The sequence below is a fragment of the Medicago sativa genome, chromosome 1 (assembly GCF_051527215.1).
Source record: "Medicago sativa cultivar Bolivia chromosome 1, Bolivia_mono, whole genome shotgun sequence".
NCBI classification, from domain to species: Eukaryota; Viridiplantae; Streptophyta; class Magnoliopsida; order Fabales; family Fabaceae; genus Medicago; species Medicago sativa.
In genome coordinates this window covers 63015697-63087785 of record NC_140749.1, presented here as the reverse complement: position 1 = coordinate 63087785, position 72089 = coordinate 63015697, and the positions used below count along the sequence as shown (strand labels likewise).

At 33.8% G+C, this 72089-nt stretch overlaps 4 protein-coding genes across 6 annotated transcripts in view; 3 read left to right on the top strand and 1 right to left on the bottom strand.

Moving 5' to 3' along the window:
* LOC146956237 (GDSL-like Lipase/Acylhydrolase superfamily protein) overlaps positions 1-731 on the top strand; it is a 2783-nt gene extending 2052 nt beyond the window's left edge. The window contains exons 4-5 of the mRNA XM_085727793.1: positions 1-125; positions 373-731. The exon at positions 1-125 is cut by the window's left edge and continues 128 nt beyond it. Of these exons, the coding sequence (XP_085583919.1) occupies positions 1-125; positions 373-605 (358 nt within the window). The 3' untranslated portion in view covers positions 606-731. The remainder of the gene's footprint in view (positions 126-372) is intronic.
* Positions 732-17986: 17255 nt separating this feature from the next.
* On the top strand, positions 17987-33708 carry LOC146956236 (CLIP-associated protein-like). Its single transcript, XM_085727767.1, has 21 exons — positions 17987-18644; positions 20453-20608; positions 20706-20768; positions 21126-21194; positions 21363-21528; positions 22481-22642; positions 23526-23623; positions 26429-26503; positions 26582-26650; positions 26734-26819; positions 26891-27008; positions 28140-28238; positions 28317-28671; positions 28817-30603; positions 30903-31004; positions 31316-31420; positions 31560-31634; positions 31722-31790; positions 31900-31968; positions 32668-32769; positions 33276-33708. The coding sequence occupies exons 1-21, from the start codon at positions 18312-18314 to the stop codon at positions 33435-33437; spliced, it is 4320 nt and encodes a 1439-aa protein (XP_085583893.1). The 5' UTR covers positions 17987-18311; the 3' UTR covers positions 33438-33708.
* Positions 33709-44240: 10532 nt separating this feature from the next.
* PIL5 (phytochrome interacting factor 3-like 5) lies at positions 44241-51457 on the top strand. 2 transcript variants are annotated; one of them, XM_085727755.1, is made up of 9 exons: positions 44241-44497; positions 44639-44702; positions 44797-45637; positions 47405-47503; positions 47582-47647; positions 47739-47804; positions 49406-49798; positions 50812-50884; positions 51296-51457. In XM_085727755.1, exons 2-8 carry the CDS (start codon positions 44653-44655, stop codon positions 50878-50880), a joined length of 1584 nt encoding a protein of 527 aa, XP_085583881.1. In that variant the 5' UTR covers positions 44241-44497; positions 44639-44652; the 3' UTR covers positions 50881-50884; positions 51296-51457. The 2 variants fall into 2 exon arrangements, with proteins under 2 accessions (XP_085583881.1, XP_085583872.1); XM_085727746.1 differs by having other exon boundaries at positions 44595-44702.
* Positions 51458-54477: 3020 nt separating this feature from the next.
* On the bottom strand, positions 54478-57694 carry LOC146956234 (HIT-type Zinc finger family protein). Of its 2 annotated transcripts, none has more exons than XM_085727741.1 (8): positions 57553-57694; positions 56874-56983; positions 56730-56761; positions 56083-56124; positions 55392-55520; positions 55179-55267; positions 54909-54959; positions 54478-54784 (listed from the first exon to the last, which is right to left on the bottom strand). In XM_085727741.1, the coding sequence occupies exons 2-8, from the start codon at positions 56945-56947 to the stop codon at positions 54761-54763; spliced, it is 441 nt and encodes a 146-aa protein (XP_085583867.1). In that variant the 5' UTR covers positions 56948-56983; positions 57553-57694; the 3' UTR covers positions 54478-54760. The 2 variants fall into 2 exon arrangements, with proteins under 2 accessions (XP_085583867.1, XP_085583860.1); XM_085727734.1 differs by having other exon boundaries at positions 57532-57669.
* Between the last annotated feature and the right edge of the window lie 14395 nt (positions 57695-72089).

The following is a 72089-nucleotide window of genomic DNA, read 5'->3' as shown; positions in this document are numbered from 1 at the left end:
ATTTTTCAACCAGCTTTTGCTTCAAATGACCAAAGACCTCAACTCCCAACTGGGATGTGATGTGTTTATTGTTGCCAATGCTTATCAAATGAACATGAATTTAATCACCAATCCTCAAAACTTCGGTATCATCAACGTTTACCTAATTTCACTCTTTCTCTATTCCTTGTTTTTAAAACTTTCTTTGCTACTTAATTTAGTTTTATTATTTGTAGCAATGACACTTGGTGTCGGTTAATGTTAATGTTTGACACCTTGACGATGCCGACACATGTGATGATATTTAATCAAATAGCTTCTTCTATTTTTTTTTCCTTCAATGTTTCTAGTTACATTGATTATCAACTAATCTTTAATTGTTGGTGTGAGCAGGTTTTGTTACATCAAAGGTAGCTTGTTGTGGTCAAGGACGTTTCAATGGCGTGGGACTATGCACTGCCTTGTCAAACATATGCCCTAATCGTGATCTCTATGCCTTTTGGGACCCTTTTCATCCAACTGAACGTGCCTTGAGATTTATCGTTCAAGACATCTTTAATGGAACCTCTGATTTTATGAGCCCTATGAACCTCAGCACCATCATAGCTATGGACTCCAACGTCTAATAAAAGGCCTTCAATTATTTATTTTGTGACTCTTGCATACAAGATGCGAGAATGTCATTGTATTTTTATTTTATTGATGAATGTATGGATCATGTTTTTCATCATATGTGTCTTGAATCCATTCGACTTTTCTGTCTGGTAATGGTAAAAAAAAAAAAAAAAAAAACTAATATGATATTGTTACTAATAATGAAATTAGTGGAATTGTTGTGATACCATAAAATCTTAATTAGGAATACATAACAAAGTTCAAGAGTTTTGATTAAAAATATCACAGTTTACCTAAGCAATTAGTATGATTTCCGTGTCATGCATCGGAAATTAACATATTTAGAAAATATTAATAAAAAAAGGAAAATGCTAACCAGTGCCACCGGGGCACTGGTTAAGGATACTAAAAAGGGAAATTATAGGTTAATTATTGCATTGAAAATTGTTTAATTAATTCATAAATAAGTCAACAAAGCTTCCTTTTATGGTAAAAATTTCCTTTTTTGTATGTTTAACCCGTGCCCCGGGGGCACCGGTTAGCATGACCCATAAAAAAATAGTTTTAAATTAATTTGTAAATGAATTTACACACACAAAAAAGTACATCTCAAATAAAAAGAGTGTATATTTTAGCTATTCGACATATAAGTTATTATACATTTAAGATAAATTTAGTAGAAATTATAAAGATAATAGTATTATTGTATAGTTTAAAAAAAATGTATTATATAGTTCTATTAAGATATTTGGTTTTACAAATATAAAGTATATATGTTGTAGAGGTGTGAAAACCGAACCAACTTACATTGAAAATCACAAAAAACAATGTTTAGTTTGAATGTGCTCAAGCCAATTTTTCACTCACCCATGCGGTTCGGTTTGGATTTTGGTTTTTGTTTTGCCACCCAAACTATTACATAGTGATATATCTGATGATAATATCACTTAGAGAGCTGTTACTTGCTGCGCAAGTAACTGTGCCCTAGGGTTTTACTTACATAAAGCTAGTGCATGGTAGCTTAGAATGTGCCCAGATTTTACTATATAAACATGTTGTAAGCTCTCATTTCATCAATAAGAATCATTTCTATTCATTTCATTGTGTTTCCTAATATGGTATCAAGAGCTCTTTCACAAGAGAAAGAGTTTGTTACGATCCATAACGGTTTTGTAACCGTTTTTCCGCTGTGCTCTGTTCTTCATTGATCTTCTTTCTTAGATCAATTTCTCGTTGTTTGTGTGTGAATATTCTTGATTTCACACCTTGATTCTTCTTTCTTGATCTCGTTTTTTCTCGGTTTGATTGAATTTCTTCAATCACATTTGATTTTTGTTGAATTTCTTCAACATCAATTTCAGATCTTGTTCTACTCTGTTCTTCTGAATTTTGAGCTTCATCCATGGCGCCACGGAACAATTCACCTGATACTGAATCAGTGTACTTTGTTCATCCTAGTGAAGGTCCTAATTCTCTTGCTATTACTCCAAAACTCAATGGTTCTAACTATATTGCTTGGAGTCGCACTGTTGAACGTTCTTTGGGCACAAAGAACAAGCTTGGATTCATCAATGGATCCATCCCTATGCCTGACGAAGATGATTTGAATCGTGCAGCATGGGAACGGTGCAATCATTTGGTGCAATCATGGCTTATCAACTCTGTTTCTGAATCAATTGCTCAAACTATCGTTTTTTGCAATTCTGCAATTGAGGTTTGGCTTGATCTAAAGGAAAGGTTCTCTAAAATTGATCGTATTCGCATTGCAAATTTGCGCTCTAATATCAACAACTTGAAACAAGGATCAAAATCTGTTTTGGATTATTTTACTGAAATGAAGACGTTGTGGGAAGAATTGTCTTCACATAGACCTATTCCTAATTGTTCATGTATTCATCCTTGTCGTTGTGCTGCATCTAGAGTTGCTAAGGTTCACAGAAATGAGGACCAGATCATGCAGTTTCTTACAGGGTTGAATGATCATTTCTCCATTGTGAGAACTCAAATTCTTCTCCTTGATCCTCTTCCTTCATTGAACAAAGTCTACTCTTTAGTTGTTCAGGAAGAGAGTAATCATGCTGCTCTTACTTCTTTGAGTGTAACTGAAGACACTTCAATACAAATCAATGCTGTTGACAACTCCAATAGAAAGCCTCAAGGACGTGGTAAAGGTTTTCTATCCAATAAACCTTCTAGACTTTGTACTTTCTGTAATCGTACAAATCATACTGTGGATTTTTGCTATCTGAAACATGGTTACCCTAATGTCAACAACAAATCTTCACCAAGAGTGAATGCTGTTTCTCAAGAAGACTCTGAAACTGGTGCAATGTCTTCTTCTGGTTTGGGTGCATCTGCAAGCTCTTCTTCTGCTAGTTTTTCTCAAGAACAATTAGCTCAACTTGTATCCATGTTACAACAATCAAATTTGGTTGTTTCAGCATCTTCTTCTCCTCCAGCCACATCAAACCACATTGCATCTGCCAGCATTTCCACTCCTGATCCTTCAGCAGGTATCTCTGCTTCTGTTTCTTCTTTAACAAGCAAACCTTCTTTTTGGCTTGTTGATTCTGGTGCTAATGAACATATTTGTTGTGACATTGCATTTTTTAGTTCATTCTATAGAATCAAACCTGTTTATGTCTCTTTACCCAATGGTAACTCTGTGTTAGCTCATTTTGCTGGTAACATATCTTTTAATTCAAAGTTTCATTTGAGTCATGTTCTTTATTCACCCCATTTCACTCTCAATCTTATATCTGTTGCTAAATGTTGTGAATCTTTAACATGTTTCTTTCACTTTTCCCTTGAAAAATGTCTTATACAGGACCAACAATCTTTGAAGATGATTGGTTTGGCTGAGCAGATAGATGGACTATACAAATTTTATCCATCATGCAAAACTTCTAATTTTGAGTCTCTTAATTTGTCTCAATCTTCTTGTAATGCAGTTTTAAATCCTCCTTGTAATAAAGCTACTCATCATGTACCTAATCATGCCCTTTGGCATTTTAGACTTGGTCATTTGTCTCATCAGAGACTTCATGTAATGTCAAATTTGTATCCTGCTATTACTCTTAATAATAATAAAGATGCTTGTGATCTTTGTCACTTTGCCAAGCACAAACATTTGCCCTTTACTTCTAGTTCTTCTTATGCTGATGCTAATTTTGAACTTCTCCATTTAGACATTTGGGGTCCTCTCTCAATTACTTCAGTTCATGGTCATAGATATTTTCTTACTATCTTAGATGATCACAGCAGATTTCTCTGGGTCATACTTCTAAAAACCAAAGCTGAAGTGTCATCCCATGTTAAGAATTTCATTACCATGATTCAAAATCATTTTCACACTACACCTAAGTTCCTAAGAACTGATAATGGCCCTGAATTCATGTTACCTTCCTTTTATGCTTCACATGGTATAGTTCACCAAATGTCTTGTGTTGAAACTCCCCAACAAAATGGGAGAGTTGAAAGAAAGCACCAACACATACTGAATGTTGGTAGAGCTTTGCTTTATCAGTCAAAACTTCCTCCTTCATATTGGTCTTATGCCATTCTTCATGCTGTCTTTCTCATAAATAGAGTACCTACACCTTTACTTCAAAACCAATCTCCCTATTTTCTTCTTTACAATAAACTTCCTGACATTGCCCTTTTCAAAGTTTTTGGTTGCTTGTGTTATGCTTCAACCTTGCATTCTCACAGAACCAAACTCCAACCTAGAGCCAGGAAGTCTCTTTTCTTGGGATACAAGTCTGGATATAAGGGTTTTGTTCTCTATGATCTTCAATCAAGAGAGCTTTTTGTGTCTAGACATGTCAGTTTTCATGAAAATTATTTACCCTACCCTCATTCTTCATCATCTACTTCTCCTGATTGGGAGTATTTCTCTCATTCTCCACCTTCAGATATTATTGAACATACTCCTTCAACTACTCAACCTCCTATCATTGATGATATTGTCTCTCCTCTTGATCCTTCCATCCCTTCCTCACAACCTCCCATTGTTACAGATATTGCACCACCTGTCATTCATAGACATTCCACCAGAAACACCACTACACCTTCTTACCTTAATGATTACATCTGCAATAATGTTCATGCATCTACATATCCTCTTTCTCATTATCTTTCACATCATAAACTCTCTACTAATCATTCTTCCTTTGTTATGTCTTTGCATTCTCATCCTGAGCCTACCACATATGCTGAAGCAAGTAAATATGATTGTTGGAAGCATGCTATGCAAGTTGAACTTCAGGCTCTTGAGAAAACTGGCACTTGGAAGCTTGTGGATTTACCACCCAATGTCAAACCAATTGGATGCAGATGGATTTACAAAGTTAAATACCATGCTGATGGCACTATTGAGAGATATAAGGCAAGATTGGTTGCCAAAGGATATAATCAAGTTGAAGGCTTAGATTATTTTGATACATATTCTCCAGTTGCCAAGCTCACCACTGTCAGACTTGTGATTGCTTTGTCTTCTATTCATAGTTGGCATGTGCATCAACTTGATGTTAACAATGCTTTTCTTCATGGAGAGCTTCAGGAAGATGTTTACATGCAGATTCCTCCTGGTATTAAAACTGACAAGCAAAATCAAGTGTGCAAGTTACAAAAGTCATTGTATGGTCTGAAACAGGCCAGCAGAAAGTGGTATGAAAGATTAACCTCTACACTTTTAGCTCAAGACTACTCCCAAGCAGCTTCTGATCATTCCTTGTTTGTCAAGAAAACTTCATCATCATTCACCATCCTTCTGGTTTATGTTGATGATATTATTCTTGCAGGAAACTCTCTTAGTGAATTTGATCATATTAAGTCAGTTTTGGATTCTTTATTCAAAATCAAAGACTTAGGGAAGCTGAAATATTTTTTAGGGATTGAGGTTGCTCATTCAAAACTGGGTATTTCATTATGTCAAAGGAAGTATTGTTTGGATTTGCTCAATGATTCAGGCACTGTCAGTTCCAAACCAGTTTCTACTCCTTCTGACCCCTCCATCAAACTTTATCATGATTCAAGTCCTCCTTTTGATGATATTGCTGCATATAGGAGACTTGTAGGGAGGCTTCTTTACCTTAATACCACAAGGCCTGACATTACCTTCATCACCCAGCAACTGAGTCAATTCCTATCTAAACCTACACAAACTCATCATCATGCAGCCTTAAGAGTATTGAAATATCTTAAAGGTTGTCCAGGCAAGGGTTTGTTCTTTCCCAGAAAATCTTCTCTCACTTTGCAAGGGTTTACTGATGCAGACTGGGCTGGTTGCCTTGATACAAGAAGGTCCATATCTGGTCAATGCTTCTTCTTGGGCAGCTCCATGATTTCATGGAGAACTAAGAAACAAATCACAGTGTCCAGATCTTCCTCAGAGGCTGAATATAGGGCTTTAGCTTCAGCAACTTGTGAGCTGCAGTGGATCCTATATCTTCTCAGAGATTTACACATTTCATGCTCCAAGTTACCTGTACTCTATTGTGACAATCAGAGTGCTATTCACATTGCTTCCAATCCTGTATTTCATGAACGCACCAAACACTTGGAGATTGATTGTCACTTGATAAGAGAAAAGTTACAAGCTGGGATCCTTAAACTGCTTCCTATTTCTTCTCAAGACCAAGTTGCAGATTTCTTTACCAAGGCATTGCTTCCCAAGACTTTTAATGTTCTTCTATCCAAGTTGGGTCTGATCAACATTTATCAGCCTCCAACTTGTGGGGGGATATTACATAGTGATATATCTGATGATAATATCACTTAGAGAGCTGTTACTTGCTGCGCAAGTAACTGTGCCCTAGGGTTTTACTTACATAAAGCTAGTGCATGGTAGCTTAGAATGTGCCCAGATTTTACTATATAAACATGTTGTAAGCTCTCATTTCATCAATAAGAATCATTTCTATTCATTTCATTGTGTTTCCTAATATGTGTTTCCTAATACAAACCTTAGACTTACTTAATTGGGGTGATTGGTATTTTTACCATGTTACCGTACATAGTAGTTTCAGGAAGTTTGTTTTGGTTGTAGTTTTCCTGGGTACAATTTGGTAGCTCAAATGATGTGTAATTAATCTTGCTTGCCCGAATATGACTTGTGATATGTGTTGTAGTTTAATTCTCATGTGTTCTCCTTTTAGTTCCTGATATGTTTTCTTTGTTTAAAGGATCTAGTGTTGTGTTTGAATGATTTTATGTATATTTTGATAGTTTCATTTAGTTATTTTAATGTCAGCAAGGGTGTTTAATGTTTGTTATCGTGTGGCGATTGAGATTTTTCGCCTTTGTGGATTTACGTGGTACACTTGACACAATATTATTATTATTATTATTATTATTATTATTATTATTATTATTATTATTATTATTATTATTATTATTATTATTATTATTATTATTATTATATTTTGTTTTAATTTTTTTAATGACCGTGATTCAATTGAAAATCATGTGATTAAATACAATGTCAATGTAAAGTTGTAATTAGTCTGACATCCAATCACAATTTATTAATTTGCGAAAATATGTTTGACAATTTTCAAATAGAATGCAATTATTTATTTTATTGTCGTGGCGACGAATTGTGATTTAGGATGTCATTTTGTACTCGTAAGTGGGGATCTCCAGCGGGGACTACTCCATTTGGGGTCCAGTAGGCGGGGAACTCCCCCCGCATGGATGAGATGGGGGAACGTCCCAGAATGGTGGTTTGAGGATGGGGAATTTATTTGACTTATTTAAGAAGACTTAATTAATCATTAAGGAGAATATCCTCATTAAAATTAATATGTATTCGAAATATTATAATATGATGACTTATTTAGGAATTTCGTAACTTTGTATCAATATTATATCATTTAATTTGCTTATAATCCTTTTAATATTTTAATTCCCTGATGAATTGCACTAATATGAAAAAAAAATTATATGACTATAATATTTAAAATCTTAGTAAAATACAATAAATATAAAAAAAATTATTTACGATTTTTTTACAACATTTTTTTATTTAGATTAAAAATGGATTAATATGTTAGAATAATCGATTATTTATAAATATATTGATTTCTTTATGAAATTTTTTGTTAAACAATTATTTCGTTTTATTTTTGAAAAACTGAAATTAAAACAATTATAGTTATAGTTTTACAAAATCAAAATATTTATTTATAATAAGGCTTAAATATGAAAATAGTCCCTGCAAATATCTGACATTTTGGTTTTAGTCCCTGTAAAAATATTTTTTTTCTTTTAGTCCCTGCAAATATAAAAAATTTGGTTTTGGTCCTTGGTATTTTGTTTTAGTCCTTGTAAAATTGATTCATATTAGATTTGGTCCTTGTAATATGTAGAATATTTGATTTTAGTCCCTCAAAATGAGGACTAAAATGAATATTATAGGGACCAATTTCAATATGAAATGATTTTACAAGGATTAAAACAAAATACCAAGGACCAAAACCAAATATTCTATATTTGCAGGGACTAAAACCAAAAAAATATTTTTATAGGGACTAAAACCAAAACGCCAGATATTTGCAGGGACCATATCCATATTTAAGCCATATAATAATGATAATTAAAACTTGATATTAAGGAGAATATCAAGATTAATTTATTTATTTTTTGAAATATTACAATGTGATAACTTATTTGCAGGACCACTAAAATAAGGGCTTTAGGCCCCCAAATTTGTTGGGCCTCACATTTAGCCCGAATTTTTTTCGCTTTAAATATATTTTGACTATTACTTTTTCCATCCTCCTCTGTTCTCGTGCGCCCTACAAAAAATACACAAATACCCCTGGTCTGTATTATGTAATCCGAACCAGATTATTAGCATTTCCGAAAAACGAAATCCGAACGGTTACAATATGTGATTTTTTTTTCCTTTGATGTCAAATATCTTTGTTGACAGTTATATAACCACTGCTTAATCTGCAAAGCAATTGCAGGGGTTCTATGAACGGTCAACAATGACCATGACAACACAAACACTCCTAAAAAACCAAACAGAAATTGAAGAAAATGTAAGAAAAGAGGTGAAGTGAATAATGAAGGAATTTGTTGAAGATGGAAGCCTATTTATAGTCTAAAACAAGTATTAGGTCATAAGTACAGTCAATGAAAACGTGTTTGTGGTGCTAACCGTCCAAAAATGCATTGATGGCTCCATTAACCGACCAAACCTTTGGTGAAACGCCACCATCCAAAAACAACTGAGGGTTTTCAGATTATATAATCCGAAAATGACAAAAGCATTACAGATTATATAATCCGAACAAAACCATAATACCTATTTGGAGGGTTTTTTAGAGAGATTTCATGGAATATGACTGTAACACCCATACTAAACGTATCTAAAAAGTTTAGCACGTGCGTTATTTTTAGTACTGGATACATTAAAATTTACAACAATAAAACTTCGAATGAATATTTTATACTACAACATGCGTTCGTACAATGATAATACAACTCTTTTCTAAAGTATAATAAATACGTCCTTGAATATCCATAAGATCCTGTTGCAGGTACGAACGATCACTCGTTGAAACATCCATTTGTCTACTAGCTTACCATCCATCCTGTTTATCTGAAACAAATAAGGATTGGGATGAGACATAATATCTCAGTGAGTTCCACCTAATCCTAGGCTATAGGTAACCTCGGGGGAAATCTACGGTCACCACGTGTCTACAATACAACATGCCGGTTGATTATACGTGTGTGGTCATGTTTTCCTAGACGGTAGTGCATGCTAGACCCGTCATAGGTTCATCTTACTTGTCATAGGTTTTTACTAACATCATACGTGTCATGGCGGTCGAAGGAACCTAAGACCACTGTGCCAAGATACGGTAAACACATCGAGGTTTACTTGCAACATGTTCATGACACGATACTAAACCGGACGATTAGGGAAACCTAAGATCGTCATCAGCATTACATAAAATATTTTCATTAAACTTTCTTTCCGTAATATCAATCCCCTGGCACGATCGACTGGTAATATTTCAATACTGACAGGCGGGATATTACAATGACATAGAAAATAATTAATAAATGCATAAACAGGAAAGATATTCTAGGATGGTGTTCGAAGAGGTGTTTTTGAACTTGATCCTGATGGCATGCCAATTGACATATTTCTATCGGAATGCCAGCCGGATCAAGCTCATAAAAACCTTTTCGGATTCAGATCTGCAACATAACGATGAAAGACAAGGTGTTTCAAGAGGATTGTTTTGAGTTAGATCATGTTACCTTGCCAACTGAGATATTTCTATCGCCAAGGCAGCAAGATCTAGCTCATAGCAAATCTCTTAGTATTCAAATATAGAGCAACCTCTTTGTATCTATATATTTTTGACAGCATGTTGAGGATCTTCATCATGTTGTTATATATAAAGCTATATATTTAAAACAACATGAACTATATATTTATACAGCCCCTCGACCACTTTCACTTTATTGGTGCTTAAGGGCTAACACATATCTTTTTAAACATGATCCACTCCTTACTTTGTTTCAACCACTTTCACTTTATTGGTGCTTAAGGCTAACACATATCTTTTTAAACATGATCCACTCCTTACTTTGTTAGGGTAAGCGAGCTATATCATAAGAAGTAAAACTTCTAATGGTTTTCTTTAAAAACGGTTTATCGGAGCAAAGCACGACGCTACAACTTTATATATCGCTGGAAATTAATAAATTATAATCTCACCATGTTTAAACCACTAGAGAGGATTTAACTCATGGTGAGCTGAACCATGGAAATGGAAATGAAGATGGAAATAAATGAAAACATAGAAAACTAAGTTAATAGAATAGATAGAGTTGTCACAAGATTACAATCCTTGAAGGAATAAGGTGAGCCAAAGCATCACCAAGTAAACTACTCTAAAAACTCTAGAATTTAGCTACCATGCTCGTGTATGGTAGACGATGATATGGAATAAGATCTCTAAAGCTGTTAACCTTAGCCGTAACCTGGACCTTCAATTCTCTCACAATTGCTGGACAAATGGGCACTAACACATGAGTGTCCTTTTATAGTACAAGGCCGCCTACTACAAGTTGTACCCTTTGATCATTTTACATGGGATGTCCTTATCCATCCATCCTTATCCAATCCTACCTACCTACTGGAATATCATTTTATTCTTCCAAGGATTTCAATCATTGGAGATAGCTCATATTCTTCCTCATTAAGTAATGGACAGACTGGACTCACACAACCGTGCTATGTACCACCTGTCAGGATGCTGCAGCTCTCCACGTCTTCAGCTATACATCTTCAATTCACGCTGTAGCTTCCCACATTTTAGAGCCATTCCTTAATCTACATCATCAAACAACATAAACAAACATTACTAGTTCCAAAGTACTAAAAACACTTAAAACTATAAAGTCCTAAAATAAACACTGATTAGATGTTAAAGGAAATGTAATCACTCAATAACTTATCGAACATAGGGGTTAACTGCAACGTGATAACCAACTTATTTTCCAGTTATCAGGCACTAGAGTGTCTATACCTGCACCCACACCCGTTCAAATTTGCAGATAATTACTCGAGCCCACGCCATACTCAACAATGCGAGTATTTACCCTCCTATCATGGATATTTTATGCAGATGCCCATTAGGCTTGGGTTCAATTATCATCCCTGACGTCAATCCATTCTAGTTACATAGTCATCAAATCAACATTTTCTAATTGCCAACAAGGATTTTATTCCATTCCCCTAAAGTACTCATTTCAAATTCTCTCATATTTAAAGGAGCAAAATAGTTGTGCAGATAATTGGAAGTTTAAAATCCTTTGATTTCTTTTGTTTTTTGTCGTAAACATTGTATCCTCCATGTACGCAACTGCAGTGACTAATCTCTTGAGTCTTGTGGGACCAAAACAAGCGACAAACTCTCCCTAAGGGTTTTAACGTTGCACCATGCCCAAGGCTGAAATTGAAGTTAGGACCTCAGTTAAACTAGAAGAGACATGTGTCACCTAATCTAAGTGTTCTTGGGATTTCCACTTCTGTGCCATTAAGGCGCGCTATGTCATGTGACATAGCCAATAAGAATGTGCCACGTGGCACATCAGATTTTTTAAAAAACAAAAGAAGCCTGTAACGTATAGAGAGAACAACCGCCCACTACCATCAGCTTCTTCCATCCATCGTAAACCAGTAATCAGATGCAATTTTTTATTTCAGAATCAGATGCAGTGCCGCTGACAAGCACCCTACTGTCTATTCGAACAAGAGCCACAAGCAGTCTATTCCTCCGTCAAGGCCTTTGCTCCGGCCACCATCGCAAAAAGGAAGGTGGTGCAGAAGGAAAATAGTGTTGCTCAATGGCGACAGCGATGAAGACACTTTGTTTATTACTGAGGAAGCAGTGCGACGGCGAAGATGCGGCGGTGGTGAAAGATAGAAACCCGAAGTTGTTTGCAATATCGATTGATTCGAGTGAATGAAAGGAGAATGAGAAGAACAGTGTGTTGAGGATGATGTGGTGTTGGGCCTGAATCAATCGGTTCATGTGGACCTAAAATAAGCGTGTCTATTCCACCAACGAATGATGAGAAGGTTGTTGCGGAGGGTTTGTGATGGATGTTGGTGGAAGACTGGAAGCTAATGATGGTGGTGGGGTTGTTCTGTTTTCTCTCTATGTTTTTTTTTAAAAAAAAATTGATGTGCAACGTGGCACATTCTTATTGGCTATGTCACATGACATAGCGCGCATTAATGGCACGGAAGTGGAATCCGTGTTCTTGGGTTATCCTTTCATTTCATTTATGACAGGTTTATAAGCATTTGACCAATATTTAAGCTCACATTTAATTGTTTTAAAAACAATGTCCGGTCAACTAATGCCTTTAGATTGAACTTCTTTTTTTTTTCTTTCAAAAAGTAATGATAGTAAAAAAGAAATGTTCAAATCGATTATAAATAGAAATATTTTGATACGTTTCAAAATTAGTGTCATTTACAGTGTTGACGCACGATATAAGAAATAAAATAAATTTATAATAAAACTTTATACTTTTTCTTAGCTAATCTTATTATTTATGGGTTTTTTTTAAGGAATTATCATTTATGCGCTTGTTTTCTTCAATATCATAAAGTCCAAATGAAATATAGTGTTTTGGGAATAGTATAATAGTTTTAAGGTAGAGATTTACAAATGTATTGTAACTTTAAATAGATTGTAGGTATATAATGCAAGGTTTATTCTTAAATCAATTTTGATTATTAAAGGGATTTATTTTAAGGTGAAAGCTATTTAAAAATTGACACATCATATAATTTTTTTAAGGAGAGATAAGAGACCTTGGAACAAGGCTTACTATATGCATTTTGATTAAATTTTCTAATATGTTTCACACAAATTAGAAAATAATGAAGTTGATGAAGAAGAAAAATATCCTTTAAAATTGTGCATTCAACTGTTCAAAAGTTAAAAGATTTTTATATTAAATACATATTTTATGCTTTTAGATTCTTAAACATGTGCCCTTAGTATACAAGTTAAAAATATTCTTAAAAAAATTAAAACCACCTTGAAAACAAGTTAATATCTTGTCAGAAAATAATATTTTTGCAAACGTCAATGTAGGGAGTAATATTTTATAATAGATACCAAATAGTAAAGATAATAAAAAAAATCTCTTTTCTTTTCAGATTTTATGTAAACACATTTATTGATGTGTATATTAAAGACCTGATCCATAGTTGGACTTTATTATTTTAGTAAATCTTAATAAAATATTACATATGTTTTCTACTATCTTCTATTATTTTAAAATTAATTGTATTACAAAATATTATAAAATTAAATGTAAGATTCTACTTTTAGTTGATTATGTTATATTGAAAGCATTTATCGAGTCAAGTCAAAGTATACACATTTATTGAGTCAAAAATTGAAATTTGTAACTTGGAAAAAAACATTTTTCGTTCATTAAGAGACATATGCTAACAAGTGCCCTAAGAGCATTGTTTAAGAAATCTATTATAAGAAATTTTATCGTGAAAACACAAGTCAAACACATGTAATAATAATAATTGCACAAGTTTCTATGCAAAAAGTTACTACTTATAGTTTCTTAAAAAATGCCCCAAAGACACTTGTTAGCATCCCCCATAATTATAATTAAAATATTTCTAATAATAAATGTCATTTACAGATGTATGCCTATAAATAAGTCATGTGACAACATTGAATAGAGATATATGAAATATAAACATTGAGAAAAGTTATGGCGATGAACAAGATGAAGAAGGGTATCATCGTGATCATGATGATGATGTTAATGGTCATGCTCGTTGTGACTCAAGTATGCAATGCAAATCAATCTCTAGATACTAGTACTAAACAATTTTGTGATGATTGTAGGTCGAAGTGCGAGAAACAGTGTTTCTATTACCCTTGCCTTACTGATTGTATGAATAAAAATTGTCGTTGTTGCCTTACCAAAGCCCCTGCTTGCGTATAATAATTAAGGCTTGGAGGCTCACAACAAGGTTAAGTAATTACTTGTTTGTTATTTGTTATGTGAGACTTCACAAAAGAAAATAAACGTAATAATAAATAAATAAATTTTAATTTATAATGTTTGTTGACCAATTTTAGTTATCAATTTCTTTTCATTTTATATTTTCTCTTTTTTGTTTATAGATTAAATTACACTTCACACTTCCTTTGAGAATCTATTTGGTTCGGGTAAAAATGAAGCAGAGGAAAAGGGAGGGGAGATAACATATATCAGTTTTTAGGGGCGAGGGATGATGAGGGGAAAAAATGGGTTTTTTTTGGAGAAGAGTGGAGAGGAGGAGAAACCTTGTCTTTAAAATCTATTTTTTTTTAGATATTGTCTTTAAAATCTTATTATGTTCTTAATATTATTCTCGGTTAATTTTTAAACTCCAAAATTGTCCTCCATTTTGCGCTTCTATTATTGCTCCTCCATGAAACATCGATTGCCTCTGTAATGTATTATTTGTTGCTTTCAATTACCTTCCTTTGCCTACAATACTTTGCATTTTAATATATATTATATTTGTTCACTTCACTTTTTCTTTTCGGTTTATGTTACTTCTTTGGTCTACTCACGTCACTTTTTCATACTTACCAATGACATTATGTTCATATTTATTTTTTATTTTGTTAAGCTTTCCAATTGTAGTTTAAGTTGTTGTAATCATTGTCTTTTATATTTTTGTGAATATTTTGGACTGGGCATCAAATTGGCGTTGGCCCAACATGTAGGGTCTGTTTGTTTCCAAGGAAAGATTGTGGGGAGGACAGAAAGTTGGACCTTGATTCACTGCAGTCGGTTAATTCACAAAGTCACTGCAGTCGGGAAATATAGACCATTAGATCAATCTTGTGTTTATTATTTCACCACCACCCATAGTAATTCACACATTATAGCATCCAATACAAGCGGTGACTCTTCTAGTCTTCTTTCGCCGACACTGGGTCATCTCCCTTCGTCATCTTGCATCGTAGTGACTCATCTTCTCCGTTCTCTTCCGCAACCCATAACCGCGGCGGAGCCATCCAACTCCCTCAATAGCACTCAATCGAGACCAACCCACTGATTCAACTGATGTCAACGCAACCCACAACAGTTGCAGATCCAAGAAAGAAGTTCGGTTTAAATTACTAACCATTGGAATTGCGAGAATTGATTTGCTTATAAGTTGTGAATTGAATTGCAAACAACTTATGATGTGCAATCACGGATTGCAATCACTTAAAAGTTGATTCACTAGTTTGTCTTCACTGTGCAATCAAGTATATTGCAGTTCACGGATTAACAAATTTGATAGTGGCAAATTGGCAAAATTGAGTATCGAGTTGCAGAGTACAGTTGGATTCACTGTTATATGGCAAAATGAAATTGAGTTTGTTTCTTTCCGTACAACTTATGCTGTGGTGAAATATGAAGCGCATGATTAATCTAAGGTTATATATTTGTCTGACTGCAGCGATTGCGTGAATTAGTCGACTGCCGTGAATCATGATCCCAGAAAGTTGAGGGAAAGAAACATTTTCTGCAGTTTGGAACTCAATAAAATGGCTAAGGAAAGAAAGAATCTTATGGGACCCACCATGGAAATCTTTCCACGCCAGTATGGGCAGAAAGGGTGAGGAACAATCACATTTTGTATGAAAAGTCCAAAGCACCCCTGCTTTTATTACATTAATTTATGTTACTATTCATTTGTTGTTTCTCTCTTTTTATTTTTGCACTTTGCTGTTTCAATTTTTTTCTTCCTATCCTAATTTGTACAATTCAACTTAGCCACATTTTCTTTTTTCACGAAGCATGTAATTTTATATATATATATATGTAATTATATATATATATATTAAAGGGGTGTATATATGAGGGTATTTATGTCAATTAATAAATATATATCTTTCTTTCCTTCAACTTTCTATTCCACTTTCTTTTATACCAAACAACCAAAACAATCCTCTCACTTTCTATTCTTTTTCTTTCCTCATATAATCTTTCCTTATTCTTTCTTTCCTTTCACTTTCTTTGATCATCCAAACAGACCCGTAGTGTTCGAATAGCTTATAATACTTCTCTAATCTAGGACTACAATGGACCTCACATGCGCTTGGCTGCACTGAAACTCTCCTTGTCGATAAAGATGATTACATAAAAGCTCTGTTTTGTAAATGAGGTTATCACCACTTTCATTGGATCATCTATAGAGTTCTCTCTAAAATCTCCATGTAACCAGACTATAATTTCATGGAGAACTACCTCTGTCGCGAACTGGTGTCGCTCTGTTGTATTGAAAAACCTCTTGTATACTTTACATGTATTGAATATACATTAATATAGTATAAACTAGATGGTTGAAGCTAAAAGAATAGGAGTAACTTCATTGCTTACTTCGATTAATCACGAATTTATAAATGTAATTGTTTTTCAGGGTTTTACCGATGGAGTAACCAATTACTCAATTTCATTGTGTTTTCTATAATTCATAAAACTTACGCTATTTTGATCAATAAAAATGAAATCACGTTTATAAATGACCCATTTTACTTTCATAAAGTTGCATTTCTTGTCTTGGCGCATGGATGACAATAGGTATCCTTTGGATAAGGTACTATAGCGCACATTCCCATGCATGCGTTTCTAAAAAATCCCCATATACGAGCTCATACCCTCGTGGGAACCAAGTTCGGTGTCCGTTTCCATATCTTATGGGTATCTAAGCGCCCGTAGCGCCCATTACTTGCACTTTCACAACAAAAAGTTAATAAATAACAAAAAATATCACAACATAATTAAAATATGATCTAAATTCTTTGAAATCAATGTATAAAATATTGCACATCATATTATTTAGCCAAATAAAAAGCATCTAAAATATAAAAAAGCAAGTGTATATTACAATAAATATCAAAGACATAAAATTAATTAACTATATTTAATATTAAATAACATTATTGGTATAATCTAATAGTCAATATAATGTGCAGGTGTGGGGCGGGGTGGGTACTAGAGTGCCTGTGCCCAATTGCCATCTCTGTCTTTACTTTCTAATTTCCTTGACATTTTGAACCAATCCAGACAATTTCATGTGTTTGACATTTAACTAGATCGTTGCCCCGTGCTATCACACGTGTCAATGATAAGCACAATCTATTAGTTTAGGACTACAACATCACATGAAAGAAATGAAATTAAAACGTGACATGTATTATAAGTGAAACTTCATTCCCTTATCACATGAGTAATACTAATATTAACTAACGAAAATTTAGGAACTCTATTTTAAAACTACATTTGATGTAGCATTTGTATCTTCGCCTTCCTCACCAGTTAACAATTTCTTCAAATCATGGGTAAAGCAAGCAAATCCAAAATTATGAACTTCATACAATGAGAATAACCAAGAAACATAAAGACACTTATTTAATAGAATATAATTGTATTTTTCCATCTCTTCCCTTTCAACTTTTGCCAATCGTTTGTCCAAATTATAAAAACAAGTCATCAACAAAGTCATATATTTTCAATGATTCAAACCAACCTATTGTTGAAAAACCAAAAACCTGCAAAACCAAATAAACTAATAAATGACAAACAAATGAAATGAGTGAGGTCAAGAATCTGCAACAAACTATTTATCTTTTATCTTTATGTGCTGTATTTTCGCTGCATTCAGACTCTGAGTCAGAATCTGCAACATCATATTCTGACCAAGTTTTTATAAAGAGAGTTTATTAATTTATCGAGTATTAATTTAAAGAGTTTCTACTCTAATTTAGCCAAAAAAGAAGAGAGGCACATGGATGGTTAATTTTTCAACCACCGCCACCTCATAACCATTGTTATCACTTTCTTTTTCTCCTCCTCCGCGTCCTTCATCTTCCCCACTCCCACATTCTATTATAGTCCCCACACACTCCATCTCTCTCTCTCTCTCTCTCTCTCTCTCTCTCTCCCTCTCTCTCAATTTACCATCTTTTCCTCTTTCTCTCTCTACACTCCCATTAGGCCATTACACTTCACTCTCTCGCACTTCTATAAACTTAGCACCCTAACTCATATGCATTTGAATTTGCATCTGCATTTCAATTTCATGCGGTGCTGAATCGGAGAACACCATAACCAGATCTGACCCACCACACACCAGATCCAACCGCTTCACAATGGAGGAAGCACTGGAACTAGCACGCGCGAAGGACGCAAAGGAACGCATGGCAGGGGTAGAGCGTCTCCACCAAGTTCTAGAAGCTTCTAGAAAAACTCTAAGTTCAACCGAAGTTTCATCACTCGTCGATTGTTGCTTGGATCTCTTGAAGGATAGTAGTTTTCGCGTTTCGCAGGGTGCGCTTCAAGCTTTGGCTTCCGCCGTTGTTCTCTCCGGCGATCATTTTAAGCTTCATTTCAACGCGCTTGTTCCGGCGGTTGTTGATCGGTTGGGGGATGGTAAACAGCCTGTTAGAGATGCTGCTAGAAGACTCTTGCTCACTCTCATGGAGGTACATTCCTTTGAATTGTATCTATTTGTTCGCGGTGGCAAAAATTGATTTCGAGTGAATTGATTCAGTAAAATTCTGTAAAATTGATTGTGGTTAAAAATGAGTTGAAGGTAAGTGATAACGAATTTGAGTGTAAAAATCAATTATAGAATCAGAAGCTCCAATTTATGGATTTATGTTAGAATCAATTTTGGAGGCAAAATCAGTTATAGAAATTAAGTGAATGTTAGATTTAGAATAGTAGCTTTTTGTGATGTAGAGAATCTAGGAATCTGCGTTTGGATTAGGAAAGTGAAAAGTAAGTGTTTGAGTGATGAGGATGAAAAACTGATAAAGGTAGTTGTTGGTTGGAATTTGAAAAAGTTAGATCAGGAATATACCTTTGAGTGTGCGAAGAGGAAACTCAATGATATTTTAATTTAATCATAACATTTATATGTAACCTTTAATTTTTCTAGGATTGGTGATTTCTTTTGTTTTCTTGAGGGGATTTTGAGTTATAACCAGTGCCAATGAAGATGTTATAAGGTTTCTGGCAATTGAAAAATGAAAAATCTGTTGATCAATGATTGTTTGATTATACAGTAGTGGTTGTTGACTCTTGAAAGATTTCCTAGTTCTAAATCATATCACCATATCTTAGATAAGAATTCTAACTTTAACCTTAAATCCTTACTTATGACCTTGCTGGGCTTTGTCATGCAGCTATGGACCATTGCCCGTAGCATTATGTTTTAAGTGTTGTTTAAGTGAAAATCATTGCACATGTGGTATTTAAAGCTTCGTCATGAGATTGTAGTAGTAGTAGTTGGATTAACCAAAAATCTTAAAAATGAAATCAAGAATACTCAATCATTTTGTTTATTAGCCATGTCAAAACATTCTCAAGCCTGCTGGCTGTTACATGGTTAGAATCTATGATGACATTGGATGCAACATGCCATTCTTTGAAAAATATAGGGTATAGGATAAATAGATTTAGGGTGCATATATATAAAATATAAAAATTCACAAAATATAGTAAATGAAAATTTGAATATGGGTGAAAAAATGGTGTATATATGTCTGTGGGGCTGTGGTGGGGATAGGAATTAGGAGCTGAATGGGTGATATAAATTAAATATACTCACTCATTTTGTTTATCAGTCATGCCAAATCACTCTCAAGCCCGCCGCAGTTATATAGTCAGAGTGAATTTCAATGATCTGCTGGTAGTAATGAATATTATGTTCGTGCACTCTGTATGACGTGCCTACCCAAAAACTTTTATCGTAAAATGTCTTTTTCCAAAATGACGTATGAATGGCATAGGATATGTTTATGCTTTATAACAAGTTATGCTGGAAGCTATTTAATAGGGTTGACCCTTGCTATATGTGTTGTACATACTACATAGTTATTGGTTTGTTACAATTTTTTATGTGGCATTAGGATGTCATATATCACCAAACAAATGGAGTTTTTCGTGGAAGATGTTTGTAAAATCTGAATTTGATTATCAAGCTCTTATTCTGTCTTGAACATTGCTTTTGGAATACCCAATCTCTGCATTCCATAACAGTTAAAAGCTTCAACGCACTTATAATGATTCTGTGTGTAGTTTTGGCATCCATGAATCCATCAAGTACATGTAGAATAGAATTACTGTAAATTTCGTAAGCTCCTTACAATGACATTCGTCATCCATGCCTCCTCTTGGGCCTGTTTTTGTTGCAGTTTTAAAATACTCTCTGGGTATCCTTCAACTTCCTTTCGCTTTTCAGTTATATTCTTCATCTTCTTATTATTGTTACTTATTATTATTGTAGGTTTCGTCGCCTACAATAATTGTTGAAAGAGCGGGGTCTTTTGCTTGGTCATGCAAAAACTGGAGAGTCAGAGAAGAGTTTGCACGAACCGTGACATCTGCAATCGGTCTATTTTCATCTACTGAACTACCCCTTCAACGGGCTATTCTTCCTCCTGTATGTTTGTTGGGTTTTACAAACAAGCAGTACAGTTTTTTTTTTGTTATAGAATTTTTGAATGTGATCTAACTCTTCAAAAACTAATCGATGACAGACTTTGCAATTGCTGAGCGATCCCAATCCTGCTGTCCGGGAAGCAGCTATTTTGTGCATTGAGGTAAGCATGTCTTATCCCGGCATATATTATTTGAAGTTTGAACTGGCTAAGTACTACTGCTTACTTTGTTAAGTTGATACCTGTTACCCCAAAAAGGATTAAATGCAAATCAATATTTTTCTTATCCAAATAAAGAAGAATGGAGTGCTAAAGTTCTGTGTAGTTTTTAGCTTAATGTTATGTTTATAAACACATTTATGCTGATGTGACTAATAATATCATTAACCACAATATTGTATATGAATATTAAGGAATGGGAAAATGGAATTGGTTCTAGTAGAGTCCTAGACAGTATGACTGATTCAATTTCAGATTAACGGCATGCGTGAAGTAAGATGCATATTTTAACTTTCACAGGAAATGTATTCACAAGCTGGGTCTCAATTTCGTGATGAACTTCAGCGCCACGACCTCCCTTCTTCTTTGGTAATGTTCAAATAAAAAATTGAGTTCTAGATTGCATTATTGTTTAAAATTCTATTCATTCATATGCATTTCACATCTGTAGTTCGGACATTTGAAGGTTCGTTTACATTTTTACATCTACTACTGTGAGTTTACGGTTCATTTTGCACTGCACCACAATGGTTTCAGGTGAAATATATTAATGCTAGGCTAGAGGGGATTCAACCAAAAGCTCAGTCTTCAAATGGTATTTCTAGTGGTTATATCACTGGAGAAATGAATCCTTTGAATGCTAATCCCAAGAAAAGTAGTCCAAAGGCTAAAAGTTCATCAAAGGAGACATCTCTTTTTGGAGGTTAGAATATTTGCAATATATGAATTTCAAATGTTTCTATTCTAATTCATATTTTATTCATATATTTTCGATCTCTTTCTTTATGTCTGTCATTGTTATTGTCCAATAGCATTATAATTTGTTTTTAATTATTACTAATTTCCTGCACAGTCCTGGAACATTTGCTAAATTTTGTGGTCAAAGAATCAAGGTGGATATCTCGCTAATTAGCATCACTAATTTTGTGTGCATTATAAATTCCTTTCACATACTTTGTTTGGTACTGTTGAAATTGTGAGATTTTAGATAAAAGGCAACAAAATGATAAGAAATATAATTATAGGGAAATATGCTTGTATTTTACTTGATTCAATACAACTGACTAAACACTAATCCCATAGAGATAATCTAAGATACATTACTGAAAACAGATTCTAAGGGATAAATTAACAAGATATTCTAGAATAATATGAAGACATTCTTAGATATTATTTTATATTCTAACAGATACCTTTAAAAAAAGTTCTGTATTATGCTGGTGTGTGGGACTGCTAGAGTTATAACTTTTGATGATAAGGATGCTATTCCAACTAGCAGTATATATGATCATTAGTGTCTTTTTGTATGATTACCAATTATTGGAATTTTAGGGTATTTTAGCTAGCATGTTATTACACGTTGATTCTGTATCTGACTGATTTTAGTAATCAAATGCCGAATATTTTAATCTTCACTTAAATGAAAAATTTAGGAAGTAATGACTCAAAGAAGATAAAGTGATATAATTAAAAGGTATAAGTAACATCCAAAGTCATACATTTAATTTTTTTTTCCACATATTGTATATTGTCGTGGTTCTGTGTCTGGTCATCTAAATATGTTATCGACACTTATGGTGCCCTCGTTAGCCACATTTTCTCTGTATTTTTGTGCTTTACTAATATGTAGTCCGTTTCTTGTTAAATATAAGCAGGAGAAGGTGATGTCACCGAGAAAGGCATTGAACCTATCAAGGTGTATTCGGAGAAGGAATTCATCAGGGAAATCGAGAAGATTGTATCTACCCTTGTACCAGAAAAGGACTGGTCAGTACGAATTACTGCCCTGCAGAGAATCGAACGTCTTGTTTTGGGAGGTTGGTTTTTCTCATCTTTTTAGGAGTGTATGTCGTATGCACAAATTTTACATGCTCAAATCCAATTTTTTCCCTTCTCTCTCTCTCTCTCTCTTGTTTAGGTACATTAGAACATTTGTCATTGTATGGACATCTTTAACACGAGGTTGGTGTGAAGGATGCCTGTAGTTTTCTTGGATGTATTTGGTTTTAGTTTTTACTTGTAGGCTTGTGGCTATTGACTCGATGTGTAAGTCTTTGTTGACTTAACTATTGCATCAAAGAGTTATGGAAATGAATATCCCATTGTTCACTGTTGGAAATTCCGCCTTAATTGCAGTCCGCCCCTAGTCGTCTAAATTGCGACCTTTGGTTTGCCTTCATTGCAGCCTCCAACACCTTCATTGTGTTGGCTTTGAGGGGGTGAATTTAGTCCCACATCGGATAGATAGGACTCTTGAGAAGAGTTTATAAAGAGGAGGCACTCCTCACCTTACAAGCCGGTTTTGTAAGGATGAGTTAGGCCCCAAATTTCAACATTAACAAATAAAGAGGTAAAAGTTGGGGCCATAAACCATAGGTCTGTGGGTGTTTGAGGGGCACCATTCAATTAAATGTGAGTCCATTTATAGAGGTGCGGTTTTTGGATTGAGTCCATTTATAGAGGTGCGGTTTTTGGATTCTATTTGTACAAAGAAGATCGAGCTCTACATCAGTTGCATTTTAAATTTGTATCTGATCAAAGCCAAACATTTTTTAAGTTTTATAATTTATTTGAGTTCTGTACTTTAGTAGTTTTAATTATTTACATTGTAAATTTCACCAAAATGTTACAATTGAAGAAAACAACATTTTTTGTTTGTGGCATGCATGATCTACATCTTCTGAGTATGCTACTTTTCAGGAGCTGCTGATTATCCGTGTTTTTTTGGAGTCCTAAAACAGCTTGTTGGACCATTAAGCACACAACTATCTGATCGAAGGTCTACCATTGTGAAACAGGTGCTCTGACAATCTCTTTTGTTTAAGATATTGTAACGTAGTACTGTGTTGAATTGCAAGTACAACAGTCTGTTATGCAGACCCTGTTTTAGGCAATTGGGAATATTCGTTGTTTGGCTAGGTAATAATGCCTTGCTCAATCCTCCTTTGAGCAAGCTTAGGCCTAGTTTGTTCAGTTACAATACTATACAACATGGTATAATAGCCTCTATGACCAAGTGCTCTAGAATTTTCAATCCTTGCCTTCTCTAAATCTTGTTAACAAACAATAATTGAAACTAAACACAAGTGAAATGAGATTTTTGAAGTAGCAAAGGTTTTCACAAGAGGGGTTTTCAATCATTGCTATAGTATAAGAGCCTCTATGACCAAGTGCTCTAGAATTTTCAATCCTTGCTATCTCTATAATCTTGTTAACAAATATAAATAAAACTAAAAGCAAATGAAATGAGATTGTTGAAGTAGCAAAGGTTTTCACAAGAAGAGGGGTTTGAATTGCAAACCTTTAAAATTTGAATAAAATTTGTAAACTATCTTGGTTCACCCTTAACATGGACTATGTCCAGTTCCCACACCCTTGTGAGTTTATCCACTATAATGTTGAGATACAACCATTCTCAATACACTTTCTTTGATCCACCTTAAATCTAAAGTGACTTTACAAACATAATAAACTCAATCAAACACGAAGGAATGACTCGAGGATGGTTACAAGTAATGAGGTAGTGTTTGGGATGTTGCTTGTAAAAACTTAAATCTAGTTTGAGAAGCAATTAAGAACAACTCATTAGAAAATAATCATCCACTAATGAAACTAAGAAAGCTTGAGTGTGAGCGGTGAAAGAAGAGTTTTATGATTTATAGACGAACAAATAATTGGTGATTTTGTGCTTGACTGTTACCCTTCAAGTGCAGCAACCACTGCTATTTATAGATGAAGGAAGCCTTCAGACTGCCTTGCAAATTTATAGCCTTGTGCACGCAAACCAAGTCACCTTGTAACATTAGTTATTCATTTTAGTGTAAAAGCATGCCAAAATGTTCTCTACTTCTGGCGAACATTCTCCAGTTATGAAGATGATGGAATAGATTCAATCATAAAGCTTTGCGAAGTCTTTGCATGTCTGAAAAGTGTTATAAGTTTGTAAAAGTAGGTTTCCACTTTTGTACATAGCAAATGCATCTTTTTTGTCTTTTAGTACATCTGTCTTGGAGAATGTTGGAGTTCATACATGCGGGCCTTCACTTCTATTACCTTCAGCTCTGGTCTAAATAGAATCACAATAGTGCTAGCACATGAGCATGGCAGCTTGTCTTCACGTGGTGTCATTACTATATTCCCTTTGTAAAGCATCCTAAGAATGTTCTTTTATCTATTTTCATTCTTCACCATAGACGATTTCTTTAATCCATAGAATCAGTGAAATGGCTTCAGAAGTAAAATTGATTCTTGTCCAATATCGAGTTGACTTGTGTGTATGAATAATGTGATACTTGAGACTTCACTTGAGAGAATGTTTCAGTAGATCAGAGAACGTTCTGTTACCTTGTTGATTTTACGGTTTCATCTTTTTGAGTTTATCATGCATGGATCAATACTAAAATGTGTCTATGATTAGAAATACCCGAGAGCACAAGTTATATCACAATATGCTCCGAATCATTAAAAATAGACTTTAAGATGTTTGTTATCTTTAAAACATCAAATTGAGATTTTCCTCAACATCTGTACTTTACGCAAGCTTCAAACCCAAATTTCTATTGCATGGAGGGGGAATGTTCAGATGCAATAAAAGTAAAAATCTTTTCACTAGTCTTCAGCCAAGAACTGAGATTTTTGGTTCAGGACAGAGGACATCTCACCCTTAGTATGTTCGCCTGTCTTGTCTCAGCATATGAAAACATAGTTTTGATTTCTTTTTTCCTTTTTTGTTCTTTTTGTTATTAGGGGGAAATTTTCATGACTTAGTTATGTCAGAATAAACAAGTGTCATGTTTGATTTTGATTGAAGTTGGGTGGGGGAGCTTATATGGATTTTGTAGGGCAGAAAATTACTGAGCATCATTAACAGTAACATAATCTCATAAAAGATGAAGTTTAAAACTAAATGCCTACCTTATAAGATATCTCTAAAATATTTTCGGTGCAGCCAAACCTGAGATGATGTTGAACCTCTCAGCTAGAGCCTAATAATTTTTTTTTAGCATATCTTGAAAAAGGTTCAACCAAAATATTATGTGTTAAATAAGTTTTTGGTCCCTATAAATATATTAAATATCGTTTTTAGTCCCTCTAAAGTTTTTCTTCAAACAAGAGCCCTTCAAATATTTTCTATTAGCATTTTTGGTCCTTTTTTTAAGCGACTCATGTGGACCCTTCCAAATTTTGAATTATGTTTTGCATTCATGTTTAATACATTATAGAAATCTCCCTTGCAAAAGTTTAGAATTTTTTAACAAGAGATGAATTAAATATGAAATTTTAAGTTTTTGGCGCTTAAAAATTCATAGTTAATTCATCTTTGTTAAGTTTTTTGCGATTAAATTTTTTAACAAGAGATTTTGTTACTGTTAATGATGCTCAAATGAAAATTTTTAGAGGGATTAAAAATGAAATTTGATATATTTTTAGAGGGATTAACCCAAATGTTAATTGCAGTTTCTTTTTGTTTCTTATTCTGTTGTTTGACTGGGTTTCAGTTTAGCTTAGATTGGAATTTTAATTTGGATGGAAGTGTTATAACTAATCTCTCCTTATAGTACTAATCCATGAATATTTTTTATTTGGTATTCGTTTTGTTCTAGGCATGCCATCTGTTATGTTTTTTGTCGAAAGACCTCTTGGGTGATTTTGAAGCATGTGCTGAAATGTTCATACCAGTAAGTTCTACTTTTTATCTATGTATATCATGTATTGAATGTTTTGTAATCTTAATTAATACATGATCCGGTAATCAGGTTCTTTTGAAGCTGGTTGTGATTACTGTGCTTGTAATTGCAGAGTCTGCAGATAACTGCATAAAAACGGTAATGAAATATGCTCTATGATTTTCTATGTTGTTTTATACGGTTGCAACATTGTATTTTCACATTTGTCCTCTATTTTCCAGATGCTACGCAATTGCAAAGTTGCTCGTGTGCTTCCTCGGATAGTTGATTGTGCAAAAAGTGACCGCAGTGCAATACTTCGTGCAAGGTATGAGTTACCTAATCTTGGGGATATATATGTGAACGTTTTGGTTTTTAATAAAACCATTTTTATTGTAGGTGCTGTGATTATGCTCTTTTGATACTAGAACATTGGCCTGATGCACCAGAAATACAACGATCAGCTGACTTATACGAGGATATGATAAGGTGTTGTGTTTCGGACGCAATGGGCGAGGTAGCTTATATAGTTTTTGACTATTTGATGTTTGATACATATAGATTTTGCATCATTATCATATTGCAATGTTGACTACTCTTCATTGCTTTGTCTTTTTCCATCATACAATGCAGTTGCATCCTAGCTTAAGTTGTTGAAAACAAAAGTGTCTCCTTGTATTTACTTTTTTGTTCTGTTGAAATATCATGACATGCAATATTTATGCTGAAATTGTGAAAAGCCATAATCAAAGTTATTTATTGGTTCACTTTGTGTCTTATTGTCCATGCGTGGTAAGGAATAATTAAAATTATGAAACTCTGCATGAGAAAACTCCTGTAGAATACCCTTATATTTTGATTATCTGTCTTTCAAATGGTTTCAGAAAGTTTGTTCAGTTTTACGTTCTTCCTTTGCAAATTCAATGACTAAAGATCAATTGACCAACATATCCGTAGAAAACAGTATCCAAGAGGGAGTTGTGTCGTGAAAAACTCACCACTCCTTGCCATCATATTCCTTACGGAGTCGGGTGACGTAAATTAAATCATCTTGCTTTCATACATCTATTAATTCATCATTTGCTATGCAAATTCTATACTAGTCAATATTTTTTTTTATCTTTGATTAAAAGGGATCCAACTGACATGATTTTTTATCGATTTCATCAAGATGGAATTGTGTTTTGTGAAAAACTCACTACTCACCTGCTATCATTTTTTTGAAAGGACTCACCTGCTATCATGTTCATTATGTACTCATGATCAGTAACGTAAATCATCTGAATTGCCTACGTCCATTAATTCATCATTTCATATGAAAATTCTATTACTTATTTATCTTTGAGGAAAGGTGTCCGAAACTCCGAACGATATATTTATTTTATTACTTTGTTTCAGCGTGTAATGTTCTCTATAAGATTTTCTAAAATTCTCCTGCATTATGCAGTTTGTTTTATATTTAATATGCGATCTTTCACTTTTTCCTAGGGAAACTTATTATTTTCATATATATAAGGTTTTATTGGTTTAAAACAGAAGCTTGTCAGCATATTAGTTTGGTTGTTGACATAGCATTTTTCATATTTGACCAAATTGTTGGTGCCAAGGAATGTTTGCATGAAAATGATTACAATGCGAAACTTGATAGGTGCGGTCAACTGCAAGGATGTGCTACAGAATGTTTGCAAAAACTTGGCCGGAGCGTTCCCGTCGCCTATTTTCATCCTTTGACCCTTCTATTCAAAGGGTATGTGTTTATTTGAAGTTGTTGTTCTTCTTTTATTTTGTTGCTTAAGTCATCTTTTGAAGTTAATACGAATCACAGTTAATAAATGAAGAAGATGGAGGCAAACATAGGCGACATGCATCGCCTTCCATTCGTGATAGAAGTGCACCAATGTCATCTTCCAGTCAAGCTTCAACTCCTAATCTATCTGGTTATGGAACTTCAGCTATTGTTGCAATGGACAGAAATTCTAGTTTATCATCGGGGACTTCTATCTCCTCTGGTGTTCTTCTTTCACAAGCCAAGTCACTTGGTAATGGTACAGAACGTAGTTTAGAAAGTGTACTGCATGCAAGCAAACAGAAGGTCAGTGCTATTGAGAGCATGCTTAGAGGCTTGGATTTGTCAAATAAGCATAATTCATCTGCTCTGCGATCTTCAAGTTTGGATCTAGGTACCAAATAAGTTAACCTGTTATATATTTTATTTCTATCTCACTATTAATGCTTGTTGCCATTCAATGGTCGATGATGTTAGTGTTATTTGTTTTATAACTTTTTGTGAGCGGCTAAATTTATCTCTTATTTCCCCTAGTGCAGGAGTTGACCCTCCCTCATCTCGTGATCCCCCATTCCCTGCTGCTGTTTCAGCCTCTAATCATCTGACCACCCCTTTAACAACAGAGTCACCTGGTTTGGGCGTCAATAGAGGCAGTATCCGGAACGGTGGTATGGGTTTGTCTGATATAATCACCCAAATTCAAGCTTCCAAAGATTCTGGCAAGTTATCGTATAATAGCAACGTTGGTATCGAGCCTTCATCAGATTTTTCATCATACACAAGTAAAAGGACTATTGAAAAATTACAAGGAAGAAGCTCTGTTGATGAAAACAGTTACATCCGGGAGACTAGGCGGTATATGAACCCCAATGTGGATAGGCAGTATATGGATGCTCTTTATAAAGATGGAAACTTTAGGGATTCACAGAATAGTTGTGTGCCTAATTTTCAGAGGCCACTATTAAGAAAGAACGTAGCTGCACGCGTGTCTTCTGGTAGAAGAAGGAGTGTCGATGATAGTCACTTATCTGTTGGAGAGATGTCAAATTATGCAGATGGACCAGCATCTCTTCATGAAGCCCTGAGTGAAGGACTTAGTTCAGGTTCTGACTGGTCTGCCAGGGTTTCTGCCTTCAATTACCTTCACTCGTTATTGGAGCAAGGTCAAAAGGGAATTCAAGAAGTAGTCCAGAATTTTGAGAAGGTAATGAAGTTATTTTTTCAACACTTGGATGATCCCCATCATAAAATCGCACATGCGGCTCTCTCCACACTTGCAGATATTATTCGTACATGCCGAAAGCCATTTGAAGGTTACATGGAACGAATGTTACCTCATGTGTTTTCTCGTTTAATTGACCCCAAAGAGCTTGTTAGGCAAGCATGCTCTACGACTTTGGAGGCTGTGGGCAAAACATACAGTATAGATTCCCTCTTGCCCGCATTGCTACGTTCTCTTGACGAACAAAGGTCTCCAAAGGCTAAATTGGCTGTTATTGAGTTTGCAATCAGTTCCTTTAACAAGCATGCAATGAATCCGGAAGGTGCTGCAAATATTGGCATCCTAAAATTATGGCTTGCCAAGTTAGCCCCATTAGTTCACGATAAAAATACAAAGCTTAAAGAAGCAGCTATTACGTGCATTATATCAGTATACTCTCACTTTGATTCATCTGCAGTTTTGAATTTTATTCTTAGTTTGTCAGTTGATGAACAAAATTCTTTGAGACGAGCCCTTAAACAGCGCACTCCTCGCATTGAAGTAGACTTAATGAACTATCTGCAAAACAAGAAAGAGCGGCGTACCAAGTCTTCCTATGATCCATCTGATAATGTAGGAACATCCTCTGAAGAGGGATATGTTGGTTTGTCTAGAAAAGCACATTACATTGGGAGATATTCTGGTGGTTCTCTAGATAGTGATGGTGGCAGGAAATGGAGTTCCCAAGATTCGAACCTGATTAAAGCCAGTCGTGGCCAACCAGCTTCGGATGAAACTGAGGATCATCTGTATCAAAATCTTCAGACTAATTGTAATAGTGATATTGTTGGTTCAAAAGCCAAAGATCTTGCTTACACTGTCGATTCAATGGATCAAAACTTTGGCTTTCAAGCTGACCGACTTGGATACGTGGATAGTAGCATGAACTTTGAAGGTTTGCCATCTGATGTGGATGTTAATGGTCTGATGTCATTAGAACATTTAAATATTGCCGAAGGCTTTGAACATCTTTCTGAATTGAACAATAATCATCACTCAGCTGAAGACGTGAAGGTCAACCACATGACAAACACAGGACTCAGTATTCCTCAAATTCTTCATATGGTGAGTTACACAACTACTAGAGCATGAATTAGATCTTTAATTTGTTATCCTTGGAATACCAAAATTTCGTTTACAAAGAGAGACAAATAGATAACGAGGGAGGGTGAAGTATCCTCTAAGAACATTAAAAAAAAACACAGCAGAAATATATAAAGTTGCCCCATTTTTGTTTCAACCTCGTCAGCAGAGATGGCTTTGTTTGACCTGTATGCTTATATACAGTCATTCTATAAGTATATTTTAACTGAGGTATACTTTGGATTTTCTCATGACTAAAGAGAGAGCTTTTGTCTGTGTAGATATGCAGTGGGGGTGATGGAAGCACTATTTCAAGTAAGCGGACTGCGCTTCTACAGTTAGTTGAAGCTTCTGAAGCAAATGATCATTCTGTTTGGATCCAGGCATGTTTGATTTGATGAGTGACTCTCTCCTTATTGTCACACTGATGTTTTTGATTTAATAGTTATTAATATTAGAATTATGTGATGCTATTTATCTTTACTTTTCAGACACCTTTTCCAAAATAAAATTTTTAGTTGCATATAATAGTGGTTTCTCTCTCTCTCTCTCTCTCTCTCTCTTTTCTTTATATTTTTCTGAGTTGTGCGATCAATAGAAAGAGAAGTTCTGCATGCATTATGATAAACAAAATTGACCAATATATTTGGATTTCTCTTCTTGGTTTAATGGTTATTTCATGGTATAATTGCAGTACTTCAATCAGATATTGACCGTTGTGCTTGAGGTGCTGGATGATTCAGATTCCTCAATCAGAGCGCTTGCTCTTTCATTGATAGTTGAAATGCTTAAAAACCAGGTTCTTACTCCTTTTGTGCCATCTTTTTGTTCAGATTAATGCTAGCTCATTTCTGTTCTTGAAACTGCACATATTTTTCCTTTTGTGGGCATATCGGGATATGCTAAGAGATTGTTTAATCTGTATTTGTTGTTTCCAGAAAGATGCCATGGAAAATTCAGTTGAGATTGTAATTGAAAAGCTGCTTAATGTTACAAAGGATACTGTTCCCAAGGTAACTGACTTAACTTAATCCCGTTCTAGTTTGTCTAGTACATAGTTTTCTTTCTTCTAAGGCTCTGAGTTTTCATCCTTTCTTCAGGTCTCAAACGAAGCGGAGCACTGCCTGACAATTGTTTTATCTCAGAATGATCCATTCAGATGTTTAAGTGTAGATATTCTTAACTATTAATTTTTCTATATTTTGGTCCTCTTTGCTTCTTTAAAAAGGTTTTGTTGAAAAAGGGAGTGGAAGTTTGTGTTAACTTAAAATTTTTCAGGTCATTATCCCTCTACTGGTTACCGAGGACGAGAAAACTCTAGTCACTTGCATAAATTGCTTGACTAAGGTAAAGTGCATAAAGGTTTCTGTTTTGCTTCTATGTAATTTTGGTAAATCATGTGTCTAATCAGTCTGCATGTGTATATTTATCACCTGCACAGTAATCAATGCTGTTGGAATGTTTTTCTGTTTGGATCCTGTCTTTGAGCAAGAAAGAATTTCTAGTGTAATGCTATAAAACATGTTCAAATGAATAAAGATTACAAACAAATGGAGGATTTCTTATTGGAAAATGATAACAAGTGCCCTTAAGGCATTGTTTAAGCATCCACAACTAGTAACTTTTATTTACATTGGAAATTGTGTAGTTCTGACTTATGACTTTGACATGTGTTTGACTTGTATTTTCAAGACAAACTTTCTTTTTGTAGGTTCCTTAAACAATGCCCTTAGGGAACTTGTTAGCAAAATCCTTTCTTATTTATGTAGAGAGAGATTGAAAGAGAAAGAGCACTCATCTAACAAACTAATCAACTAACTTCCTCCTATTAACTAACTCAACAATCCTAACAAAATCACAACAATCCTAACATAATCACAACAATCAGCAAAACTATTTTGTATTTTACATGTGCGAATTTCCAACATTTCCTCCTCAACTAATCTGTGTCACGTTGTAGCCATACTACATACGGAGTTACACATTTTTGTGCATATAAATTTTCTCAAAATTATTCTTGTTTAACTGAGTATTATTTCCCTTCAGATTGTGGGGCGGCTCTCTCAGGAGGAACTGATGGCTCAGTTACCCTCATTTCTCCCTGCATTGTTTGAAGCTTTTGGAAACCAGAGTGCGGATATTCGTAAGGTACTTGAGGTCTTTTGGTTGCATCTATTACTTAATGGCCCTCCTCTTAACACATTTAAAGAAGATTAAGTGGTAAATATTTCTGTTGTCTGAGAACATTGTGAAGTAGTATTTTGTTTCGGACAAATTCATCCAATTGGAGATTAGGGGTGTGTATGGTTTTGCAACCATGGTTTGAGTGAAAGTTGGTTATTATAGAAACTAGCATGGTTTGGGGATTTCAAATGCCAAACTGAGCACACCCTAAATGCTTGTGGCATATTTGGCACTTAATTAAAATATTATTTTGTTATAGTAGCATCCCTACTTGAAACTTGGGATTATTGAACAATACTTGCATTGAAATACTTCACCGCTTGTTTCTAATACTTCCCCGCTTTTTTCTAATACTTCCCTGCTTGTTTCTTTCTCTAATTGTTGGAATGTTGATTACATATCCTTTTTCTCTATTTATGTTACTGTCCTTTTCAATTATTCTCATTTTATGTTGATTGTGGATGGAACAGACTGTTGTTTTCTGTCTAGTGGATATTTATATCATGCTTGGGAAAGCATTCTTGCCATATTTGGAAGGACTAAGCAGCACACAGTTGAAATTGGTTACCATTTATGCAAATCGAATCTCACATGCAAGGACAGGAAAATCAATTGATGCTGCTATCGATTAGCAGGTTCACTGGGTAGTACATTTGTGGGTTTTGAATATATTCTTATTCATTCTTGTGTATGTTGTACATTGTGTGCATGAAATTTTTTGGTGGGTTTTTGTTGTTTCTTTTCTCGTTTGTCTTATATTATTTTTTTGGTCTTCCCTTTTCCCTTAAGATGAGTGTCAGATTTGGAGTGTTGGCGGTGGAATACGGAGCACAAATTGTAATTTACATTGAGTTGACATTGTAATTTACATCGATTGAATTATATGGTGAGGTTTTTGGTAAAGGTTATGGCTTTATTATTGTTTGTTAAGAAATGAAAAGGAAAGAAAAATTAGCTAATGCTTGCTCGGATTTTTATCATCATAAAACATTAAGGGTCCGTTTGATGGTCAGGATATGATACAGGCAGGATATGATATAAAACTGGATAGAGATAGGATATGATAAGGACATGTCAAACATTAATCATATCATGTGTTTGATGCACACATGATAACAAACAGAATATCATTATAATTAAATGAAAAAATTATACATGCTATCATTATTTTAAAAATGACTATTTTAAAAACGGCAGAATATTAAGATAATAAATAAGAAAAGATCTTCTAATCTCATCAGGATAATTTCTAACCCAGCCTTTATTCAGGGTAGAAATTACAAAGGAAAGTCAGGATATGATAAGAATGGTTTATTTTATCATATCCCTTTGGTGCATCAAACATGAGATTTAAGCAGGATATGATTAATGTATCATATCCTATATCCCTATCCTAACCATCAATGCTTACAATTAGCAAGTTATATAAAGTTTTCCATATTATTGTTGTATAGTTTTCAAATTAGATAATGATATTATTTTTTGTAATTTGCTACTAATTTTGTCAATAGATTATTTAGTTTCGAATAGAATATTTGCATATATTTTAATTTAGATTATTTAGTTGACAATAGTTACAATCAAATATTGTGACCAATGTATTAGATTCCCAGGTTTGAGGCAACTCGTCATTCAAAAATTATTGAAACTCAGATGTATGAGTGGAGTGGTCGGGGTTCTCGAGCTTTGGTCATGGTGTCCTACCTAAATATTTCAGCATTTTTATTGATTGAACTAATAATTATTGTGAACAGGACCACCATTATTATATTCGGTGAGAGAAGTTTGTCTCTCTAAATTTAATAGTCTCAGGGGTTGTTACACCATGCAGCTGTTGTAGAAAATCCCAACACAAGTCAAATACAGTAGATTTCATTCGAAATTTAATTTAAATTTTAGGGAGAAATTCAATAATATAGAAATCGGATGGAACTAACAATCCAGGTGATAATTGCATTTCCAAGTGATGATTAAATTAAGCCATTCGTACCTACTAAAATTTCTAGCAAATGCTAAGAATCAAAATAAAAAAATTAACTCAACTTTGTGTTTGGAATTTTTTATTTTCATTACTAAACTTTTATTTCTCAACATGCACCTTAAAATACTTTTACAATTGTATTGCTGTAACTTTTTTATAATTTTTTAGGTTTTATCATGTAGTCATTTCCGTACATACCGTATAACTAATTTATTCTTTTCTAGAGGAACCACACCGAACAAAAAAACATGGCCTCAAATACATGATATGTTGTTGAAAAAGCTACGGCTGTGTTTAGTTTGGCAGAGTCATCATCTACATGTTATAAAACAAAAGCTACTGCCAAAGTTATTTCTGTTGGAAAGGCACTTATCATTAGGAATTTACCCTTATCTTACTTTTGCACCAGAAATGTCTAATAAGTTGAAATTGACTAGGTTTCTTTTCATGTCTTTTCAAGCTTCATATCAAAATATATGTGTCATGACTTTTCTACAACTTTGCCGGTCGTCAATGATGCTAACTCATATATGTACTATATTGTTTTACTACATCTTTTCGAATGAAGTTTCTCGGCATTGGTTGATAGGATCAAATTCATCTTATGAAAGTGGTTTTTAAGTCAACATTTTGGTCATGCATGTTTCTACTACGATCGGAAAATAGAATCTATTATATGTGATAGTGTTAGAGACTTGTCGGGGGGTGTCAGTATTGGGGCCTTATGGTGTTGGGTGTTTTTTATCTGTTCTTCTTATACTTGGCTAGGGCTAGGGTATGCTTCTATCTCAAAGGTTGATTGAGTGTGAGTGGTGCTTTTGTTTTTAGTTGTTGTTTTTTTCTTTCTTTTCTGGTTGTGTTTCTATCATCTTGAGTACATCTTGTAAATAAATAAACGAGATGCTGCAATATGAGGTAAATTTAAGGTGACAATCCGTTAGGATATCAAATTTTCCTTGTAATGTCTTTCTACTCCCCAGTTTTTGCTTCAAGAAATAAAAATAAAATATCAATACAATTTCATTATTTGCTAAAAAAAATTCATCATGTAGCAGTGATTGACCTCTTCATATCTTGAAATTCATTATGTGTCCGTTCAGTTGCTTGGGTCAAAGAAAGGAAACTAAGATTATAATTTCCCGGTTGTAAATTTACAATAAATGTTGTCGATCTTCCCCTAAAAAAATAAATAAATGTTGTCGATCTAAATGACTGTAAAAAAGAAAGTTTTTCTCAAGGTATCTTATTAAAATGAAATTTACGATAAACTGTTGTAATTGTTTTCGACGGAGCTGTAGAATTTGTCTTATATTAATGACAGACTACTGTTTTTCAACTAAAATAAAGTGAAGCTATTACAATTTTTTTTAAGGAAATTACAAATTATTTGAAAGGTGAAAAATAATTGTTTTTTTGCTAAAATCTTTTGAATTTTTGTGATAGGGACTCAAAACTGTATAAATGAAACAACATCTTTAGTCTTTAGGTATTTCAAAAAAAAATCTTTAGTCTTTAGGTATTTCATCGTAACTTTTTATGTGACTGATCTCTTATATTTGACTATCGTTAAATTTCTTTTTTCTTTTTGGTTACTATCTATCGTTAAATTTCGTGTGCATAGATTAATTTAATGTCCATCTTTCATATGTTAAAATAAATTGAAAATATTATTAATAAATAAATTGAAAATATTATTAATAATATATTTAGAAGGAAATATAATAACTATATCTAACATCTTGTGAAAAAAAAAATATTTTAAAAGGTTTATAATTCCCCTAAAAGAAAAGTCTATAATTAGCTAGAGATCGAAAAAGTTGGAAGACAGTATAAGTTCAAGAAAGGGGAGAGCACTTTTTACTTTTGTTTTTTCATCCACATGTCTCTTGAATCAAATAAAAATCTTACTTTTTTTTTTGAAGGGAAATAAAAATCTTACTTAAAAAACAATATCCTTACTGCAAAAAATATAATTGTGGATAACAATCTCCTGATATTTTGATAAATTTATTAAAAGAAAATTATCTATAAAATAAAAAAGTCTACTCACTCCTTTATTTTTGCTGTCTTCTACACCCTGAATCTAGTTAGGCACTCACATCAATCTATCAACGATATGAAAATCATTGATCTTATATTATTTAATTGGCTATTTATGGAGAAAAAAATATATAATAGTTAAAAAATGAGGTGGCATGTGGCTACTTGCATTTCCTCAAAAAAAAAAATGTGGCTACTTGCAATTACGTAGAGCAATAATGGTAGACACCTTGGCTACGCTTCTTCATGACACGGATGATTTTTGTTGGACATAAACGGTAAGAAGAATCCTCTAATTTTTGTGTGTGGAAGTAAATAGAGAATTTTATCTGTAATGTTTGGAGGTATAAATACTTACAAGGGCTCATTATAAGAAATTACAAAAGATTAAAGAATTAATTTAGGGATACCACATCTCATTGCATCAAACTCAAGCGTAAGAGTTAAAAGAAGAATAATGAGATTGATCGTTTAAGAAAATGAACAGTCGTGATTGAAGTTGATAAAGAAATCAGATAAGTCAGACATTCTATATGAAAGATGAATAAAGCAAAGAATGTCGAGTAAAAGGGATTGTATGGTCACAATATGAGGGGAAGTGCGCGGAACAATATGAATAAATGCTTGAGAACCACATTTCTACAAGAAGAAAAGTAATACCTTTGATCATTAGCAAGCTTAAGACCCAAGTTAATGCCCTAAAACTCAACAAAAATAGTAGTAAAGGTTTCGGTATTATAATGAAATCATTTGATATAGTGTTGCCAAAATAATCATGGATTAAACGACTACAAGTCGATGAGTGAACAGTGGTATTATGAGAGCCATCAACATTAACTTATGAGGAGATGCAGGAGATGTCCCCCAATATGAAGCTCTATAATTTGATGTTGAGAGTGTAAAATGAGATGTGACTTGACGTGTCTTACACAATAAGATGAACCATTTTCTTGAAGGAGTCAAGAAGACCGCTATTTTTTTTGAAGAAGCTAAATTAGTCCACCTAAATTGGCACTAGGAAGAATAGAATCTGAGACATCGAGGAGGAGCACACTCCTAGATCCCAAGTCAATACCACTAAACCAACCCAAGTGGGTTCAAGAAGACCGCTATTAATAATAGCCTTACCCTTAGAAGTAAGATTGTTTCTACCTACTAGTCCAAAACCAACAAAACATTCAAGTTAAGGGTAGAAATATTGATGTCATTTAAGGAGAGATTTCAATACAACCAATCATAGACTCCAACTAAACAACTTGCTCAAATGCTCTTATTAAAGGGGATCCCAAACTTCTTAATTATGGTCGCAATCTCTAAGAAAATGCATAATAGTTTCCCAAATATGTTCGTTAATCGTCCTCTTTCTCAGCTAAGCAAATCACACACTCCCTTTCTTTTTCTTTGGACCTCTTTCTTTATCCAAAAAAATATATATGAAAGGAAATAATGATTATACATGTCATGTTACACAAGAAAAGACGACACAAAGAAAATGGAAAATAATACTAGTCAGTCATTTTGTATAAAAAAAATATTGGTACGTAAATTATTTTCTTAGTGAAGATACACTTTTGTTCATGAGAAAAATACAAACCGACCCTTTGAGAGAATTTTTTTTTTGAGGTCACAAATTCCTACATGAACCACTATTATAAAAGCGAGAATTTCGTCTTTGATAATAACTGAGAAATAAACAATTTGGCCCCAACAATAATTAAAAATGAGACAAATTGATCCCAAAAATTTGATTTCTATAATTAAGAAAGGGACTTGGTTGTACATTTTCTAACTATAGTCCAGTCCCTTTTTAGTTTCTCATAAGTAATTTTATTTGATACACTCTCAAACAAATAAATGTAGAGATATTTTTCAATCAAACTTGAATTCCAGTTTCTCACGTTTTGAGGGTCAAACAGTATTTTTAAAACCCCACCCTATCAGTAGTAGTCAATCATTTTAGTCTATAAAATTGAGAGAATGCCAATACTCTAAATATATTGAAATTATAAAAATATTTTTAAGCATATCTTCTATATCAATAATATTACAGATCAAACTGACTAACTGAATACACATATATAAATCAAATTAACTATATATATGCAAGGTCCGGGGTTCGAACCTGGCCACCACCAAAAAAAAAAAATACACTAGCAAAAGGTATGAAGAGGTATTTGTATTATTTTTATACATTTAAAAATTATTTTGATATGGTCTAGCATATTTAAAGACCAGATTGACTCAAAAAAGAATTTTTTAAAGAAAATAAATTTTCTTAATTAAATTTTATGCTGTTATAGTGAGTGTGACAGTAGTATATGAAATTGGCTTGAAATATTCAAATTCAATTACTCCATATTCAAATCATTTTTTTTTTCTTGCAAAAAAATCACGTTGTCATTTTTGAAGCGAAAAACGATATATGTTTATTTAATGTAATAATCTCTTAATGTTATTTTTGGAGTAATGAGATGCTAGAAACGAGTTTTCTGAAGATCAATGTTGCTTTTCGTTTTTCCAATGCTGTTTCATTTGCATTATTTTGGACATCAAAATAAATCACGAATAAGATGGTAAATTATGATTTGATAATTTTGTAATCGTCGGAATGTAAAAGTATATTCATGACGGAAAAAGAGCTCGTCTTCAGTTTTTTTTTTTTTTAAAAGAGTTTTTACTTCTTGGCATGAAGGAAGCAAATGTTGTTGATGATTATTTTGCAAGAACCCTCTATAGAGTCAACAAAATGAAACACTCGTGGATAATAATTCAAGCCAGTGATGGTTTATTGAAAATATTCTTATATGACTTCAAGAATCAATTATGTGGTATGCTCTATTGAAGATTCAAACAATGTTATCACCTTAATTGTTGATGAACATCAAAGCAACCTTTCTGTATTGAGCAAAGAATGAAATGTCATAAAGAAAAGACACCAATGCATATATGATATGCATTGGTGTCTCCTTCGTGCTGAAAGTCTTGGTACAAAATAGTTTGGTGAAAGGATTTCTAGGGTTAAAAGAATCATCAAATGTGCACAGTAAATGCATGATTAGAAATCAACACAAAAAACCATTCCCAGAGAGAGAGAGTACTTCTTGGAGAACTACTCAATGGCCAGAGTTTATACATGCTAGGGTATGTGAAATAATAAAGAAGTACAAATAGATGTCGAGAGTTTAGCTTAGTTTGGAAGTTGCAAGAAAACATAAGAAAAATGGATTTGAATTGTATTTTGTAAAACTGAAAGCTTTTTATAATCATTTATTTCTTTTGATAGGAGTGCCTTTTTATAAATTAGAGTATTTGATAGAAATAAATTTGCTACATTCGGCGAATTTGTTTTCATGGTGGGTTGACCCGTGAGTTAGTTTAAAAATAATTTTGTCATTTTTATTGCTTTTAGGCTTAATTAATGATTTGCCCTTAAGTTATTTGTTGGTTACATTTTGGTCCCATAAGTTATTAACGTTACAATTTGGTCCCTTAAGTTATTTGTTGGTTACATTTTGGTCCCATAAGTTATTAACGTTAAAATTTGGTCCCTTAACTTATTTTTTGGTTTCGTTTTGGTACCTTAACTCTTCCTTCGTCAACCACTCTGGTCCTTTATGTTATTAGAGTTAAGGTACAAAAACGAAACCAAAAAATAAGTTAAGGGACCAAAACGAAACCAAAAATTAAGTTAAGGGACCAAATTGTAACGTTAATAACTTATGGGACCAAAATGTAACCAACAAATAACTTAAGGGACCAAATTGTAACGTTAATAACTTATGGGACCAAAATGTAACCAACAAATAACTTAAGGGACCAAAATAGTAATTAAGTCTTGCTTTTATAGAGAAATTATTTGAATTACAACACAAAATCAATAGTTTTCTACTCTTAGTTATTTTGTTTGAGGTTTTTTTGTTGTTGGTAATAACAACAAAATATCTTGTGATTTACTCAAACTATTCTCTATTATGTGAGTAACAGAAGAAAATTATGAATTTTATGATTCATGCGAATGAAAAAACATTTTTTCGACGGGTTTTCATAATTCATACGGTTGAAAAAACATTTTTTTTGACGGGCCATCTCATCAACCCGCTAAGGGGTGGGGTGACAATTTAAACTCGGCCACCTATGTTGGTCCACCCCACTTCGCCCCATTTTTTACGAGTTAAAAGTGAGGTGGGCCTAAACAGGGAGGACCGGATCACATTGTCATCCCTAAGTATGGATATCCTAGAGAAAAAACCATGAGTAGAGTAAGGGCGGTACTTTAACAAGTTGTCATGTACAAAGTTGTGAGATTCAAGATGCTCTCTTGACTTTCATGATTAATCATCGTACATTATATTTTCCTCCGATGACTCTTCATTTTGGTATGAGCTGATGATGAATGCTTCTACTAGATCACATGTAGTGATTCATCTTTTATGGATGATTTCTTGATGTTGTGAACCAGAGGTTGAAGGCTCGTTATACACACTTATGGTAGGAGACAATGAACCAATCAGATGATAAATAATTTTTGTTGCCATAATATTGTAAAGTATTTCAGACTATTTCCATATGATCAAGGTTACCAATAAGAGTTACGTGTTTTACTTGTGTCAGCAGAAAGTATATCAATATACAATGTTTGATCCTTGGTGTGGAAGTATTCTATAGTTCTTTGTGTTTCCCAGAAGATCATAGTTACTTGTACCAATATCATGCCTTTTTGGATAAAAGGAAGGAGGAAAGGGAAATGATAGTCCCCCGGCTTGAATAAGGGGATTTTTTTTTCATAATACAAAATCATCGTAAAATTGGAGAACTCAAAAATTGAATCGAAGAGTAGTATTTTGGAGGGTTTAGATAAATTCTTCATATCTAATATGTTGTTATAGTATTCTCAAAATTAAAAATTTACTAATGATAACATATCATTTTCATTAAAAACACTATTTCATAAAATGTGGAAGAATTTTTTTTTTCCCACTACTTCCCTTCTCCCTCCCTTTATCCCCGTGAGCTTAGCTCAGTTGGTAGGGATATTGCATATTATATGTAGGGGTCGGAGTTCGAACCCCGGACACCCCACTTCTCCACATTTATATGTGTGAGCTCTATCCACTAGGCTACTTGACCAAAAAAAAAATCCCTCCCTTTCACCTCCTCTCCAAACTCGCAAACAAAGTCTTAAACAATTGATAAGAATAAAAAATAGAAACCTTATTATTAAAAATAACAATTTTTAAAATTTCAAAAAATTGAACACACAATTTCCCATAATTCTATATTGGGTTTCTTAACAAATACATAATGGGATACTTGTTATAACATACCCATATATTTTAAGGTTAAATAAGTTTTTCATCCATAAATATATAGCAAATTTTGATTTTAGTCCTAAAAAATAAAATAAAATGTTTTCATTTTGTTTTTAGACCCTAATGGGTGTAATGTTGACATGTTCTCGAATATAAAGTGTCATAATTTTAACATCAATGTGAACGTAAATTGGTCAGTAAGGACAAAAAACAAAACGAAAAAATTTGTGAGAAAAAAAATCTCATTTTAGATTTTAACAATTAAAATTAAAATTTGCTATATTTTTATGGACAAAAAACTTATTTATATTTTATCCCTCTCAAAGTAAGTGAGATAGCAAGTAAAACTGTTTTGTTGTACCAAAAAGTATGCTTAAAAATAAAGTATTTTAATTTATAATAAATTTTTAGTTCATTTAAATTTTATTTTAATGTTAACATTGTCTGGATCACTATATTCTAATTCCCCAATATATTCACGATAATATTATACTCCATCCGTTTTATAATGAGTGCCATTTTAGCCAAAAAAATTGTTTCAAAATGAATGTCACTTTACATTTTCAATACAACTTTAATTTTTTTTCTCCCAACTTTACCCTCAATAAACACTCCAACTTTTCTCTCGCACAATTTTCATTGCAACTTTAAGTTTGTCTTTTTCTTAGGCAGTTTAGTAAAAGTGTTATGTCTAATGATTATTTCATTTTATGCCTTAATTTGTGTGCAATTGGCTAAAATGACACTCATTTTGAAACGGAGGGAGTACTTGATAAGAATAGATATTTTTCTTTTATAAAAGATGTTAAAACTATTCATTCTATTTTATTTTTAATTCATGAAAATGCCTTAAATTATTATTATTAATAGTCCTTTTAAAAAAAACTTATATTATGGGATAAATGAATGCTTGTCAATGAAAAATTATGGGATGAATGAAGGAGTGCAATATAGGAGTATATAATTGATGATACAAAATTTATGGTGAAAAATGAATCAATAAAACTCGCAATGTGGAGTGAGTGAAAACTTGAGATTTAAGAGTGTGTTTCTTCCCATATCTAGGTTTAAATATTTTAGATTTTCATACTTCAATTGAACTTCCACTAATAGTTGATGAGATTGATTCTCTGGATTAATTAGCAGATCGATGATTGAGTCGGATACATGGTTAAAAAAATGAGTCAATAAATTAGTTAAGACTAATTATTATTATTTTTTGACAAAATAGTTAAGACTAATTAATTTTTATTTACTTTTTGCTTTCCTATGATATTTTTTTATTAAACTAGGATCACCTCAAACCAATAATCTAAGGAAGATTCTATGGTGAAGTCATAAAAATGACTTTTTTGGTGAAGTTAACACTATAACATAAAAAACGTAATGAGTAACACCCCACTATTTGTATAATGGCATCAAAAGTTCAGTCCTTATAGTATCATCAATTCATCAGATTAACAAAACTACACTTAATCTAATTTTATCCTACCTTGTTATAAGCGTAACACCTCTCAAAGTGTAACACTTAAAACTATCACATAATATCATCAACTTTGTTTGCATGTTAAAGATTCCAACGATAAAATAGTACCTGTAAGTCCAAGATGTTGCAAGTATTACTAGATGAATTACCATTGATCATTAATCACTAATCAACAATTTAAAAATGAATCAAACATTAAAATCAAAATTAACTTTTTCAAAAAAGTCAGTTTCTTGACTGCACCGTAGAAGCTCCCATAATCTAATGCATGCATTAAGTATTATAAATCGAACATTCGAAAGCAATGAAAAAACATTCGACTGATTACATGGACACAAGAAGAACCATATGTTAGTCGAAGACGATAAGGGTATTAATCACTTTAATTCAATTTAAAAAGGAATCTAGTACTAAATCCTAGTAATGATTGATGTCAACATTAAGTAGTATCAAGTACTCCTATATTATATGAGTAAAAAAAGTTTAATTATTGACTGTTAGCTTTAGCAACAGCATTGACTATCTTTTTACGGAAACATTAAGGAAGAAGTGGAATAAAAAATAAAACCGTCAAAAATACCCTTTCGTCATTTAGCACTGGCTTCTCATTCATTCATTCATTCCATTATTCGGTGACACACCTTATCTCTCTCTGTTCTATTCTTCTTTAACTTTTCATTTCACACAAAAAGCTAAATCAATACAACCACCACTCACTCTTCCAATCTAAATCAAATCAACCATACTTGTCTATTAATCTCGAATCATATAACATACACAACTCAATTCATTCAAATCATATATTAACTATCTCCACACAAATTAATCTTAGTTTAATTTGCTCACTATGTTCTCTATCAGCTACTAGCTTCAATAGTAAGTTGTTCATTTTTTAGAATTTTAATTACTATTCTACTTGATAATTTAATTTAATTTAATTTAATTACTTGTTATATATTTGTTTCCCTTTCAGTTCAATTCAACTAAACAGAAGCAAAATGAATTACCATGTTCCAGATTTCGATATTCAAATGGATGATGAAGAAGAATACCCTATACATCATTCAAAGAAACCTTTCACGTAATTATCATTCTGAATTATGATTATTAATTTATGTTTTGTAATTAATTAATTAATTTATTAAATCTGAAACTATGAAAATTAATTGTAACAGGCAACAAGACGATGAGATCATGGAACTATTGTGGCAAAACGGACAAGTTGTGATGCAAAGCCAAAACCACCGCCAATTTAGAAAACCGTCGGCACCGGCAACTACAACCACCGCCAGTCGCGTGATTCCTGATCATAGAGAGATTCGATCAACCGATGCAGATAACTACATGAATCAACACTTGTTCATGCAAGAAGATGAAATGGCATCGTGGCTTTTTGATTCAATGAATGAAGTTGAAGATCCTCCTTTCAACCGTCACGATTTCAGTTCAGAAACACTTTTTCATTCATCAGTCGGAAGCGCCGGTCAGAAACACGGCGGTGTTATACAAGCACAAGCCACGGAACGTGAGTCGGAGTTTGTTCAGCAAACGAGACCGGCAGGGGTGGCGGCTTCTCGGCCTCCGATTCATCCGGCGAGGAAACCGGAGATGGTGGTGAATAGAACACAGAAACCGGATATGGTGGTGAATAGAACACAGAATTTCGCGCATTTTACTAATACTAACCAAAGTAATGCGAGAAGTGAACCAGGTGCATCTTCGAGTTCGATGATTGCAGCGGCAAGAGAATCGACGGTGGTAGATTCATGTGATACGCCGGTCATGACAGCAAAAACGTACGCTGCTTCGAGATTATCGGAAACGATCAGGAGCGCGACGGCGGAGACTGGATGCGTGTGTGTGAGCACCACCGGAAAAGCTGCGACGACGTTGGATATGACAGTTACGTCGTCGCCTGGTTGTTCTAGCGGGAGTGCTGAACCGGTTCATAGAGAACCGGAGTTGGACCGGAAAAGGAAGGGACGTGAACCGGAAGAATCTGAGTTTCAGAGCGAGGTTAGTAGCATGCTTTTACTATGTTATTACGCCGATTTTTTGTTTGTTTATTTTCTTTTTCTGGTGTTTCATGGCCTTGTCTATTGTGCGCTGATGAGTAACATTGATTTGCGTGAACTTTAACAAATTTGCATTAAATTCAATTCTGGATCCAATTTTGTGGTGAGTGTGTGTGTCACATATGATATCGTTTGCTGTTACTACTCTAGTTGATAGCGGTTAAACAGAATTGTGCCACGTGTAAAAGGAAGATACAAAACTTGTTGATCATGATTTGGATGAATGGAGCGGCTTGTGGTGTAGAATCAGCCTTTTCTTTTTCTTCTGTCGTAAAGTATGAGATTAAGAATGGTGTTTGAGTTGGTATTTGTAGGTTGATGATCCAACAAAAAGTTCAGTTAGGCTTGATTTGTGCATTCGAATATTTTTTTTAAGAAGAACAAAGACGAGAAGATAAAAACAATGTGTATTTGAATTTAATTAATATCGAAGCCGTTTATGATATAACTTAGGTATGATATTAACTTCGTAGTTTTATTGTATGTTATTTTGCCACTTTTACAAATATTAAAAAAATATAGTTAATCCCCTAAAATAAATGTAGTTAATGTGTGTGAGAAAAAAAATTATACGAAAAGGATTTGAATCTTCTCCTTTACTATTTCTCTACATCTCTCTTAATCTCACTCTTTCTTCATTAAAAAATAATAAAACCATCAAGAGAGGACGATGTTAAAAGAGAGATAAAAAGTTATAGGAGAGTGGTGTAGATAATAGTGAATGAGATGATTCGTTTCTATACTAAATATATACGATGATGTAACCAAAAAAAAAATATATATATATACGTTGATTGTGGTGGTGATTTTTGCACACTCTAATATGAAACCCTATGTGACTTGACGCGGAAGAAATAATTTCAAGAACATAATATTTACACACAATTTTAACACACTATATCTGACATATACAACGAGTTTCAGTATGTTTGGATTCCAAGGAGTGAGAGAATTAATATAAAACCAGAAACCGTATGAAATCTGCTTGGAACACCGTGTCTGATGTCAAATTTTAATGTCTAAAAAGTATTCCTAAAGTGCAAATAACGGGGAAAAGAAGAAGCCTGTTTGTTAAATAGGGTCGTGCCTTTTTTTTTAGTACGATAGGGTGGTGCTTTAGTTCCTACATATACGAGTTTATGTTACCAAAAGATACACTAAAGGTAATCCATAACAAATGCATTAGCTAAACTAAGCCATATAGACATAGTTATATAAGATATTTGGAGTTAACCAAAAATATATTGGTCCAAATAGTAAAGGATTTGGTCACTTTATGCAAGTGATTATGATTTTGATCTCACACTTTCATGTATAAAGAAAATCCAGTTAAAAGGGAATGAATGGACCTTGTGTGTCTTATAGATTTTCCGATAGAGAGTCACTACTAAACGGCTGTGAAAACTTTGTATTTATAACATGATAAAAAAATTATTTCTAGTTAAATATTTAGATTTTTGTATTTGTGGGACTAGGATGATTAATAGTTTACGATTCAGAGCAGCATTTTTGGAAAATTTTCATGCTTTTTATTTAAGTTGTCTCATCTAATAAGAATATACACCAAGAGTGTATATAATAAGTTGGTGGCTTCCCATGAAAAATTGAAAACAGATTAATTACTGTCGTAAACCAAGAGTTTGTTGTCCCTTTTTTATTTTTTGCACCACGTATAATATACTTATCTCTGTTTGTTTTGCTGCAAAAGGATGTCGATTTTGAATGTCGGGAAGAAAAAAAACAACACCGTGGATCTACATCTGCAAAGAGATCCCGTGCTGCAGAGGTTCATAATCTCTCAGAGAGGGTATGTACATACATTAGTCCATAATTTGATGTTGTTTTTCCCATATCTGAGTGTTTTCATATTGTACTACATGCGCAGAAGCGTCGAGATAGAATTAACGAAAAGATGAAAGCTTTGCAAGAACTTATACCGCGGTGCAACAAGGTGAAACACTAAATAACATTTTACTAATGCTGGATTTGACTTCTGACTTCATAATTGTTTCTAATTTTTACTTACTTTATGAATTTAATAGTCCGACAAAGCTTCAATGTTGGATGAAGCAATTGAGTACTTGAAGTCATTGCAGTTACAAGTGCAGGTTAAGTCTTCAATTCTGCTTTAATTTACCTCTAGTTTGCATGTGTTCTTAAAAAGTTTACTTATACAACCTTTTTCCATGTAAATAATACCACTGTACTATTAGACAAGTCCACACTCTTTTTGTTAATTTTAAAGTTTAATGCAACATTAATTATTTGTGTCTTCATTGTATGTGCACACTTTAGAAGAAAATGATTATTTATATCAATTTTCAATGCAAAATAAATAAGATTAAGATATCATCGTACTCCCTCCGTCCTATAATATAAGCAAAAAAACTCATTTTCCGTCTTATAATATAAGCAAAAAAACTCATTTTCTTTGTCCCAAAATATAAGCAAAAAAGACAAACTTTTATCCTATTTAATCTTGTTTTTTTTTTAAATCTCTTTTCCAAGAAAAACTTTTGTTTATTCTCATAAAATTAAATGCAAATTACATTCAATTTTCTCTCTCTTTCATTTTTTCCATAACCAATAGCCAATGAAAATTGTTTTTACATCTTCCTATAAAACTTTTTTCAAAGAAAACACAAAAAACTATACTCCAAATTCTTATGTTTTAGTTTTCTTAATAAGTGTGTTTTTTTTTCTTCTTATAATTTGGGACGGAGTATTTCATTTTTTACTTGCAACTACATTAATAAATAAAAGTGACATTGATAAAGCGTAATAAATGTATTATATTGATATTATAAAATGGTAACTTACCCACCAACCAACCAATGAAAATAGAGAAATGATATTTGTACAATCATTTTATGACAACTTTTGTACAACCATCTCTCTTATACTCACATTATGTTTTTATTCTCTCTCTTCTTTTTTCTCTCTCTATTGTCTTTGACCAATAAAAAGAGAGAAAAAGAGGGTTGTCACAAAAGTTGTCACATATTGGTTGTACAAATATCATTGCTCATGAAAATAAACCTTTGTTAGTGAGGTCAATGGTACTTTGTGGGTGCCACCTGAAAATGTACTCACGTGGCTAATGTTTATTGGGTGGATAAATTACCCACCATTTTTCCATGATAATGTACTTGAAAATGTATATTGTTATGTGGCTAATGTTGGTTGGTTGAACAAGGCATGCTTGCATCAACTTCTGGTGGTGCAACAATGAACAAGCAATCTGCTTGATTTTGCTCATCCTCGCCTCAATTAACACAACCCTTTCTTATGTAAACAATGCATCAAGTACCAGTGGTCAAAACATGAACAGACATTCTTGATTTTGGTCAATTTATCTGCACCCACCATTTATATAATGTCTCTGAGCTTCAAAACAGTTTTAGGAGGAAAAGATATCAGACATTGAGAAGCGTAAGATTATGGAAAGACAAATCTAAGTTTTCTATGCAGGAAACTGTACATGCTTTAAGTGCAAAAGGCAGGGTGCCATAGCCAATGAGTTTGTTTTGTATCATTTGTTTCAATGATTTCAGTATTAATAATTGAAGTGTTTGCATGTTCTACAATTATCACTTTATGCATTTCTCGCCTATGTACACTACTTAGTACTTATACTATTTAGTATTTACATATTCCATGGTCGTGTATTGTCATTTTGACAATAACAAAGTGAAATTTCTTTATGCAGATGATGTCCATGGGATGTGGCATGATACCTATGATGTTTCCTGGAATTCAGCAATTTATGCCGGCGATGGGAATGGGTTTAGGGATGGAAATGGGAATGGGAATGAACAGACCAGTGATGCCATTTCCTAATATGTTGCCTAATTCTCCTTTGCCAGCAGCAGCAACTGTAGCCGGTCCTTTTGGACCAAGGTTCGCCATGCCTCCTTTCCATATGCCCCATGTTCCTGCAGCTGCACCTGATTCATCCAGAATGCAAGCAGAAAATCAATCAGACAACCCCCTTAACTCCCTTGGTTCTCTGCCTCCAGATCAATCACGCATTCCAAACCCAAACTTCACAGATCCTTACCAGCAATACCTCGGTCCCCACCAGGTGCAGCAATTAATGCAGGTAAATAGTATGCTCCTTAATGGTATTTATGATTGTTGGACATCATTTGAGGTGCTTTGTTGCAAGTAAACATACCAGATTCCTGCCACCTGCATTTCACCTTGGATCCATCATAATAATATAATACTCCTTCTGATCTTAAATATAAACAAAATGTATTTGGTCCACATTTAGATCAAATACATTCAACTTGTTACTTATATTTAAGACAAGGGAGTATGATAATATCATTTTTGAGATTATATGGGTAGTTGTCGAAGCCACATACTCCGTCCGATCTTAATTATAAGCAAAAGTCAAAACGCATTTAGTTCGAATTTGCGCCAAATATTTTTTGACTTTTGCTTATATTTAAGATCAGAGATACACATTGTGTAAAAATACGAACTTCGCCGCTCCATTTCTCATATATTATGTTCATATTTTATTCCAACACCCTTCATCAATAAGGAGGAGAGGGAAGAATATCTTTAGGCATTGACGTAAAACTTTCACATTGTTTAGAAAAGTGGTTTTGGGGAGGACAATAAATGAAGAGAAATACTTATTGGCACGACATTTTTACATGCACGACAATGCACGAAGCATTGAAGGCCGTTGGATCTTCTATTTTCTATAACTTATTAAATCTCTCTCGCATGTTTTGTTTTATATGTGCATGATTTCCGCTATTACTGTGTCGTGTGCTTTCGTGTCGTGCTATATAGCATATCTCATAAATGAATACATATGAGTAATGTTTTCTCGGATTTGAGAATATTATAAAGAGATAGAAAAAACTTTATATTTATTCAAAATCCTCCTAACTCTTCCCTTAATGCAATTCTTAGCTCCTCTAAAAGTACTAGTATTTTGGTCAAATAAACAAAGAATCTTTATGTAAGGTGGGTGACATTTTGACTTTGGTCATTTCCCCGTGATACTTAATATTATCACTTTAGTAGTGTCTCCTTTTTAAATAGGGCACAAAGATGTTAACATTAATGAGGTTCTGTTTACAAATTTGGAATCAGGCAATGAACCAGCAAAATGTCAACAGACCAGGTACCAGTGGGAGCCAAGATAATCCAGAAAAGCATTAGTCAGGTAAAATGCCAGTGGAGTTTTCTGATATTAATTTAGTTTTACTGTTTTCTTATGCTACATCTCACAAAGCATTCTCTCTCTTTCTTATAAAACGTTTACTATAGTAAAACATTAGTCACGTTTACGATATAAAAGATACATTCTATTTTCAAATCCATTTGGCCTAATCTTGCCTTTGGTTACATGAGTAGTAATAATATTTTGTTAGGTAATCATACTTAATTTTGCTGCATGTTTTATTTATTGACATGTGCAATCAACCAATGACTATTCGTTCAGCTCACTATTTTATGTCTAGTATCACTGTATCAATAACTCATACATTAATTAGTGGACTGCAATTGCAAGTTTTTTAGAGATATTGCTCAAAAAGAACAACTATCGTTAACAATGGATTTGTGTACATTGCAGGTTAGATTATCCGGCATACCATAGCAGCTGCCATGGTGGTGTAATGTGCGAGAACTAACATTTTAGCAGATCTCAGTAGCAAAAGCTAATTTATACACAACTAACATGTAAATTATTGTGGCCCTATAATTATTATTAATTTGCAAAGCTTTCGTGGTATTATTATTGTTCCCTTCCTTTTAGAAATAATTACACTATTTAATAATAATTATAGTCTAAGTACCAGATGCAAAATCAGAAGAGAAGTAAGGAAATAACTTAGGGGGTTGTATTGGATTGGGATTTTAAAAGATTGTTTTGGAAAAAAGAATATTAAAGATTTTAAAAGACTTTGTGTGATTGTATTGATTTTGATGGATTTTAAAAGACTTTATTCAAAGGACTTTTTACAATCAAGATTTTTAATCAAGATTTTAATGGATTTATAATATAAACTTTTAAGATTTCAAAGGATTTTATGAGATTTTAAGATTGAAATGATTGTATAATTCTTAAGAAAATTTCAATATTACAAGAGTGAATGAAAACAATTATCAAATTGTAATACGGTTAACAACAAAATAACATAACGTTGCCTTCCTTGTTAATGTATGGTAAAATAATAACAACAAAAAATATCTGCTAAAAAATCCCAAATAATCATAATAAATTAGAATAGCAAATTGACTTGAAAAAACTTTACACTTATGAATCTGTAATATTAATAGTGAAATGAAATATAATTAGTATGAAATACAATTAGTATTAGTAAGTAACATGCAAAGTAACATATTTTCTTGACTGGAACATGAACAACAATGAGAAGCAATAATATAAAAACTTAGGGCTGGAAAGAGAAAACAATGAACAACATGAACAACAATGAGAAGCAACTGTATTCTAATTACGATGAAGGAATAAGGAGTAATTACGATGAAGGAATAATAAGAATAGGCTATGAGTGTGGAAAGAGAAAACAAAAATATAATCTCAAGGTTTTTTGTGAGATTGTTGAATGAGCATGTCATGTGTATTTTTAACTAAAAAGTCTCTCAAAATCCATTATACAAAAGAATCCATTAAAATCTATAGACTTTTAAATACCAATAGACAATTCATAAGTAATGAGAAATCTCAATTGAATACCAACGGATTTTGTTGCCTTTAAAAAAAGTCATAATTGTCTTAATTGAATACCACAAGATTTGTTTACATTTTATAAAAGTCTTGATTGAATATCACTAGACTTTTTTATTATAAAAATGTCTTTGGTTTATTAAAAAACTAAATGAAAAAAAAGAAGTTATAACACCAGTATAATATTTCATGCAGCAAATAGAAAAACTAGATAAGTTTCACACCACTACAAAGAATTTGTTTCCATTAAATAAAAAATGCAAATTATTCCATTATCTTCTTTCTTCTTTTCAAATTGGCTCTTTAAATTTGAAAAGGACTATTGATTTTTTTTTCTTCCTTTTCCAATTCCTGTTATTCCGTTAAAAAATGCCTACATGTCCATTTCACTGATTACTAATTATGTAGAATACCATTAGTATTAGTACGAGCCCGCCATTTTATTTTAAAAATTCAAACAAGTGTTAATTACATTAACAGGAAAGGAATCAGGGGTTGGGTTTGTAGGTTCTTCCCAAATCCCATGTGCTTCTCAATGGCGCATGTCGATGACCGAAAACTCAGGAAGAATTTAAGGGTGTGTTTGGAAGTTAAATTTTGAAGGTTTTTGAAGGGGGTGACTTTTAAAAAATTGAAAGAACGATATGATACATGAACATACGACAAACTTTCAGTTCGGAAAGAACGTTGTTTTTTTAACTATAAGAAGTGAGATCTAACTCCTCCTCCCTTTCATTTCAGTAGGGTAGATTGGTGAATTCATATGACAAACCAAAGGAAATGACCAAAAATCAAAACTTCATACAATTAGGTCAGAGCATAGTAAAGACACTCGAAGGGGATGCATTATTAAGGGAGGGACGTTGAAATATTAGAGATAATAAGGTACAGGAGAAACCAACTATGAGTGAGTTTATTTGACATTTGTTGTGCTTTTGGATGGTGAATACATTGAGTTAAAAGGTAGATCATCTTCATAAGTGGTCTATTGTGGACTGGTATTTTAATTATAAATTTCAACGATTGCCGGTAATACTACTTAAAACGCAAGACTCTTCCCATATTTACGACTTGATTGATGTCAGTTCAATGCAAACTACATATTTAATTTTCATTGTTTTAATCAAATTGATATCAATTAAGTCAATATTTCAATTGTAAAATTGAGAAGAACCATTAGCATTTACTCCCAACAGAAGACATTTGTTGTCATTGAAATTTTAAATATTAATCCACGGTGCACTATTTGTTAAGATGGTCCATATTAAAATTTCTGGTGAATACCGTTATCTCGGAAACTCTAGATTAGGAAGAATCCACAAAACTCAGCACAAACATGTTTTCTATGTATTTGGCAAGAACCCTAATCTGATATTTTTAATCATTATTACTCAAAAAAAATAACAAAACTCTCATTTAGCAAGGTAACAAATGCATAAGTAGGGTAATTGACTACTTTTTAACAGAGTATTTAGAAACTTAAAAACTAAATGAAAAAGAATAGGACATTTCCAAAATTTTAAAAAGTTAAAGAGAGCTCCCGAATAATTTTACCAGTAAAAAAATAGAGACGTGTTATTGATATTTGATAACACTTCTGCAAATCAAAAGATTACCATAATAGCTTCTTATGGTTGGTATGTAGCATATCTAAAATAGGATTGAGTACAACATAAGTTTCCAAGAGATTGATAAATCATAAAAATGAAAATTCAATTTGATGGTCGTGCTTAAATTATTGCATCCACTTTTTTTTTTTTTTAGGGTAATGTTAACCAGTGCCCCCGAGGCACTAGTTAAGAACCAAATATAGTATATATTGCATTGAAAATTGTGTTGTCAATCCCTTAAAAGTTAATAAAGTGTCTTTTTTAATTTTAAACTTTCTCTTTATGGTTTTCTTAACTAGTGCCCCGAGGGCACTTGTTAACATGACCCTTTTTTTTTAGGATATTGCATCCACTTTCTGACTTTATCTTTTTCACCATGTTCAATAATTGAATAATGAAGCTGGCACATTTATCATTTGTTCATTATTAGCACACATACCATGACTTTATGTCCAGTTAAAATGAGAACTTCAATATATTATAATCAAGGATGCAAAAGGCAACACTTACAGATTTGGGGATTATATTATACTCGCAAAAAATCCAAGTGTATCGAAATTAATTTTATAACAATACATGAGCACAATGAAAGATACAAATGCTGAATAACAGGGTAGAGCTGTACAGATGAAAAAAGACATACTGAGTAACCCAAACCAGAAAATCGAGGCTTATTTGCTATTTCTTTCATATCTGACTTTCTTCCAAAAAGTCTTCTTTCAGCAACAAGTGCTTGCATTTAGGGGTTGATAGTTGATAAAATCTGGCATACAATGAGAACAAAACGAAGCATTAAGATAATTGAGTTTATTCAATGTTACTCAACTTTATAATGATTCAACATACAGTGGGAGAAAATACATATCAGATTCAACAGATAACAATACCTTGTCTGTGAACAAGCGAAATGCCTCGTCTGCCATAGCTTTATCAAGTTCCTAAAACCAGAGTAACACAAATTTTAAAGGATTTTGCTATAACTTATATTAAGTATTAAAATTAAAACTAGTACTACTTATATTAAGTATTAAAATTAAAGTAGTATTAATTTTTTGTCGTTGCAGCAAAAAGTACCCAATAAATGAAAATGGTGAAAATAATTTTAGAAGAGATGGTGATTTAGTGAGTGAGAATAAAGAAAGACTTGTCTGTCTTACAATCTCTGCATTTGGGGAACAATCGATTTGGCAAATTAGTTCTTGAAGGGCCTTATCATTCAAAGCATCACGAATCTCACTGGAAGAGGCTGCAGCAGAAATACGATCAGTTAAGAAACAAAAATTAACAAACTTCGTATTAATAGTGAAATTTCATTACTTCCATCCTGCACCTAAAACATTCTCATATTCTTTTATACAGGCGTAAAGTACCTATAGCTTCCAGTTGGAATTGTTGCAACACTTCGCCTGTTTTATCAACAACTAATGGCTTTTCTACAAGTGCTTCCACAACAGCATTGTCAACAACTGATGGCTTTTCTACAAGTGATTCCAAAGCAGCTGTTGAACAATAGAGAAATATAATATCAGATCACTGAAGTTCCTAAAACTAATTGATTATTACGTGGAAACTGAGTTCTATAAACCAAAAATTTTGCCCATATTTAAAACAATGTTGATGTTGATTGCTTCATTTTGACAGCAAAGTGTATTTTGCTTTGGGTTTGATGAGAGTATATCACAAGTTTTTTATTTAATAATGATAGTAATTTGTCCTCAAATCACAATAAGAATATCTATAAGTACACGCCACTTAAGTCTACAAACGAAAGCTAAGGTTACGGTGGAAGCAATCTCTTGTAAAAACAACATACATAGGCTAACTATAACAGACTATAATACTGGATTAAATCTTTATTAACGTCCCAGCGTGAAAATTATCAAGGCAGATAGGGGTAAAAAAGCACGTGTTAAATAGTATCATGAAATGATAAGTGTCCATCATTATCAATATAAAAAATACAAATTATAATATTCACCATGGGAGAGAATGACAAGAAAAAACCATCCTTGTGCGGATTACCTCGCCTAAAGTAGTTATTGAGGTGCATAAAATTCTTACCTGTTTTGGTTTCTGAAGGTGTTGGATTGACACATGGAAGTTCTGCAACATTGAAGTAAGACTGATTAATTCAGGTATCGCGTAGGAAATTCCGAGAAAAGTCCACATGGTTAAAGGCCTATGGCATCATAGCTATGCAGTGCAAATTAATATGAAATATCTCCCAATTTTGATATGTATGGCAAAGTCAAAAATAAACAAATCATGCAAGCATTTTGCAATCAAGCGGCACAAACGGATTAAGAACTTGCTTGGATTGACTTATTTGAGCTTATCTACTAGCATAAGCACTTGCGATACAGTTTGAAAGAACTAATGGAAACAGCTTATGACATGTCCATAAACCGTTTTCAGCTTATTTCCATAACCACTGCAGGGTAGCTTATGAAAGCAACTTATAGCATATATGAAAATAGTTTGAGTTTATTTTATCTTCGTTATAGAAATAATCTATATACAAACACTTATATGATAAGAGCTTAATTAAGCTGTTTAACCAAACAGGACCTAAATAGATGACATGCCCTCCAATGAGAAATCCAGGGCATTAACCTTTTTACTTTACTTGCATTACATCAAACATACAATAAGCAAAACAAATAACCAAGGAGAACATGAGTTAAAGAGCATAGATAATTATCACATACCTTTGTGTTTCTTGAAACAGGCCAGAGAACAACTACAAGCAGAAAAATACAACATCAAATGAGAGCATAACAGTCTTCAAAAATCAAATGATAATAACAACAATAAAAAAAATGTGGAGAGACAAGTGTGTGGGATATACTCACTAAAGTAAGTAACATTTAGGGCATTTGTACTTGGACTGAGCTTTGTGGCAGATTTGACATTGTTTAGGACCCATTGAACTTGAACTGAACACAAAAGGTCAAAAGGGTCCCTGAATAAAACCGAATCACATAGAATAAATCAACTATTTGAATGGAAAAAAATAAATAAACTCGAGTTTTGCAATTTTATCAAGTATTGCTATCAGCAGATAACAGAGAATCAACGAAAACGAAATTGTGAAAGGCATCGCCATGAGCAACTAGATTTGTCGCTTCTTTGCGTCTTAACTTTGGACAATTCAAAAGCGGAACAGCAAGGAAGCTGCAAGCATCATTCAAAAGAACTGAAAAATCCGCAACTAGGGTTTAGCAACCCTATCTCACCAACTTAATCAAAATCATGTTTTTCACCCTATGGTAAATAAACTCTGCAAACACTCCGTTACACATTTTTTCACAACCACATCTGAATAGCACGCTTCTCGCAACGGCGATGTTTTTCGTATATTTTTATTTTTTAGTAGTCAAATAGTGTCTGTCTTTACAAGCAAAGAAAAGGCAACAAAATATGAAGTTCAAAAGCTAAGCAATTCTATCAAACAGGTGGTATGCATGAATAGGAAAACTAGGAGAAAAAGAAAGATACAAGTAAGAGTACCTTGCTTGGGGTTTGTTTTACTTTTTCTTGACTTGTTTCGTTTTCAGTCTCTTCTTTCTGACATGCTCCTTTCGCTCGCAACTGAGTGAGTTATGAAACAGAATCAGCGAGAAGAGATTCTTGTTCTTCCGGGCTTTGTTGCTTGGGCTACAATGGGTCGGTTTCGGGATTTACTTTTTTCACCCTACTGCCTTCTCGCGCGCCCTGCAAAAATTCTAAAAATACCCCTGGTCCGGATTACATATTCCGAACCAAATTGTTAGTGTTTCTGGAATATAAAATCCGGACAATTACGATATGAATATTTTGTGTCTTTCTTTTATGTCAAGAGTCTCTGTTGACCGTTATACGACCCGCATAAGCTGCAATGCAATTGCAGGGGTCGTATGAGCGGTCAACAATGACCATGACACCACAAACACTCCTGAAAGCTACCTAAAAAACTAATTTTTTTGAAGAAAATGTAAGAAAGGAGGTGAAGAAGAATGAAGGAAAATGTTGAAGATCCAAGCCTTTTTATAGCCTTAAACAAGTCCTAGGTCATTTGGAAGTCAAATAAAACGTGTTTTTCATTCAAAACCGTCCAAAAAACGCTTTCAAACTCCACTGACCGGCCAAAGCTTTGGTGAAACGTCACCGGCCAAATTGTTACTGAGTGGTTCCGGATTTTATAATCCGGAATGCATGCAGTAGTTCCGGATTATATAGTCCGAACGACACCAGAATAGCATAAATGATGATTCTTTTGGGAAGGTGGTTCAAAGAGGAGCTTTTGAACTCGATCCTGCCGGCCTGCCAACTGACATGTTACGATCGGCATGCCGACATGATCGAGTTCATAAGAACCTCTTCTTTGGAGTTAGATCTGCAACACAATGAAGAAAAGCAAGGTGTTTTCAAGAGGATTTCTTTGAGTTAGATCCTGCTGCCTTGCCAAATGATATATTCATCTGGCAGGCAGCAAGATCTAACTCATAGAAACCTCTTGATATTTTTGAGTTATCTATCTATCAAGGATGCATCAAGGACTATCTATATATATTTTTGACAGCATGCTGAGGATCTTCATCATGCTGTTATATAGAGATCTATATATTTAAAACAGCATGAGAAAGATCCTCAGCTTGATGACAAAAATTTGCATGGTTTGCTTTGGTGTGTTTGTGCGTTTTGATGGTATTGAAGGTGAAAACCGGAGAGGATGTATTTATAGAGGTCCTTGGATGTTGTGGACCACATAAACTCTTAGTGCAATGTGGTCCATACAAAAGAATCCTATGCTGAGGCATTCCGTTTTCCGGAATACACTTACGCCCTATGTTTTTCCGGATTTAGTAATCCAAAAAGCATATATTTGGTGATTTTATCGATTAAATGAACATCTTTGCCGTAAATTAAAACATAACAAAACACGCAATTAATCTCAATAACACATAACTAACGCGCAATAAAACACGCAATTAAAACATAATGCAACAACTTAATTCAACAACACATAACTAACACGCAATTAAAACAACATAAAACACACGATTAATTAAAACATAACACATTATCACGGATCATCTAAACCAACTTCTTCCTCCTCTGGACACTCCAGCAGAGCCCTGATCTCTTCGTAGTTCCTGGGCCGGTGCAAACTTTTCAGAATTTGTTCAACTCGATCTGTCCTCTAGCGCTGTGCTGACCAAAGACAGAGAACATGGTTCTCACGTCGCCATCGTTTGTGAGTTTCATCCGGCTGAAGCGTAGAGATCCGGCTGAGTCGGACAATGGACATCGATATTCAACACCGACCACCCTCCTCGTGTCTATGTGGTTGAGTTGACGGTTGATTTGATCCAGCTCATCCATCAGCCCGGAGAGGGTGACATCATCGCGAATCCTAAATAGATGGGGTGGTGTTCCACCGTTGTAGTAGACTGCCGCTAGCTTGGTGTTCGGATCAAAGCCATGGAATTCCATGATTTTTTTCCTGGTGTAGTTTACTTGTAATGAAATTAAGGACCCCTATTTATAGAGGTATTTGGGCGTTGTGGACCACAAAAATTGTCGATGCAACGTGGGCCACATAGAAGAATCCAATGCTGAATCAATCCGGATTCTAAAATCCGAACCAACCCTCACCATACACAGGCGGAAGTTCTCCTTTGATTCACCCCATTATCGTCTTTTTCCGGAATATATAATCCGGAATGTATGTGCATTCCGGATTATATATTCCAGATTGCATCAGAAGCTTTTGGCCGGTGGTCTGCACCACAAAGAAAACGTTTTCAAACGTTTTGGGCGGTGGTCAAGTGTAAAAACACGTTTTTTGACCGGCATTGATGACTTCCCCACCGTTTTTTTATCCCCCCTCCCCTCTAAATATGGTCATCTTCTACAATTTCTCACACCTTCTTCTTTCTTCTCTTCTTCTCTTCTACAACGATGTGTTTCCATCGTTGGCCTTTCATAGAAAGAGGCCTCTTTGAAAATCCATCAGCGGTCATATGATCGGTCAATAGGGGAGGGATCAGTCTGAATCTGAGGTTGGTTTGCCTGGGTGTCATGTTGACCATCATGGTCTCTTGTTCCCTAGAGGCACCTGTGCCCCCTCTGTCTCCCCACCAACAGCATTTCTTCTTCCCCGCCATCTTCTTTCCTCCCACATTCTTTCCTCTCCATCAGTGGCTGGAGTTAGAGCTGGAGCCACTGGTATAGCTTATGTAATAGGATAGGATTAGAAATAGTTTTAGGATGTAATAAGCTTAAAAAGCTTGAAAGCTTGAAAATTATTGTAATGTATTGTTCATATATTAATAAAATGATTTCTTTTTATTCTTATGTCTTTTTATTTGTGTTTATTATTTTTATTCGCATTTTATTTTAATTTTACTTATGCTAAAATACGATTCCGGATTTTAAAATCCGGAAACATCTGAAAAATACTAACAATTCATTCCGGAATATGAAATCCGGATCAGGGGTAAAATTGGAAAAAAATAGGGCGCGCGAGGAAAAACATAGGGTGGGAAAAGTAATACTCGTCGGTTTGGTCGAGTGAGTCCAAGTTAAATTTTTTTCTTCCCATTTGTTTTCCTTTTTTATAAAAAAAAATTGCTCAAAATATGTGACTTTTTTTTATAATAAAATATATGATTCTTTAATAGTACTAGTAATTAAGATTAAGATCTTTAAAAAAATAATAATTAAGATTAAGATTATAGTTCCACACTAACTAGATAAATAATGATGTAGTATTTCATCTTAACTCATTTACAATGACCCGATATTTATAACATAATTTTTGTTTGTGTTAATCCTCTGATTTTCAGAAGAACGGGTCATTGAGTAATGTTTGACCGAGAATTATTTGATTTGTAGACAAAGTGATAAACACTGTTGAAACTCACACACACACTTTGACCGAGAATTATTTGATTTGTAGACAAAGTGTTAAACACCGTTGAAACTCACACACACATGACTGTCACATTCCGAGTTTGTAACTCGATGAAGATATCAAATCTAACAATATTGGTATCGTCAATTGAGTTAAATTTTATAAAATAGTGATAATATATATTTTTGAAACCGAAGAATTATATGTGTATTAACAAGAGGGGTACAAATTAATTCACTGTCTTTTGTTTTTTAGGTTTATGTAGTGTCTTTTTTTTATTAAAAGAGAATTATATTAAAAACACACATAAAAAAGTCATCCTAACACAAAGCGTACCAGAGAAACTAAACGGTCACAATATTACAAACCAAATGACCACGAAAAACAAAAGAAGAAGAACTAGGAAACAACCGTTAAACAATACAAAAGGCTATTCCTCCAAAAAAGATAATTGAAATCAAACAAAACATTACTAGCTTTCAGCCACCAATAAACCAGTAATTTGACATTTTCGCTTAATGCTTGAAAACGATTAGTCTTCTTTTGAAAAAGGGCAATGCTATATAGAGTGACAAAATATATAGCGAAAATTTCACGAACTTAATTTTAAGTACTAAAAGCTTGTTTGTTATATTAATTTCAAAAGGTAATGATATAATTGACTGTTTGCCACCGCCACACCACTTGGGTTGCATGCTAGACATGTCTTCATGTTTCCGTGCTCCAGCCTCCCACTAAATCAAAACAAATATTTTCACTTACAAATTTGGTCATAATTGTTAATATAAATCAAACTTGGAGGAGTAAAGGTGAACAAGCTATATAGTTAAAAGCATGATGATCAGTTTTTTTTATTCTATGGTGCCTCATTCGTGATTTTTCCGTGAAAAAATATTCGCGACACAAAGCATTTCCCTTTGAAAAAGTTTCAAATCCTTCTGTTCTTTTCCTTCCATATCACCCAAATAACAAAAATCCAGATAATAGTAAAGGTCATTCTAGCATTTTTTTTTTAAAAACCGTCAAGACAGCTAAATTGCAAAAGATTGTCCTGCAAGTTACCATGAAAAACTGTTGCAACACCTAGCCAGCTGAAAATATAACACTAAATGCTTCCAAACACAGTACTAATAAATGATGGATTTCCTCCAACACATATGTAATGTCTTTCTTAATAGCGTATTTGAGTTTTTTCTTTTTTACGTAATAGCCTATTTAAGTTGTTGCATTATAGTTTGACTTTTCTCACTCTTTTTTTCGAAGAGATTGTCCCCTAAAAAACTTAAAAAGAGGTCATACTCATCAAATAACTGGTCCATATCAAATATGACTATCCACAGGAAGCAGGCAGGGACGTGAATTTGGCACCTTATTAGCCACAAAATAAGCTTGTGTGAACATGAGACTTTGAGAACATGTCACAGACTTTTCCTCCTAGAAAGAACACTCCCCAAAAGTCACAAATAATTTATTGAACGTGTTACGTGGTCAGTCATGTTCACTCCAGAAGGATTTAAACAACAAATGATTAAATTACAAACACAATTGAGTAAATTACGTATATTAAGGCAGTTACTAGTTTGTTAATTCATTCTATTTAATTATATACACGAAAAAAGAATTAGTTTATCGTCTAAATCACCTTTCATGACTAAAAAATTGATTTATTGAAGAAAAAAAATTGAATTAGATGAGGAGTATTTTAGAGATATTATTTGAAAATTGTGAAGTAAAATTTGCTTAAAATTCATTAGAAAGATTATATACAAAGCTAGAAATTTCAAAGTTAGACTTCTTGCTTCCTACTACTAGTCAACCAATTTTGTTTGCCTCTTTACTTTTCTCTGACCGTGGAAAGCAATCCAGCTTCAAAGAATCCATAATATTTAAGACCATCATAGATTACTAGTTACTAGAACTTTTACCCGTGCTAGTTGAATTTTGTTGTCCCATTCTAAAGTCAAGACATGCCTCAGGCTCAGATATCCTGTAAATATAGGACCACCCAGTGGAATCGAACAAGCACTTTTTATTCTGACACTGGAATCCTCCCAGTTGGGCCAACCCTCGCGGGAAAGTATGATAATTCGTTTGACTATTCTTATAGAGTGCAATATTATGGAGGATTACACTTAGAAAGTTGCTTTTTTGACAAGGAATACTTCCAATTGACACATGGAAATGACATTAATACCCCCGGCGGTAGTTAACAACCGCTGGTAAACACGCCGGTTGTTAACTACAGCTGAGTGCCAGCGGTTGTTAACAACCGCTGTGTTCTGCGATTAAACAACACCAGAACCCTCATTTCTTCATTTTCCAGAAACACAAACACTATCAAACTCTCTTCCAAATTTCTCCAAACTTCAATTGCACGAATTTGAGCCCAATTTCTTCAATTAGATTACAAGTAAGTTCTCTTCTTCTTATTTACATGTAATGTAGTTTGTTTAGGGTGTTAGTTTTGATAATTTTGAGCAAAATGTTAGTTTTAGGTAGTTTTAGGTTAGGTTAGAAAATTGAAAATTATGCATGATTTAGACTGTTTGATGGATTGTTTATGTTGTAATTGTTGTTTAGAGACAATGTAGGTACAATGTAGCCCTTTAGATGTTCAAGTAACACTACTTATGCTCCTAATTTAGAATGCACATAAGGTGTTTGATAAAATGCATAAGTGAGGAAATCTTGCTTTTTTTGTGTAATTTTTTTTTCCAAATATGTTTAATTTTATAATGTATATATGTTGTAATTATTATAAGCTTGGATTTTGACATTTTTTGGCAAGTTTAAGTATGACATAATGTGGTATGTTATATAAAGTATGATGAATGTGTTATATTAAATTTTAGGGTAAAATATGCTTTTCGTCCCTGTAATTATAGGCCATTTGAATTTTCGTTCCTGAGCTTACTAATCCTCCCATTTCGTCCCTGTAAAAGTTAATCACTTGAAATTTCGTCCCTCGCCCCTTTTAATCACTGCCACGTCAGCAAATTACGAAAATGGCATGGGAAATGACGAAAATACCCCTGACTTATTTTTTTTCCTTGAACAAAAATTTCAAAATTTTGAAAATTCTTTTTTTAAATTAAAAAAATCTGAAAAAATAATTAAAAATCATAAAAAATTTCGGAAAAAAAATGTTAAAATTAAAACTGAAAAAACTGAAATTTTTCGGAGAAAAAATCGTAAAAAAAAATTAGGGAAAAAACTGGGAAATTTTTTTTTGTGAAAATTCTTTTTTTAAATTAAAAAATCTGAAAAAATAATTAAAAATCATAAAAAATTTCGGAAAAAAATGTTAAAATTAAAACTGAAAAAACTGAAATTTTTAGGAGAAAAAATCGTAAAAAAAATTTAGGGAAAAAGCTGGGGAAAAATTTTTTGAAGGAAAAAAAAACAAAAAAAATAAGGCAGGGGTATTTTCGTCATTTCCCATGCCATTTTGGTAATTTGCTGACGTGGCAGTGATTAAAAGGGGCGAGGGACGAAATTTCAAGTGATTAACTTTTACAGGGACGAAATGGGAGGATTAGTAAGCTCAGGGACGAAAATTTAAATGGCCTATAATTACAGGGACGAAAAGCATATTTTACCCTAAATTTTACGAATGCCTAAGTTTCATTTTTGATATGTTACATTATTCAATTTTTTTTTTTGATATGTTACATGTTACTTGCTATGTTCAATGCCTTAAAAGTTTTAAATACATTGTATGAATGCCTATGTTCGCCTATGTTCAATGCCTTAAGTAAATGCTTAGATACATTGTATTCTTAAATACATTGTGAACTTATTTATGTTTTTTAAAATTTGTTTTGTACAGATATGGCTAGGGATACAGATGAGCAGCAGCGGGTTATTAGTGTAACGCCCCATTTTTATTCTATTATTTTCAATAGATGTGTGAATATTTTTATATGACTTTATTTGTTATATATATATGATTTTATGTGAAATATATATTTTATATGATTTTTGTGTGATAAATGTTATGATGCTATTTTATTATATGATTTATGGAGTTGTATTTTATTTGAATGAATGTTGTTATTATTTGATAGAAATAATATGAGAAATAGAAATATTATAGAAATAGTATTTATTTTTGGTTAATGGGAATTAAGTGGAAATTAATAGAAATTAAGGGAGTTGGGTGAGAAAAGAAAAGAGAGATATTTTTGAAGTAAAAGAAAGAAAAAGGGAGAGAAACATTTTTCACGTAAAAACATTAGAAGAAAACTGGTTTTGGAGAGAAAACCTAGAAGAGGCCAAGAGAGAGCTAGGAAGGAATCGATTGCGGTAGCTTGTCGTTTGGTGTTGCTGAACTAAGGTAAGGGTGGGATTCCTTTCAATAATCATGGTATATAATTCTGATTTTTGATGATTGTGGTGTTTTGGGCATTAGGGTTAGAAAGTTTTAGGTTAATTGCTTAATATGATGAATTGTGTTGTTGATGCATGTTTCTATGTTATTTGATTGCTATATTGCCTAATTGAGCCTGAAAACTACTGTTGAAACGTATTTTGGGTAATCAGGGATCAAAAATTGGGATTTTGATTGAAACGTCGGTGTCTGAATGTTCTACAGACAAGTGATTATGTGAGGTTGGGAAAACGATTTTTTTTTTTGAGTGGTTTAAACTTGAATTTTCCTATAGAATATGATAGAGCTTAGTGTCAGGAGCGCATGAGCGAAAACGGCATCGAAAACGGATTAACGGTTTAGGTTTTACGCACGAAAACGTGAGAGGTAGAAAATCTGATGTTGTCTGTCGAACTATGAACGTGCCACGATGGCATCCCAACGTGCCACGATTTTTCCAGGAACGAAACCATTTTTAGGCTGTCCAAACGTGCCACGATGGTACCTTAACGTGCCACGATGAAGTATTGACTTAGACTATTTTTGACCTATTTCTATGCCTCTAAAGGGGTCCTAAGATGTATAGTAAGACCCCAAATCAATAAACTTAAGTGTTAGGGATTTAGTTGAGGTGTTTTATGGATATTTGACTTATGTTCTATTGATCAAAACTTAATTGCTTTTGGGGGATGTTTTAGACTTTGAGATGAATGTAATTGATTTATAAATATATACTATGTTGTTGATTCCCGTTGTTGACGTTGTTGTAACGTCTAATGTCAAAGTTGGGGAGTGTGTCATAATTGTTGTAGGCACATATGTTGTTGTTGTAGTCGTTGTTGAAGTTGTATGTTGATATACACAAGTCGAGTCCATATGCATACTCATGTTCTGTTGGGGGCTTATGCCCTGAAATGTTTATCATTCAAATTGTTGGGGGCTTATGCCCTGGAATGTTATCATTCACCTGTTGGGGGCTTATGCCCTGGGATGCTTTAACCATCCAAATCGTTGGGGGCTTATGCCCTGGAATGCTTAGCATTCAACGCGCGTAGATTGGTACCACCTGCATGATGCATTAGTTGTTGTTGTCGTAGCATTGTCGAGTTGTTGTTGTCGTTGTAGCATTGTCGAGTTGTTGTCGTTGTCACATTGTCGAGTTGTCGGTGTCGTTGTGGATAACGTTGTTGTTGTTGTTGTTGCTGTACCTTGTTGCTGAAAATAATTCTGTCGTTGCTTATGTGTTTATTTATATACATTATTAATGATGTCTGTTGTGATATGCTTGTTTGTTTTCATTAATTTGATGAATTATATATATTATTATTGGATAAGTTTCTCAACCCTTCTGCGTATATGTTGCATCGACCGTGGGTAATGTGCAGGTAATGATGGCTTGTAGGTTGATTGGCTCAAGTGTCTAGGGCTCTGATACATATTAGGATGGGGATCGTCGCGAGTGTCTTCTCATTTCTCTTATGTATCACATATTTTGGAAAAGACTTGCTATTAGAATAAAGCTGAATTATGTTGTGGCCTTTGTGCCAAGATTTTTATTGATGTTGAATTTGGTTGAATTTATATTTTAAAGAATTATTCCGCTGCAGTTTGTAAGATAATTTAAATGTTGGTATTTAAATAAATAGACAATTTTCTATTATGAAATTTTGATTAGCAGTGTGACACTCCGTTTTGTGATTACTCTGATTTTATTTGTTAATATTACGTTGTTGGGAGAACGGGGTGTTACAATTGGTATCAGAGCAGGTCGGTCCGTCCGGCCAATTAGTAGAGTCGTGTCGAGCCATGTAGAGTTGTTTGACAATTTATATTGTCTTAGTTGTGCTGATTTTTGTTGTTATGTAGAGTAAAGACCTGGAGGCTGCGAATATTATCTGTTACAAGAGAAATAGAATGGCTGGAAGAAACGATGCTGCGGTTGCTGCTGAGTTGGAAGCTGTAGCCCAAGCTATAGGACAACAACAAAATGTTGGTGCTGGTGTTAATGCTGATGTAAGAATGTTGGAGGCCTTTCTGAGGAATCATCCTCCTACTTTCAAAGGAAGGTACGACCCTGATGGAGCACAGACATGGCTCAAAGAAGTTGAAAGAGTTTTCAGGGTTATGCAATGTACTGATGACCAGAAGGTGCGTTTTGGTACGCACATGCTAGCTGAGGAAGCTGATGACTGGTGGGTGAGTCTCTTACCTGAATTAGAGCAAGGTGATGCAGTTGTGACTTGGGCTGTGTTTAGGAGAGAGTTCCTAAACAGATATTTCCCTGAGGATGTTCGCAGAAGAAAAGAGATTGAGTTCCTTGAGCTGAAGCAAGGAAACATGTCGGTGACAGAGTATGCAGCCAAGTTTGTGGCGCTGGCTCAGTTCTATCCACACTATACTGGAGATAATGCTGAGTTTTCCAAGTGCATAAAGTTTGAGAATGGTCTGCGTGCTGATATTAAGCGGGCCATTGGTTACCAACAGATCCGTGACTTTTCTGCTTTGGTGAGCAGATGCAGAATCTATGAAGATGATACTAAAGCTCACTACAAGGTGATGAGGGACCGTAGGGGTAAGGGACAGCAGAGTCGTCCGAAGCCTTACAGTGCCCCTGCTGACAAGGGTGTTTTATCTTGGTTTTCGGGTGTCAAACATTGATTACGTTTGAACCTTTTAAACCGGTGATATCTTATTTTTTTCTTGGGAAGGGAAAAAGTAAGCAAAACCCTTGAGAATCGAGGTCCGGGAGTTGTTTTCGCTACGGGAAGGTGTTAGGCACCCATAACGACTATAGTATCCTATAGGAACCGTCTTTAATTTCTACGCGCGCGCTTTATTTTTAAATGCTATTTTGAAATGATATTTACACCTAAAGTTTGCTAAGTGAAGAATTGGAGGGAGAAGAATGTTTTTGGATTTTTATTTTAGTTGAATTGAAGGAATTTTGTTCCTTGCCTACGTACCCGTTTAAGGGATCAAATCCACCGTAGTTCTCTTCCAAAAATGTTTTTGTTTTTGTTGGTTGATTTTAAGTTTGAAAATGAATTTTGAAGAATGAGAGAAAGAGGCCTCAAGGGCATGAGAATTAAGAAAAAGTGGGGTTTGATTAGTTGTTTGCAAAGTATGGTCTAAGTATGGTTATAGTTCATTGAAATTTGATTAAGAAAATGAAAGGGAAAATTACAATGGGATTTTGATCCCAAGGTTTATTATGAAAAAGAGTTTGAGTGAAGTTTGTTCAAGTTTTTTTGAAAAATGATTTTTTTCTAAGTATAAATCCTAGGCATTCATCTAAACATACAATCCTAAACATACATCTAAACATGCATATTCTAGCTATATACCTAAAGTGATGTGTGTGCATGTGTCGGTGCTTGTGTCGGTGTACATCATTAGAGTCCATTGTCCTTATTACATCATTGGCCTAGATACATTCTATGGTCTTGCAAGAATTGAAAATGGCATAAAAGTAAAATACAAAATATCCTAAGTTTTACATTCTAAGTCTTGGTGAAACTTAAAGTGCAAGAAGATAAAGGTGAATATGAGATGAGATGGGAATGCTTATGAAATAATGAACAAAAAGGGTTAGTGATAATAGGCATAGTATGATAGGAAAAATTGACAAGGAAATAAAGCATGATAACATGGTAAAATGGCAAGGAAAGATGACAAAATATACCTAACAAAATACCAAAATCCCAAGCACACAAAAGACTCATAACCCTCATATTATGACACTTTTCAAGGGGTTTTGGGGTCAGCCCTAATATGAGGGTCTCAAGAAAATCACAAGCCAAAGGGTCATGGTATACTCTTAGGTCTATTTTGCACTAATTCACACGCTAAAATTCAAGTAACTTGCCATGTAAGAAACCAATCATCACATATCACAAACAACACCAAATATTCCAAACTAAGCAACAAACAAAGCCACAAAGTTACTCTTCAAGCACCAATCATCATGGGCCAAGATTTTGGAACTAAAATGTACAAAAAAGCTTCACAAAATATGACAAGAACAACACAAATCCCACACAATCCCACATGTATTTTCCCATCAGTTTTCAACATGCAAAGGGTCACAAGAAACAGGTCTCAATTATTCAAAACAAATGTACAAGAAATCAAAAAGTTTTTTACAAGTTTTCAATAAGGTTTTATCAAGAATTGGAAAGAAATGAATTAATCAACAAACAAATATTTTTCACATATTCTTCGTAGTCTTTTGACATGCAAGAAACCACAAAAATGTAGAGGAAAAAAATTAAAGAACACATGGAAAATTATTTGGAGTTTTTATCATGAGAAATTAACACAGTAGGGGGTGCAAGAATCAATCTGCAGTATACGAACAGCAAGAACATGCACAAAACGAAATCAACAACAACACTAGGGCCCAAGCCCACTCCAAGATGAAAAAACTGGGTCAAGATTATGGGTATGGATCAATGGAACGGATTATGGACATGAATATGGCATGGGTCAAGATAAAAGACAAGTTGTTGTTGTTAATAGAGGACACACGTGATTTTTCTTCTCCATTCAAAAACATAACATTGCTCTTCTCTCTCTCAACAAACAGAGGTCTGCACCGCCCCCAGCCTCCTTCTTCAACAATTTTCCGGCGGCGGTTGGCCGGCCAGGGGTGGCGGCGCCGCCGCCTGAACTTGCTTCTTCTTATGTTATTGCTTTTTCTTACTTCTTCTCCTTATCCTATGTCCGATTCTACTCATCAAATTTCCCAAATCCTAACCTAAGAGCTCTGGATCTACGAATTTAACGCAACAATGAGAGAAAGCTTACCTCGGATTACGGCTTCTGTTATCGGACACGCTCACAGGCTTCAAGAGCTCGGATTTCTTTGTTCTTCTTCCCCGAGCAAGCTGCGTGGTTTCTTTGTTCTCCTATTCCAACCGACGAAGCTTCTTTTCTGTATGTTCGGCTTCAGTTTAATCTTCCTTCCTTCTTCAAATTCGGGTTCAGCTATTGAATGGTGTTGAAGTTGTGATTCCGATCCAACTACGTTTTGCTTGATTTTGCTTTGAACCTTGCTTCTTCTTTCTCGTTCTTCTCAGTTCAAAATCCACCTTCTCTCTGTGTGATTGTGTTGTTGTGATGCTTTGAATCCGAAAATGGAATGGATTAATGGAGGTTTATGGTGGAAATGGTGGTGACATGGCGGTGGTTTGTGGTGGTTAGGGCGGTTAGAGTGGTGGAGGAGTTTGTTTGTTATGGTGGTGGAGTTTGTTACGGCTGTTAGAGTGGTGGAGAGGAGTGGTGGTTAGAGGTGGTTAGAGGTGATGATGGAGGTTGTTAGGGTGGTGGAAAAAGAAAAGGTGGTGGTGGAAGATGAGGAAAAAGTTAGTTACGGTTGTTGAAGAAAAGAGAGAAAAAAAAGAAATTGATTTTTGTGTATTTTGTGATTTTTTGTGAAAAAATGTGATAATGATTGAATCTCTTGAAAATTGACCTTGACTTTGACTTATATAGGTGATGTGGTAAGCCTTGGACCAATTGGAGTGGGACATGTGGCACTAGACTTGTAACAAACTCTTAAGGACCAATAGCATTTGGACACATGGCACTTGGACTCTAACAAACTTAAAAAGGGATTAAAATGCAAATAACAAAAGTACAAGGACCGAAATGAAAATTAAAACTAAAATTGAATTGAAAAAGTAAATTGAAAATTAACGTAAAGCGAGACGATTAAAAACAACAAAGCAGATTAAAATGAAACAGAAATATTATGTGAAATGACCAAAATGCCCCTGGAGGCTTAAAACGACTAAAAATGACTCAGATGAAATTAAAAATGGATTTTTAACAGGAAATTAAAGCAAGAACTTATACAAGACTCAGAGACAATTTTAAGGGTTTAAACAGAGTCTTGACACATGAAAAGACTAAAATGCCCCTAGGGGCAAAACTGACTCAAAATGACTTCAAATGCAATTTTTGAAATGGGTTTTGACATAGAATGAAACAGAGACTTATTCACACTCCTTGAAAGGACTCAACCAAATTTTTTAAAAGACTGAAAGAAATTTTAACATAGGAAATGACTAAAATGCCCCTAGGGGCTAAACTGACTAAAAAAAAATGACTCAACTGATATTTTTTGAAATGAATTTTGACATGAGATTGAAACAAGGACTTATACAACCCAATTTAAAAGACTCAAACAATTTTCAAGGATTAAAATGAGTTGAATGCAGAAAATGACTAAAATACCCTTTTTCATGAATTTTGCAAACAATATTGAAATAAAATGCAGAGAAAGATGCAATTGATCAGAGACATATCAAATGACTTGAAATGCAAGATAAGAAGAATTGAGTTAGTATTTTTAGGTCCAAAATTAGGGTATAACAGCTGCCCCTATTTAAGTTTCTTTGTCCGGAGAGTCAAGAGACGAAGTCTTAGAGTTGACGGGACGAAGATACTTAAATATTAACATTTGCACTGCTTTTGGACATAAAAATACGTTTTCAGATTTTCAAAAACATGAATGTCATGCAATATTTGATTATGAATGCAAGACAAACAAAACTGGAGTCTACAGAGCATGTCATATCACTGGGGATTCAGGTGGACATTGACAGGGTGGACAAACCAGGGGATAGAAAAAGGGTACAAGTTGTTCTTTGGATCGAACTAGCCACTTGACCAAGGAATACAAAGCAAGAGATAGGTGCAAGCTGTTCTTGGGATCGAACTTGGCACTTGACCTGAAACATAGACATATAGGCAGATACAAGCTGTTCTTTGGATCGAACTTGACACTTGATTGAAAAT

Bases quoted from the DNA above. Each gene is read 5' to 3' on its own strand.
- LOC146956236 (XM_085727767.1), top strand. From the start codon at position 18,312: ATGGAGGAAGCACTGGAACTAGCACGCGCGAAGGACGCAAAGGAACGC. The intron at 23,624-26,428 runs GTGCTCTGACAA...GTTTTGTTCTAG, and splicing joins GGTCTACCATTGTGAAACAG to GCATGCCATCTGTTATGTTT. The intron at 28,672-28,816 runs GTACCAAATAAG...CCCCTAGTGCAG, and splicing joins ATCTTCAAGTTTGGATCTAG to GAGTTGACCCTCCCTCATCT.
- PIL5 (XM_085727746.1), top strand. From the start codon at position 44,620: ATGAATTACCATGTTCCAGATTTCGATATTCAAATGGATGATGAAGAA. The intron at 47,504-47,581 runs GTATGTACATAC...CTACATGCGCAG, and splicing joins TTCATAATCTCTCAGAGAGG to AAGCGTCGAGATAGAATTAA. The intron at 47,648-47,738 runs GTGAAACACTAA...TGAATTTAATAG, and splicing joins TTATACCGCGGTGCAACAAG to TCCGACAAAGCTTCAATGTT.
- LOC146956234 (XM_085727741.1), bottom strand. From the start codon at position 56,947: ATGGGTCCTAAACAATGTCAAATCTGCCACAAAGCTCAGTCCAAGTAC. The intron at 56,762-56,873 runs GTGAGTATATCC...TTCTGCTTGTAG, and splicing joins CCTAAATGTTACTTACTTTA to TTGTTCTCTGGCCTGTTTCA. The intron at 56,125-56,729 runs GTATGTGATAAT...TCAATGTTGCAG, and splicing joins CTGTTTCAAGAAACACAAAG to AACTTCCATGTGTCAATCCA.